Source organism: Malania oleifera, chromosome 1 (genome assembly GCF_029873635.1).
Source record: "Malania oleifera isolate guangnan ecotype guangnan chromosome 1, ASM2987363v1, whole genome shotgun sequence".
NCBI classification, from domain to species: Eukaryota; Viridiplantae; Streptophyta; class Magnoliopsida; order Santalales; family Ximeniaceae; genus Malania; species Malania oleifera.
Window position 1 is genome coordinate 119,883,701 of NC_080417.1, and position 72,089 is coordinate 119,955,789.

The window sequence follows — 72,089 nt, forward strand, 5'->3', positions numbered from 1 at the left end:
ATCAGTTATTCCCTCAACCGTTTAGCGGAGATTTACGTTCAGGAGATAGTTCGTTCTCATGGAGTGCCCGTATCTATTGTGTCAGATCGAGGCCCGCGTTTTACGTCACGTTTCTAGAAGAGCTTACAAGAAGCTCTAGGGTCTCAGTTATCGTTTAGCACGACATTTCATCCTTAGTCAAATGGGCAGACTGAGAGGATGATACACATACTAGAAGATATGATCTGAGCAGGTGTATTAGATTTTGGGAGTAGTTAGACTCAGTTCATGCCGCTGGTGGAATTCGCGTATAATAACAGTTTTCAAGCCAGCATTGGTATGACACCGTTTGAAGCACTGTACGGTAGGAGATGTCGATCTCCTTTGTATTGGAATGAGATGGGCGAGTGGGGAGTTGTGGGGCCAGAGCTGGTACAGCATGCGTATGATAAAGTTAGGCTCATCAGGGATAGAATCAGTGCAGCTTAAAGCCAACAGAAGAGTTATGTCGACAATCGCCGCAAGAATTTGGAGTTCGATGTAGGTGATCATGTATTTTTGAAGATAGTTCCATTAAAAGAGGTTGTGAGGCTTGTTAGGAAGGGTAAACTTAGCCCTAGGTTTATCGGTCAGTTTGAGATTTTAGAGAAAGTGGGGTCGGTGGCCTATAGGCTAACTTTGCCACCTACACTATCCAGGATGTACAAAGTATTCCACGTATCTATGTTGAGGAAATACGTCCTAGATCCTTCTCATATTATCAACTATGGTGAGTTAGAGTTCAGTGGTTCAGTAGTCTATGAGGAGGTACCAGTGCAGATTCTGGACAAAAAGGAACAGGAAGTATGTAATAAGAAAATTCCTCTAGTAAAAGTTCTATGAAGGAATCACACAGTAGAAGAGGCTTCTTTGGAGCTCAAGGAACAAATTAAACAGGGATACCTGCAATTATTCCAAGAAGTCCATATGTGATTAAGAAATGTTAGTAAATATGTAATGTTTCTTTTGCAGGTACATGTAATGCTTTAGTTAGTAAGTGGTATTTTAGTTTTGGGAGAATTTTCTTTTGATTTTTGTAATCTCCCAGGACTTGGAATGTAACCACGGTATTTCTCCTCCATAAGTGAGAGTAAGTAATAAAATAAGTAGACCATTTTACCTTAAGGGATGATGAATTTTATGAATAGTAAATTTCGAGGACGAAATTTTATAAAGAGGAGAGAATGTAATGACCCGAAAAATAATGGTATTTAAATAATAATGAGGGAGGAAAATGGAAAAAAAAATAAAAGGAGGCAGCAGACGTCGTCGACGAATGCAACATTGCACTTTGGGAGTAATAACTAATGAAATTTATCAGGTTCTCGTCGATAAACACAGGGCATTCGTCGACGAGTTCGTTGACGAGGGTACAAAAGGGCCTTGTTGAAGAAGACAAGTTTCATTGACGAGAAGATACCGAGAGAGGATTTTGGGGAAATTGTCGACGAAGGTGCAGGTTCGTCGACGAACTTTCTACAAGACTCGTCAATGAGGTGACGTATCTCGTCGATGAATCCAACCTTATAAATAACCCAAAACCCAGATTTAAATGCATAAAATTAAGAAAAATCTCTCTCTCTCTCTCTCTCTCTCTCTCTCTCTCTCTCTCTCTCTCTCTCCCCCCTTTCGGTTTCTCTCTCCTCTTTCTTCTATTTCGGCCTCGTTAGTCACCGGATCAACGACTTGAGGCCACCACGATGCTCCTGGGGAAGTTCTCTCCAAATCTTCTGAAGCAGATCGTTGGTGGAAGCTAGTCGAAATTCATCCCTGAGTTGAGGTAAGACTTTTATTCGAAATTTGGTCTTTCCACTATTGAAGAAAATGATGTACTCGAATAAATACTGAAGTTTACTTCTGGGAATTATCATTTTCAGGGTACTGCTTAGGGTTTCCTACGGAATAAGACCAGTATTATAGAGGGGCTTTTCAGTTGCCAGGTAAGGAGATAAATTAAAACAGTTATTTTCAAGAATAACATGATAAACACAATAAATTATGATTTCAGAATATATGATATGTTCGGCGCAAGGTCGTAGTTGATAATCGGCACAAGACTGCAATTACTCATGTTATTCGGCGCAAGGCCACATTTATTCATATTTTCGGCGCGAGGCCGTAATTATTATGTTAAAGTAAGATTCAGAAAATGCTATGATTTGATTTACAATAAACAGTATATGATTATGTACTATATGATATTAGAACCCGGATGTTAGTTTAGTACAGTTTCAGGAGCACGGTACCGTAGCTTATAGATCAGATATCTATTATCAGATTGGTGCTAACCACCCCACGAGGGGGGTGGGAGACAGATAGTCAATGTGGCGACGTCCACCTAGAAGTTCGGACCAGGGTGTGGCGGACCTATTATACTTATAGATATTTTTAACTCGGCAGTGGTCGGCTAGCCATTGTCGGGTCCCACCTTTGGGCTGCACAACCCGTCATGGGGGGTAGTACATGACATCAACTAGTTATTCATCCTAGGTAGTTTTCAGTATTATAGATTATATCAGATAATACATGATTAGTATGATTACTTGGAAATATGAAATCATATGTTTATTTAATTATATTACGATTTATGTTTTATACTATGTGAAATGTACGGTATATGTATTACAACATTAATATTCATGTTGCCTCATAACTGATTTTAATTTATCTACCCTCACTGAGATGTGTCTCACCCCAAGTTTAAATTATTTCAGGGAACCCGGAGAGACCGGCTGGTCAGGGCCACCACTGAGTGAGTTGAGCTTCCCTGCTAGAACGGTAAGTTCTGATCTAAGATCAGGAGATTTTTGTTATAGGATCCTAGGTTTATTTTGATATTTTGGAGATTGTATATATATAAATACAGTATCTTTGGGAATATAGTAGACTCTGATATTATGTAATTATTGGTTGATGAATGTGATTTACATTTACTGCTACCTAGGTACCGCTATGTATGACAAGTGTCCTCGCTACCCACGGGTTCGGATTGACTATTTTATTTATTATATTTTATTTTATATTAAGATAAGCAGGTCGTTATAGAATGACCTTAGGGGTTATCTCACAAAGACCATAGATTGTCTTTAGGACTCTAAATATTACATAAAAATGTCCCCCATAGTCTTAAAAATAATCATCATATAAATAAGGACAACATTATAAAGAGAAAAGGACCAAAATGCCCAAAATAGACATGTTTGGTCGACTGAGCCCAACCAAGCTCATTTAGCTTGGTCGACCGAATTGGTCAGTGGTCAACAGTTTGACCACAATACGGTCGACCGAACCTAGCCAAGCTTATATAGCTTGGTTGACCGAACCTCCCTAGGGTCAAAAGTTGACCCTTTGATCGACCGACCAAAAAATGAACTCCAACACTCTAGTCGACCGAACATCCTCGGGAGAAGCCCCAACCACCTAGTCGACCGAACCTCCTACTTCAAAATGATCTAGTCAACCAAACCACGAGGATTTGGAAAATCGCCTTCAAACCCTCAAAATGGTTGATCATCTTTTCAGTTCAAAATACTCCTAGTTGACCGAATTAAGACACTCAGTCAATCGAACCTTAAGTACGGTCGACCGGTGCACTCAAGTTGGCGAATCTCACCGAGGTTAAAACACTGTTAAAATTTTATTAACCTCACTTAAACTTTTTCTAAAAAGACCAATATGTCTTGTACGGTTATAATTTTGGGGAATTCTATATATACCCCCTCATTTGCAAAGATTAGGGGAAGATTAGCAAAAACAATTAGCAAATTTTCTCTGATTTTCAAAAGTTTTATTTCTCACATTCAAGTTTTATTCCTTCATTCTCACTCATCCTCATCGCAAACCTTGCTAAGTAAGAGTGTTATTGTGAGTTTCTAATTAAGCTTACACTCTCGTTAGTTCTAATTGATTGAGATATATTTTTATCCAAGAGTAAGCTTGAGTTTTTCTAGAAGACTTCATTAATAAGTCTTCCATAGGAAAACTTCGTAGAGCTTGTGAGTTTTCATCATCATTGCAATACTCAAGAATTCATATCGCTTTTTGTTTGTGAAATAAAAATTTTTTACGAACCGTTTTCAAATATCTCTTGTACTTAGTTTTAAGAAAAATACTTTTGGGATATTTGCTTGTGTGGTGAAGATTTTTATTGTTATATCTTTTGATTGATATTATCATCTTGACACAAAGATCACATAATTTTTACAAACCATTTTTTGAATATCTCTTATGGTTTATTTTGAGAAAAATATTTTTTGAGATACCTCAAGTGTGCTAGTGATCTTTGTTGCTACATTGTGATTGATACTGTTATTTTGACACAAAGACCTTTTTACATACACTCTTACGAACTGATTTTCATATTTGCATTAATCTTTAAGAGTAGACATTAATACTACACTGAACTTATCATATCTTATCATTTGGTAGTGTGTTGATTATATTGGTACATATCTGCTTGTGAAGAAGCAAATTTCTGTGTACACAAAATTTCATATACATTTGTTGTATTCCAGGCATGGGCCTGAAAAGGGAGACTAACCCTGTGGAATAGTCTCAGATTGGCTTAGACCCGATTATGAAGGTTAGGTGCACCATCTCGGTAAGGTGTAGGTCCCGCTAATTGACCTGATTGTAACTAGTGCTACTCCATCTGTTAAGTGAGCATTAGTTGAATCCTCGGGCTTGCGAGCTAGAGGCGAGGAGGTAGGCATAGTAGGCCGAACCCCGATAACATATCGTGTGTGTGCACTATTTATACTTCCGAAATTTATATTACCGCACATGTATGTTTTATTTATGATTGCATTGACTAACCCTAAGTTGTGTATTACTGCTGCTAGATTGGTTGACTTAGAGATAAATTTTTAAATCTTCAATTCACCCCCCTCCCCCCTCTCTTGGGATTGCACCAAAGCTAACAGATCTTGTATGAGTGTTAAAATTCTTAAGATCTATATGGTTATCTTATGAAATTGTGTTTACATGCTAAACCAGAATATCGTTTGCTTGCTTGCATGATCTTTAACAATTTTTTTCGACAAGCATCACCCTCAATACGTCATTCATAATATCAAAAAGGGACGTTTATTTTAACACTTTATGGCAAGAACTAATTTCAAAATTAAAACTCTTTATCTCTTGCCTTATTATTATTATTACATATATATATATATATATATATATATGTTTTTGAATTGCATAATGTTGACCCCATGGGTCATACCCTGTTTTGATTATAACAAATACTCAGGTATTTAATGGTTGCCAAGTTTGTGTGCAGGTTCTCATTGACAAATTTATATAATGGCATGCGGCAACCTGAAGAGAAGTGAAGATCCCGACACATTTATTAATTTTTGTAATGTTATTGGGTCTGTAATAGTAACTAGGTATATCGGTCTGTAATAATCTCTGCATGTCATGCATGTAGGTATTTGTAAGCTCTCAAAATGACCATATAATGACCATAGGGGCTGAATGACTTTAGGGATTTTTGGGATTATCTCAAAACGGCCCTCGAAAAGACTCTAGGTCCCAACACTCTCACACATATCATATAATATATAGGAGTATTTAATTTGTGTTGAAATTGAACATAAATAGGAAAATTGAGAGAGCTCAGGCTACTGAACCCTTGGAGTTCAAAACTCCTCGGGCGCCCAAACTGTTGAGAAGTCAACAGTTGACTTGGGCTTTCGAGCGACCGAACTATTTTGTGCATACCAGCCACGGGCGCCCGAACCCTTTGAAAGAGACATTCCACCAACTTGGGCGACCGAACTGTTTAGTTCAAATCAGACCCTAGGTGACCGAACACATGAGTTCGGGCTACCAAGCCTATGACCAAGCACCTTACGAAGAAATGTTTCTAACTTTTGTTCGGACCACCGAACTGAGACTCGGGCTGCTGAATTGATTTAAATGGCTTTTATAATTGTGTCTGTTCGGGCGACCGAACCTAGGTTCAGCCACCCGAACCTCGGCGGGTTAAAAATAATTTAACATTGGTAATTTGAGTTAATTTGGGTTAATACTCCCTAAACATTTTAGAACTTTTCTAAAAATACCCTATAGATCCTAAACGGTTATATTTTGGGCTTGGCCTATATATATGGTTTCATTTGTGAGGATTAAAGATAGATTAGCCAAAAACAATTAACAAAAAATCATCTCTATTTGAAAATCCCACTTTGCTCAAATACCCTCAAATACTCATTCTTTTAATAAATCTTGGTATTGTAAGAGCTTAGTGAGTGTGCTTGTGATTGCTAGTATTGCTAATACTCCTAGTGTGCTTGTGTGATTGAGATAATGTTTTTGGGGAGTTTAGCTTAGGTTTATCCCACAGATTTTCATACTATAAATCTTGTGTTGGGATAACCTAGTAAGCTTAGGATATTTGCATCTTTGTTGTAAGTGTCTAATAGTTTGGATTTTTGTTGTGCAAATATTTTTCAAACAAGCAAAAAATTTTCAAACTAATATTGTGCTTATTTCATTGAGGAAAATCTTTTTGAACTAGTTTGATTATCTAATTTGTATACTTGGAATATTGATGTGCTATTGAAACACTTTGTTTTGATTCCAAGATACTGCTTGTTGTGAACACTCTTGAGCGATCATATCCTGTTAAGTGTAGCTTACACAAAAATACACATCACTGAGCTTACATTTACTTACATTGTTGATGTGTGGTTGATTGACTATAATGCACGTATTTGGGTACATATTTGCTTTACTTGAGAATCATAATCACTGTACCGGTTACTTTGTGAAAAATACTGTTGTATTTCCAGGCGTGGCCTGAGGGGGCTTGATCTAGCCCAGAAGGATCAGGTTGGGGTCAGCCCTATGAATTTGACCTAGGGCCTTCTCTGCCCCGCAAGGAGATTGTGTAAAGGTTGAGGTCAACCTTGTGCTAATTAACCTAGTTGTAATCGGTGCCACTCCACCCATTAAGTGAGCCATTAGTAGAATCCTCGGGCTTATGAGCTAGAGGTGGAGACGTAGGCACAGTTGGTCGAACCCCGATAACATATCGTGTGTGCATTGTTTATATTTTTGCAATTTACATTTCCACACATGTATGTTATAGTGTAAATGTCGCGCATGAGTTAATTTTCACGTTATATTTATTTGCGCATATCGGAACTGCACAGACAGATCCTAGGTTGTGAATGTACTGTTGCTGAACCAGTTTAACCTAGAAGAAAATGTTTTAACTTTCAATTCACCCCTCCCCCCCCCCCCCTCATTGGGAATACACCAAAGCTAACAATATAACTAGTTTGATGGTTTCACATGAAAATGTATACAAACCTATTAGACTACATTTATTCGCAAATCCACTCTTTGCTATCATATGTTGCATGTTCTGAACTCCACTCTATTTGTAGGTCTTATGTATTGTTTAAACTATAATAATTTGTGAATATTTCTAGTTTGACCTAGTTTGTTATGTCATTTTAAATTTAAATGACCAGTTATACTACTTTTTGTACTCAATTACCATATTCTCTTCAAAAACGGTTATATTTTTATATGCCCAAATGTTGTATGATAAAAAGAGAGAATTTTTCTGCACTTAAATGTTAAAAAAGGGGAATGTTTTTCAAATGAGGAAGTTTCTTTTAAGCTAAGTTTTTTTTAATGATCAAACTTCTTTCACTTAACTTAACCTTTTTGCTGATGACAAAAGGGAAAGAATTTATGTGAGCAAAATGTTAAATCTTTCTTTGACCAAAAGGGGGATTTTGTTTAAGGTAAATGTTTTAATGGGGTAAATATCTGAGCTACATGCATGTATGCTCTTATGCTACAATGATAAAACTAAATGCATATTATTTGAGATGTCTTCTTTTGTGAATATGTTTGACCTATATTGTTTATTTTCAAGCTATAAATATTCTTAGGGGGAGCCTTTTCAAGCTTATCCCATTTTGCTCCTAAGAGTTTGTCATCATCAAAAAGGGGGAGATTATTAGTTTTTTGAATCCGATCTCTATTTTAATGTTGACGAAACACCAGTATCTTATGTGTGTATTTAGTATGCGAACAAGCTTAAAAGCTTTGGTCGACCAAACTTCCCAAAGTTAGCAGTTTGACTACTCAGTCAACCGAACCCGAACCTACATAGTAGCTTCGATTGAGTGAACCTCTCCAGGGTCAAAATGTTGACCACTTGGTCGACCGTCCTAAAATGAATACCAACGCCTTGGTTGACCAAACCGACAAGTGGGAAGTCCCAATATCCTGGTCGACCGAAGCTCCATGTTCAAAAGGACGTGGTCGACCGAAGTATATGAAGTTCGGTCAACCGAACTAAGTCTGGTCGACCGAACCTTAGAGGGTTTAGAATCGCCTTTGAACGGTCGACCAAACCTGTAGTTCAAAAATGCCCCAGTCAACCGAACTTTGTGAGATGGTCAACCGAACCTTTTGGTTTGGTCAATTTTTTACCACAGTAAACAAGGTTATTTTCAAACTAAACATCATTAATCTTTTTCAAAATGACCTCTGTGTCCCCAACAGTTATGTTTTTCTCTAAGTCTATATATATCCCTTCATTTGTCTTAATTAGTAGTAGATTAGCAAAAGCATTAAGAAAATTTCTCCTAAGTTTTTATATTCATTTTGGTCAAATTCTTTCAATTTTTTTGAAAGTATACTACTCATACTTCCTCTCTCTTTCACATATCTTTGAAAAATCATTTTGAAAGAGAGCACTTTAATCTTTGAGCATTTATTTTCTTCATTCAAAGCTTATACCACTACAAAAAATAAGGTTATTAGTGAAGGATTAAAATCGTTATTAATAATCACAAAACCGTCACTAATAGTATTAGTGACAAATTTATAAGTATTAGCGACGATTTTAAATTAGTTGTTATATCTACCGTTACTAATCATTATTAATGACGAATTTTGAAACCGTCACTAATAATATAGTACTAGTGACGGATTGTAACCGTTACTAAAACCCTAATACCGTCACTATAAATTCTACATCGGTTCGGCTCAAAATCGTCACTAATAGTAGGGTATTAGTGACGAAATTGAAATTCGTCACTAATACTAGAGTATTAGTGAAGGATTCAAAACTATCACTAATAGTATAGCATTAGTGATGAATTTCAAAACTGTCACTAATACTTTAGTATTAGTAACGAATTTCAAAACCGTCACTAATAATTTTTTTAATCATTAATTAATGTAAAAATTTGTAATTACATTTTCGTATACATAACATTAAACCATGATTACTAAAAAATTCATAAATTATTCAAAATTATAATTCAAATACAAATACATTATACAAATTCAATTAAAATATAGAAAATTCATCTGTTCAAATAACAAAAAAATAAAAAAAAAAATCAAATTCAAATACAAATACATTATACAAATTCAAATTAAAATATATAAATTCCATTTGTTCAAATAACAAAAAAAAAAAACAAAAAAACAAAAAAAAATCAATAGTTGCATCCAACTGTAGTGCATGACATCATGCTGATGTTATGACAACTGCAAACCTTATAAATTAAGAATTATAAAAAAAAAAAAAAAATTAGTATACAATTTTTAAACATATATGTATACGTACTATAAGTATCAATGATTTTATAGTAAAATAATCGGACATTCGGACATAGTTAAAAAAAAAAAAGTGATACAATTTTAAATAATTGAGTTTTATCAGTTTAGAAAAAAATTGGCAGCATTTCATCTATAAATATGACATTTTCCATAGAAATATGCTCCAAACCTATGTGTTTACAATAAACAATTAACTATAATCAACTAGTGTTTAATTTTATGAGTGCACAAGAGTTTCATATAATAAGTATTAAATAATGTAATGTGTTCATGCATCCCCCAGATGATCTTCCATTTGATTTGATAGATGACCAAAACAAAGGAACATTGAAAACTTATAATTTATATATTATATAGGATATCAAAGAAGGACAAAAGAATATATTTAAACTTGTCAAAATATATTAAAAATGACTCCTGATGTTAAATATATATATTTACACACACACACACTTACACACACATAAGTTATTAGAGGTAGGGTTGATAGTAATACTATGCACAAGTAAAAGCAACTATAACGATCAATGTGCTACTCTTCAGAATCAACAAAAAAGTTGGAATAGGGGAGCGAAGCTATTGCCTGCCAGGAGCCTTGACAGCAATGACGAATTGAACATATAGAGTGTCAAAACAAAATTTTGTATTAAACCCTCAAACAAAAAAATTTATGCTAGAAATAGCAATAAAAGCTACTTTCAAGCAAAATGCTCAATAAGACTGAAATGTGACAATCTAAGTTAAATTCTCACTTATTCCTTCTCAACACTATAAATCCTTTAGTTTTAAATGGACTAAATAGATCAACTACATATTTGTGCGAACAATATTATTCCAAAGTTCAACTTGAATCTTAAACAAGTTGAACCCAACTTCAAAATTTCTTTTTAGAGAGAACTCAAAACATTTCTTTTCTAGAAAGGAGGAAATAAAAACAAATGCACCATAAATCAACAACTAATGTGACCAATCAAAAAAACATTTGATATGACCTTCCTTAAACAAGTTGAATCCTATTTTTGAATTTTTTTCAGAGTCAAACACAAACCATTTCCTTTTGAGAAAGAAGAAAATAAACATAAAATGAAGCATAAATCAAATACTAATACGAACAATCAGAAAAATAAATAATGTGACAAAAATGGTGAAACAGCCAATAATATTTCAGATTTTACGTTTTTTTACCTTTTTCTTTTTTTTGAAAAAATGTTGAGTTTAGAGTTCGTGTATCATAGAGAGTGTTTTTTCCTTTCGTTTAAAATATTTGCATACTTTATTTTTAATTTTTTTTGACAACTTAATGATGAGATGAAACAAACACATCGAACCCATCGTGAGAATAAACTGGATATCATATCATGTACCAAGTATTAATTTTCTCTGTTCTTTTAATCTAGGGATGCAAAGGGTTGAAGATATACTACACCATATTTCTTCCAAAGATTCTTTCAAACTAACATTTTTCAGTTTTTTGGGAAGGAGGAGCCAAAAAAGGGTAATGTGTTGTAAATACAGTAACGATGATAGTGACGACGCCTTATTTAAATTTGTGCTCAATATGGATGTAACTCATTATTACATTGCAAATCACATGTTTACATGAACCCAATTCTCAGGAGTTCGGAGTTCCACTATTTAGTAATGAAGATATTAGTTTAAATTCTGCTAGTGATCAAGTGCTAAGGAAGCAATAAAGTGCATTTGCCAAGGGGAGGGGGGTGGGGTCTTTTATTTTCCCAACACATTTCACCTAAAGTGGAGATGAATGATAAGGCTCATGAAGTGCAAGAGCTTTTGGATAAGAAGGGATTGAGTTTGACAGCTACCAAATGTAAAGAAGTAACATTGGATTGGGGCAAAAGTAAGAAGAAAAAGAGTTTAGAGTTGGAGAATCTAAAGTGTTCCATTACGAGGGAAAGGACTTTCTAAAAAAACAGCCTTATTTTACTTAGTTTTGAGGATGTCTTGTCCTCCTTTGTTTGCGTCTCTTCTCAAAAAACTTTCTTTTGCTCTCCAAAAAAAAATTTAAAATGAAGGCTACAAAGCAAAGAAAAGATCCTTGGAATGGGGAAGATAGAACAGAAGTACAGTTTGCTTCTAGGGGGAATTGTTTTGCCAACTCTCATATTCTTTTCCTTTTCATTGAGGTTTGGAAGAGGCTACAAAACTATAGATTAATTCCTCCAGTAGTGTTTTGACATTTACAAAGGAAAGAAATTTAAAACCTCATTTGAAATTGGAAGGGTCATAGTTCTATTTCTTGCAACTTTGGTTGAATGGTTCTTCTTAAAACAACTTTGGTTCCTCTGTAGACTTCATAGTTTTTTTCCCTGTGGGTTTTGATCATTAGATAGCAGCCTTTCTTTCTCAACTAGGGGTCCTTGTAGTAATACACATAATTTTACTAATCTAAAAAATTAAAAATAAAATAATCTTCAGGAAACCCCAGCCACCATGGCTTCTTAGATTGCAAATTACTAAACTCAAAATGGATTTTTGTAATTCATCTTATTAAATAAGACAGTATGCAATGACTACATACCCGATTCATGTTGTAGAGGACCTCCACCATTTCTACAGATCTATTACGTACCACAGCAGCCACCTAGAAATTCAGAGGAACTAATAATCAAAAGAAGATGCAAAAGCATAATCTTGACCTATTACACCAGACACTTCCATTAGTGAAGGATAAAGAAGAAAATGAAAAATGCAATCATAAGAATGTTTTCCCCTGCATTTGCGTAGCATATAATTAAAACTCAAAAATATAATGTTTAATGCACAAAGCTCCCAAGTCCAATGCCAAGTCAGGATCAAAGGAGGGCACAGCATATGCAGCCTTACCTCCACATTTAGAGAGGCTATTTTTATTACTTGAATCTATGACTTTCAAGGTCGGGCATAATACCCTTGCCATTAGATTTGAAGTGCGCCCGCATCATAAAAGCTCAAATTCAAAGAAACAATAGTTTGCCCTAATCATAAAAGCACAAGTGTGGAGAAGATAACTCATTATGATCAATGCTATTTAAAAGAGCACAGTGGGAAAGAATGGCTAGCTACCTTCTTCCACTCTCTTCCGTACTTCCTGTAAGCTTCATAGAAACGCTCAAGTTCTTCTTTACTCCATTGAGATCCAAACATATCAGATAACTTTCTCTTCTGTGCAAAATATTTGGACAATAAACACAGGATAAAAACTATAAAGAAAAAAATTGCAGTTACTCTTTTGGAGTAAATCGTGTTTATGAATAATCAGCATTATAGTATAGCCCGAACAGAAAGATGCAAACAAACAAACACAGGAGAAAGAGAGGCAGAATGTATATAAATTCTAACCAATGCAAGACAATAGGAAACTACTGCAGTACTACAATTTCATCCCTTACCTCAATTGTTGTTGCCGGAACAAAAGTTCCAGCAACTAGGAAACTAATTAATTTAATAAGCAAAACCAAGTGTTGATACAAGAAACACCCACCACGGAGAGAGTAACATAACATCAAAGAATCCGCACAAGACAAACAAAAACTTCTGTCAAGATGAACAAGATGTACAAGTTATGTTATCGATAGTCCTAGCACATGAAACACTATCAAATAAAGCATAGACTCGCTCGTTGTCTGCCTTTGTTTGAATTCCCAAGATCTTTATCAGAAGACACCTCATCAAAATTCGGAAGCTGCTTATTCACACTTCTAGATTTGTTTGCTGGGGCCATGAGAGTCTTTTTTCTCTTATCTAAAATAAATAAGTACATAAATCAGAAATTTGAATTTAATACACAGAAAAGTAAGGTAAATAATGATAACAATAATGGTCACGAGCAGGAGCAGCTACTAATCTAGAACACTCAATTCTTAAAGCATTTAATTCAACTAAATTTGTTTATTTTATAAATAAAATAAAATAAAAAATAAATGAGGGAACCTAATGGATAAAAATTGTCAATAAAAGAAATTTTTCAAAATAATATTTGCCCAAATTTTCCTAATGATGTAGAACAGAATGCCAGCAAGAATTTATTAGCTTCTTAAACCTTAAAAAAAAAAATGGTAGAATATAACATGAATATAATAAATATGCGAGACAAAAGTATATCTTGGACATGTAAAACATACCGAATTTAGTAATGGGTTTGGGTAATTGTAAAGACTAAATGCTTTATTAGAAAAACAAAATATAGCGCAGCAAAACGTGGCAAAAACAATGCGCACAAAACTCCAAAAACAACCAAAAAAAAATAAAAAATAAAAAAAGAACAAGCAAAGCAAAGTGAAAAAAAAAAAAAAAAAAAACCACCGACATTAAATTAAATATCACAAAAAATATATTTTATGGATAAAACATTTCATCAGAACCTTCCATTCCAAAGATCTTCCACTAGCTAGCAGATTTATAAGCCTTTGAAGCACCAAGGGATCAAGAAAATCTACTAGTCGTGCGAGAAAAAACATTGATAATTATCAGAAGAAAAGTCAAAGAATTTGGGTTCGTTTTCTACTATGATGGAACAAATCTAGCCTGCGAATTTTTTTTTTTCATAAACGAAGAAAATTATTAGAGAAACAGAAAAGAAGTACAACAAGAAAAGGAAGGAAAACGGGGAGGATAAGCTATCCTGCCCGGTTGTCGGCGGCGCCTCCCCACCAAGCCGGATCGCTCATGTTCTTCGCCTCCGGCAACAGTACGCTTGACGACAGCGAGGAGGAGAAGTTGCCGCCAAAGAATGACACCATCTCTGGCGACTCCCGATTGGTCGACGGCTTGTTCTGCTACGTCAGGACGTATTCCAATGGTCGGATCTCCCTCGCTTCCGATTGTCCAATGGCAAGAACTGCGATCAGTGGCATCGGCCAACAAAAGAAGTGAGGAGGAAAAGGAGGGGGATCGTGTTGGAGAGGGAGAGGAGGGAAAAAGGGTGATTAGGAAAGGAGGGAGATTGGGGTAATCGTGTGCGTGGAGACAAATTTAACATAGGTTAAAGTATTAGTCACGATTTTAAAACCGTCACTATAACTTAATTATTAGTGACAAATCTCTCAATCTCACTATTACTCAATTATTAGTTACGAATCTTTCAATCTGTCACTAATATATTTAATTAAATTATTTTTATATTTTTTTTAAATAAAAAAACTACTAGTGACAATTTAAAAATCGTCACTAACACCCTATTATTAATGATGAATCTCTCAATTTGTCACTAATACTTTTAACTAAATTATTTTTATATTTTTTTTAAATAAAAACACTATTAGCGATGGTTTTAAAACTGTTAATAATACCCTATTATTAGTGACAAATCACCCAAATAGTCACTAATACCCTTAACTAAATTATTTTTATATATATTTTTAAATAAAAACACTATTAGTGATGATTTTAAAACCTTCATTAATACATTATTATTAGTAACGAATCTCCCAATTCGTTGCTAATACCCTTAACTAAATTATTTTTATATATTTTTTAAATAAAAAAACTATTAGTGACGGTTTCAAAATCATTACTAATACCCTATTATTAGTGACGAATCTCTCAAGCCGTCACTAATACCCTTAACTAAATTATTTTTATATTTGTTAAATAAAAACACTATTAGTGACGGTTTCAAAACTTTCACTAATAAATTATTATTAGTGACGAATATCTCAATCCATCACTAATACTCTTAACTAAATTATTTTTATATTTTTTTTAAAATAAAACACTGTTAGTCACCGTTTCTAATACCCTATTATTAGTGACAAATCTCTCAATCCGTCACTAATACTCTTAACTAAATTATTTTTATACTTTTTAAATAAAAACACTATTAGTGACGATTTCAAAACCGTCACTAATACCCTTAACTAAATTATTTTTATATTTTTTAAATAAAAACACTATTAGTGACGTTTTCAAAACCGTTACTAATACCCTATTATTAGTGACGAATCTCTTAATCCATTACTAATACTTTTAACTAAATTATTTTTATATATTTTAAATAAAAACACTATTAGTGACGGTTTCAAAACTGTGATTAATACCCTATTATTAGTAACGAATCTCCTAATTCGTCACTAATATTGTTAAATAAATTATTTTTATTTATTCATAAATACTTGTAGTGACGGTTAATTAATCATCACTAATAAGTGACTTTTAGTGACGAATTTAATCCGTCACTATTACCCTAGAATCATTGCTAATATTTTTCTATTCATAAATACTAGTAGTGACGGTTAATTAATCATCACTAATAAGTGACTTTTAGTGACGAATTTAATCCGTTACTAATACCCTAGAATCATTGCTAATATTTTTTCGGTAAAATTTTAGCGCAAAAATTATTTCCCGCGCGGTTTTTAGTGACAAAAGTATTAATGACGGTTTTAAAATCGTCACTAATAGTGTTATATAAGTGACGGTTGCTAAAATCATCACTAATGCTTACATTATTAGTAACGGTTCTTAAAAACCGTCACTAATACTAACTTTTAGTGACGAAATTGAATTCATCACTAAAAATCAATTTTTTAGTAGTGAATTATATACTCTTATTTGTGACGAAATTGAATTCGTCACTAAAAACTAGTTTTTTAGCAGTGAATTATACTCTCACTTGTTCTTTATTTGTGAAAATTTAATTTTGAGAGTTAGCTTCTTAGATCTCCTATATATTTTATTGATAAATATCATTGGGAGAAAATTTATATTAGTTATTTTTGAAAGACTTGAGCACATATAATTTGTATAGGAAAGTCTTATTGCAATCGTAGTTACACTCACATATACTATTTTGCAAGTTCATTTGTAGTCAAACAAAAACTCTAGATTCTCCCGTACTTTATTTGGCAAAAACATATTTGGAGAAATATTTTGTTAGGGTTTAAATCCTTGATCATCCATCATATATATATTTTTATTTAAGAATTATTTTTAGAAAAAAAAATCACATTTTCACACTGAGCTTATCCTCACATCATACGTGAGTGTATCTTGAGTTGTATTGTTGTACACATCTGCTTAACATAAGAAGCACATTTGATTGTACACAAATTATTCATAACTGTTGTATTCCCGATGTATAGTCGGAAGAGGGAGATTAGTCCTATGAATAGTCCCGGACTGCTTCAGACCCGGTTAAGAGAATTAGGTGCACCATCCTTGTAAGGTGTTGTAAATAATGTCGCTCCACCCGTGAAGTGAGCATCTAGTGGAATTCTTGAATTGTGGCTCAAGGCGGGGACGTAGGCGGTATTAGCCGAACCCCGATATCATATCTGGTGTAAGCTTTATTTATCTGCAATTTATTTTTCACACCTGTATGATATTTTTCGTTACTCTGATCATACTGTTTATATATTGATTTGATATATGCTTAGAAAGATCCTAAGTTGTATAATACTAATATCTGGTTGAACCTAAGAGAAAAATTTAAAATTTCAATTCACCCCCCTCTTGGAAAATACTAATTCCAACAGAAACAATTATATAGCCCTCCATTATTTTGTTTTATTTTTTTTAAAGAAAAATAATGTATCATTGCCCTTCTTGTTTATTAAGCATGTTAAGTTTCAATTTTCTTATCTCTTCTTTGCTCACCAATTAAGTGTCAAATATTGCATAATTAAGCAAGTTATGCACATTATTTTAATGGAGCTCAATTTATAATATTTGAATTTTTATCCGTAAAATTATGAGCATTTATGTTTAACAATTGCAGGGTATTATTGAAAATAAAAGAAGAATTTAAAAAAAGGCTTAAATATCCATGCAAAAGGCGAAGGTTTAAATCTCCATGCAACAAGAAAGGCCAAATGGGCCATACAAAGCAGCGGAAGTTAAAAGGGTAGAATTGCAAAGCATGCAAAAAAGGAGAAGGCAAAAAGCAAAATTAAGAAACATGCATGAATGAGCATGGGCCATGGGCCTGGGCCATAGGCCATGGGCCATTGGGTCAGCATAAGATAAAGCATAGAGAGGAAGGCCAAACGGCCATGCAAGAAGGGAAGAAGGCCATGGGCCTATCTACACCACGGGGAAGACCCTCCATTATGCCACATGGGATTTCTCCCATTTTTCTTCTTTTTCCTTTCTTCTTCTCCTCCTCTCTTCTTTTGTCTTTATTTCTTTAGTTTTATTATGATTTATTTTTATTATGTTAGGTTAGAGTTTATCTTGAAATTCAAAATGTAGCCCATGGATGTTTTGGGTTGGATTTTCTCATGAAACTTTAATGTTTAATTTAGTGGATTTTATTTCACTTCATATTTATAAAATATTATAATGTTCTGTTCTGAGTTTTGATCAGTTATAAACGTGAAAACACAATTGATGCTTGAACTGGTAACAAGATTTTAATATTTCTCTGCAAATTCTCTGTTATGAGTTTTGATCAGTTGTAAATGTGAAGGCACAACTGATGCTAGAACTGGTATTGTTGAATTTATTATACAATATGTTAAGTAATTTGGATTATACTGAAATTGCGAGCTTGAATGTTATATTATCGGGTCATGATCTTCAGGAATGGGTAAGTGATTGAGAGAATAGGAACTTAGAGGAATATCCATTACCAAATCAAAAACGGATGAAACTTGCGTCTCAAGTATTTAATTAATTGTTTCTTTTAATTGCAATTTAATTTATGTGTGTTCCCTTTTAGTTACTTAGTTATTGGTAAATTTAGATCCTTAGATTCATCACCATCTTCAAATCATATTTGAGCATTGAACCTTATTATTTTTATCTTTCATTTTCCTGATTTTTGTTTTAACCCATTAGTTAATTATTCGTTTTAGGAATCTCTATCACCATAAATAATGAATTTATTTTTTTGATTATATTTGAAACGTTAATGTTTACATATATCCTATTGTCCTCGTGAATTCGATCGTGGGACTCACCCTTGTATATTACTTTGACAGCTTCTGTGCTTGAAAGTCAAAATCAATAAAATTAGCTGATCACTCACTTTGAATGACTTTCTAGCCCTAGTTATCACCACACAACACCCATGAAGCATTGGATTGGACACATACTTCCAAATGAAAGAATCTAAATATGTTTTCTCAAGAGCATAGATTAATGAGAAATTATACATGAGATCTCCCCTTCCATGTGTCCGTATGTTTATTTCCTAAAGCTATACATATTAAAAACAGATCCCCTCTTTACATGTCTAGTATTAATGAATATAGAACAAATTTTTTATGTCTAACATTTAAAATATAGAAAAAATACGTAGCGGAGGTCTCGATATAATTTTCTCAAGCTAATAATAATAATAATAGTATTGTGTTGGTAAGAATGAAAAAGCAACCCTATTTTATCTCTTAAAAAAAATGCCACCCTATTTATTGGTTTTTTGTCTGGATGCATCACTGTGCCCATAAAAACATATTTTTGGTGAATGACCCATATATAGAGAGTTTTTTTCCAATTTTAACTTTTTAAAAAATATATATATTAAATAATACCTCATTCTGGGAAGTATTTCCCAGAATGACTCTAACGTAATCTCGCTACTCGAAGTTGTGAGATTTAAAAATCTCGCTACTCCAAGTAATGAGATTTATCACGTGTCATTCCAAAAATTATTTTCCTAAAAAATTATTATTTAAGATATTTTTTTAACAAAATGATAAAACATGATAAACTTGTCAATTGCCGTGCATGCCTTATATAGATGATATAATAACTAGTTGATCGAGTACAATTCTAATTGTTTTGTTTCAAAGTAAAGATATTCATAGGAACAATTCGTCATATTGAGATATTCACAAATTATTATTGTTAAGAAAAGATTATATATCTATATAGAGTGTACACACTGAAGCCAACATGATTTTATCATGCATATGCATTTTAACTAAATTAAATAATTATAATTATTTTTTTTGCATATATAGTAAAATAATGTCAATTCTGATGTATACACCCTCTATACTTTACTAATTTCTCTACAACATACACTTATGAGTTAAGATTTAAGAAAATTCAAACAAGTCAATCTAATTGAGCAGTATGATAAGCAATAAATTAGTAAACTTACTTTGAGTAATTAAGAGATTAATAAATATTATACGGGATGTTGACTTACAAGTGGATAACTTTTGGACAAACTAACCTGATTGGACAAATTTAACAAGTTCAATTTGACTAGTTAAGCAGATCAATCAAAACAACTCAAATAACTATGTAATATGAAAAAATGTGCTAAACTAATATAAATAGATCATTTCTTATTTTCTCGAGAAAGGTATTATTTAATATATTTAATAGAAAGGTATTATTCTATTTAGTTATGGAAAATATTTTAATATTTATTTTAAGTTTAAAAATTATTTAAAAAATAGATAATTTTTTATTTTTTAGAAATTTTTTCTAAAATAAATTAACAAGATATGCAGTGCATTTTTACTTTTTTGCTCAACCAAAAAAAAAGTGATTCCTTAAACTTTTTAGCCATATGAATGTAAAAAAGAAGTGGTGTACAAAAAAAAATTTTTTTATTATTATTATTTGTCTAACAATAGGAACTCCAAAAAACATCAAATCATAATGAGGGCAACCTAGTAATTTCATACCATCAAAGTTGCCCTTCCAACCCTACCTCTTGGAATCTGGACTTTTTGTGGCAGCATTAGCAACCGCCACCTGCCTCTACCAACTCGCTAGGACTAGCAGGTAAGAGCAGATAATTAATGGTGAAGCAAGTAAGCAGAGTTTTTTTCCAAATTTTCCTTTTTAAAAATATATATATTAAATAATATTTTTTTTGAGAAAATAATTTTTAGAATAACTCTGATGTAATCTAAGTAACGAGATTTGTCACGTATCATTTCGAGAATTATTTAAAAGAAAAAAATATTATTTAATATACATTTTTTTAAAAGAATAATTTGAGAAAAAACATAGACGATGAATGCTGGAGAGTAACTGTATCTATACATGAGTACAGACTGGAAATGCAAATGCATTCATGCACCAAGTTCCGAAGCACCATTGAATTTGTACACGTTCTGGGCTGCAGGGGTTGGGGGGTGACGTATCTTTGTAGATTTGCAGAGATAGCTTACCTTAGCTTTGGCGGCAGCTGCATCCTGCGGGTAGCTGGTTATGCCCTATGCTATGCCCTATTGCCTGATGCCACACACACTGCACCTATTATTATTACTATTATGTTTTTAGGATTGCAGACTGCAGAGGTGTGGACCAACCCCCAGCTGGTCATCATGAAGGCTTTATAAATGATAATTTATATATAATATATATTACATAAATTTTAAAAATAACATTAATATTATGATATCATTATTAATATTTTTATTATATATTGATATACCTCAAATATATCACTTATCATAAATTCAAAGGAGACTAGAGCCCAGCATTGATGAGGGCAGTTACCACTTAAGTCAACTGTTCAGGCAGAGCAATTGACGCCAGCTCCATGATGATTAGAGCAATCTACGCCAACGTTATAACAACTGGAGTCATTCACGTTTGCGCCATAATTCGCTAATAAATGACACATCACCTTTGGGTCAAACTCCATCACTATAAATGGGGATTCAGAGAAGAGGTTAAGGTATCTCGTTCTAAACTCTACTTTACTGTTGCATAAAAAACCTCTCAAGTCAATCCCTGACTTACGCATCGGAGCGATCCCCCGGAGTACACCTCGGGTCCTCCAAGCCTTGCTTATTTATCTCCTTTCAGGTGGTCGTGATCAGGGATCGTGAAGGTCATTCAATTTTTGGCTGCAACATATATAATAATATTATAGCATATAAAATTAATACTTGTTTAATTATATATATATATATATATAAATTATTTTTCTTTCACTCAATTTACATGTAACCAAATATTTTTTTAATAAAAAATTTATTTAAAAATTGAAGCTCAAGTTGTGAGCATGGATGATATTTCTTAAGGTATTAAAATTTAAAATACCTCTAAAAAGTACATAAATAAATAAATAAATAAATAAGGCCCTATAAGCAACCAAATACGAGGCAAGGCCTCCAAATCACTCATGATTCAGCATGATCTTAGAGTTTTTTCCCAATTTATCATTTTTTTAAAAAAGATATATTAAATAATACATTTCTCGAAAAAATAATTTCCACAATAACCATGACGTAATAAAAAAATAGAACTTAAAAAACATGTAAATCTAAAAATCAAAGCACATATTTAAACGCTTCATACTTGCACAATTACGATCTCCTACTCGAAATGCACTTTTTATTTTTAATTTGTAAAATATGATAATAAAATTAAGTGTTCATTCAGCATTCATTTTATTTTTTTAATCCAAAATTTCTTTCGCTCATTTAGGTCCAATTTAAAATAAAAATATGAATGAAGGAAAAGGAAAAGAAATAAAATAAAAGTATTTTAACATGAATAAAATTTTAAATTTACAAATTATTAATATTTTATTTTTATAATTTTAAAATAAAATATTAATAATGATATCATAATATTAATATTATTTTTAAAATTTATGTAATATATATTATATATAAATTATCATATATAAAGTCTTCATGAAACTAGCTGGGGGTTGGTCCACACCTTTGCAGTTTGTAACCCTCAAAGCTATCTCCTGCAAATCTGCAAAGATACGTCACCCCCCAACCCCTGCAGCCCATGATGCTTCGGAACTTGGTGCATGAATGCATTTGCATTTCCGGTCTGTACTCGTGTATAGATACTATATCCCTCTCTTTACTCTCAAGCACTCATCCTACGTGTTTTTTTCCCAAATTATCTTTTTTTTTTTTAAATATATATCAAATAATATCTTTTTTTTTAAAATAATTTCCGAAATGACATATGACAAATCTCGCTACTCCAAGTAGTGAGATTACGTCAGGATTATTTTGAGAATTATTTTCCTGAGAAAGGTATTATTTAATATTTTTTTTAAAAAAAAAAGATAATTTGGGAAAAAACTCCAAGTAAGCAACCGGGAATGAGCTGCTTCTGAGTTTTTTCCTGTTTTATCCCTTTTTTTTTTAAATATATTAAATAATATATTTTTTGAGAAAATATTTCTTGGAATAACTCTAACGTAATCTCGCTACCGAGATTTAAGCAAATCTCGCTATTTGAAGTAGGGAGATTTGCTACAAGTCATTTCCATAAAAAAATTTTATTTAATATATTTTTTAAAAAAATGATAAATTGGGAAATAAATTATTCTACGTAATAAATTATTTCCTAATTTATTAGGTAGGAGAATTTTTTAAAATATATATTTTTATATTAAATATAAAGATAAATATATATATATATATATATATATTTTTGAACAAATCTCAAAATTTTAAAATATATATTTTTATATTTTTCACTAAATCTAAAAAATACTATCTTCTGTCTAAAATTTTAAATTAAAGCGATTCACATATTATTTTGGATACCACAATTTAATTTTTAAAAGTTGCTACCAAATGATCCTAGTTTGAATGTCTTGCTGATAATTAGACGGAATTATATTTAATAAATAATAAATTAACAAAATGTAAAGAGAATTATTTAGAGTTTGAAATGGTTTTTATTTACCGTCCCGCGACAAATCTCCAAAATCGTCACCAGTTTTCTCTCCTCTCTAGAAAATCGTAGCTAATTTTTCTCCTTTCTCAGCCAAAAATCAATTTTTTCCAATTTCTTTTATTTATTATATTTTCGGGTATTTACACCCAATTTTATATCTTTTTTATATGTATATTCAAAATATTTTTTAAAAAAAGCTACATTTTTATAGCTTTTTAAAATTTTAAATATTAGAAAATAAAAAATATCTTTCACAACTAAGCGAGTCTTTAACATTTTTTTTTTCTCATCTCTTATAATAAAGATAATCCATCTTTACTTTGAATAATAAATGTATACATAATTATCATATCTTAATCTTCTCTCATTTATTTTTATTAATTGAACAAAACAATAAGTGGAAACACCTAAGTAGTCTTAGAAAGTGTATCCCACATAATAATAATAATAATCCACAAATAAATACATTAATTACACAAATCTTTGACTTAAGAATATTTAACCTCAAAAAAGTCAACACACTTTTTTTTTTGGTCTCTTAAAAAGAATTAACTTTTTCCTTTGATTATTTCTATTCATCGATCATAAAAAATCAATTAATAATTAAAATAAAAAATTATATTTGGGAATTTGAATTCGAGAGTCAAATTTAAATTTGGGTAAAATTATAAAAAAAATATTTATTTTTTGTACAAATACATAAAAATCATATTCATAATTTAAATTTCAAACTCTAAATATATATTATTATTTTTAAATATTTTTTAAAAATGAATAATATTTTTAAATGTTATAATTTCTGTCCCTTTAACAAACTGTCAGTACATATATATAGATATGTTGTGTCAATAATGTTTGTTATGTCAAACTCTAAATAATATTTGTTGTGTCAATATATATATATTAATTTCAGGTACAATTAAAATTGATAATTTAAAATAAAGTTCAAATTTTCAATTTATTATACAATAAAGTTTTTAATATATTTTTTAAAAAAAAATGATAAATTGGGAAATAAATTATTTTGCGTGATAAATTATTTCCTGATTTATCATTTTTTAGAAAAATATATTAAATAATTTTTTATGAAAATGACACGTGGCAAATCTCGCTACTTCAAATAGCGAGATTTGCTTAAATCTCGCTACTCAAAGTAGGGAGATTACGTCAGGGTTATTTCGGTAAATATTTTCTCAGAAAATATATTATTTAATATATTTAAAAAAAAGAGGGATAAAATGGGAAAAAACTCGACCTAGCTAGGGTAGACATGCACTGCGATTGACAAGTTTATTATGTTTATCATTTTTTTTAAAAAAATATCTTAACTAATAATTTTTTAAGAAAATAATTTTTGAAGTGACACGTGGCAAATCTCGCAAGATTGCATCAGAGTCATTCCGGAAAATACTTCTCAGAATGAGATATTATTTAATATATTTTTTTTAAAAAAAGTTAAAACTGGAAAAAAACTCCATATATAGAACTTCATTTATAACTTCATTTTAACAACTACTCGTGATGACAGCAGCCGCTGTCACAATATTGATCACTTCAAATTGACGACTGTACCTGCATGCATCTTCCCCAGTACTATATATACCACTTCAAGAGGAAGATAAAAGTAAACCCACTGCAAACGCTCCTCTCCTTTGCCTGCAGCTTTTCAAATTTTACAGGAGAAGATGAGTAGTGCTGCACCTGCTTCTCTTGAAGCACCCACTGCCAGAAGGTGCGCCATGTTTTCAAACTGCTCCTTTGCTAGCTAAATGTTGGTTTCGACTCTTTTACTATGTATATTAATCATTACGTGGTATAAATTTACAGCTGCTCTTTTGTTCACCTCTGGTTACTAGCGTAGGTGTATATATATATATATATATATATATATATATATATATATATATATATATATATAGATAACATCGAAGCCCCAACCAAACTTTTCAGACTATTAAAAAGCCCTTTTGTCTTGACTACATATTTCCCGGGCCCCTCCGTGATCGCTGTGTTCAAGTTTAGATGTCAAATTTATTTGATTTATACAAAACTCAATGCAAAATTATTATATTAACTTTCATTTAAATTTAAACAAGTTCACATCCTAAAGTATATAATCTAATTTCTTTTTAATTTATTGTGGTAGTGAACTAATTAAATAACAAAATAATTGCCTTAGAATTGGCTCTAATGAGCATGAATAGACTCTAAATATCTTGATAATAGGTTTTGAATTTAATTTTATATGGAGGTGAATATTTCGCTAACCTAAAAATATTTGAAATGCTTAAATTCTCTTTCTCCAGTTTGACATGATCTCAAAGTCCAAAGTGCTTGTTAAAATGTTTTGAGTCTGAAGTTCCAAAATTACCAATATATATATTGATTTTTTAAGGATGTGTGAATGAGAGGTGTCATCTCTAATAAATTAGTCGGGGATTTTTATTCACACCTCTTGGTGCCACCTACATGAATCCGAAAGGCTTCTTCTAATTTGAGTTCCAGGTTATGTATATATATAGGAAATAAGCCCATCCTTTCATATCCTCTTAACTATTGAGAACCACGGGACACTACATTTTGAGAAGCGTAACACGTTTTGTTTACATGCTTTTTCCTTTTTGTTAATTTAGATTGGAAGGCAAGGTGGCAATAATAACTGGCGGCGCAAGCGGGATCGGAGCAAGCGCCTTGCACCTGTTTTCGCAAAACGGTGCGAAGGTGATAATCGCCGATATCCAAGATGAAATTGGCCAAGCCATCGCCGACAAGCTTGGCAAAAACGGCTCCTACATCCACTGCGACGTCTCCGACGAAGACGACGTCCGCAACTTGGTCGACACCGCCATTTCCACCCACGGACACCTCGACATAATGTACAGCAACGCCGGCGTGCTCGACCGCCACCTCGGCAGCATCATCGACACCACCAAATCCGACTTGGAACGCGTTCTCAGCGTGAACTTGATCGGCTCGTTCCTCGTCGCAAAACACGCCGCTAGGGTCATGATCCCTCAGGGCAAGGGCTGCATCCTGTTCACCTCCAGCGCATGCACGTCCATCGCCGGCATCTCGACTCACGCCTACGCGGCGTCCAAGTACGGGATTTGGGGGCTGGCGCGGAACCTGGCGGCGGAGGTGGGGCGGTTTGGGATACGGGTGAACTGCGTGTCGCCGTATGCAGTAATGACGGGGATCGCCAGCGCGGGGATGAGCGAGGCGGAGGTGGCGAAGGTGGAAGCGGTGTTGAGCGAGGCGGGGAATTTGAAAGGGGAAGTGCTGAAGGCGGAGGGGGTGGCGCAGGCGGCGCTGTATTTGGCTAGCGATGAGGCGTACTATGTGAGTGGAATGAACTTGGTGGTGGATGGAGGGTTTAGCGTGGTGAATCCTTCCATGCAGAAGGCTTTCAATTTGGTTTAGTCAGTAATCGTGGTACTGTTCATGATGATGTATGTTGTTTGACTACCTTCGTGTCGACTGCCGTCTCTACTGGAAATAAATGGTTTCGTGTTGTCAGTTAATTGCACTATAATTAATATATAGTGTTCAAATATGGTTTCGTGTTCTCAGTTATTTCTCTACTGGAAATAAATGGTTTCGTGTTTGGCTTATATTTGAAGAATTGACACAAAATGAAATTACAGAGAGGTCTGAATCGGGTTAAGAACTTCAACCGTCACACGCTAGTGTTTGAAATAGAAAGAGAGATTCAAAGCAAGAGATTTCTTCAACTAAACAACTTGTATTAATCTTTTCCAATTTTCCCTCCCCGAACATAAGGGTCGGAGTCCCCTTAAATAGACAAGCCATCGCTAATGGATAAGCACATACTTGCTTTCTCAAAAGCAGATGCCTGATATAAAGTAAAAGTAAACGTCTCCTTTAGTAAAAGTAACTTTAATAAAAGCGGAGGACAGCACATAGCTCGCTGACTCTGACTCATCCTTTACTACAAAACAAAATGCCGACAAAACTTTAATAAAGCAAACAACTTTAATGAAAGCTACTTTTGACTTTATACACAGGATATGACTCGCCGAATCGTCCTTTCTGCGAGGCCTGGGATATGACACGTTCCTGGACAGGTGTCTGGATATGACCTTCTTGAGTAGCCCGCTCAGTCTGGCCTGGGATATGATGATCTTCTGGACTATCATCTGATCTGTACACTTGGCAAAGATCTCATCCTTCTTCAGAGATCTTTTAGGGCACTAATGATTTCTTCATCGTGCTCCTTCTTTGATAGCTCCGCCAGAACTATCTGCAGATCGCTCTTCATGGCTTGGGTTGAAGGAAGATGCTGCTCCCAATCTTTCATCTGACTAATTACAGTTCTTGCATTAATCGCAAATTCTGCTAAACTAGCTTCTTCGAATTTCTGGAGAAATTTTCCTTCAATGGAAATCAGAATTTCATGATCTGAGAAGAAAATACAGTTCGATGTCATCCTGGTTTCTAACAAATAAATTCCCCAAAGATTCTGGACCAAATCATAGAATTTTCTATGCTTTTGAAAATCCTCCCAATCTGGATCCTCTTCATAAAAATCTGAAACGGTTCCTTCCTTCCAATCTTCTGGAAAAAGATTCCAGAACAAGACTTTTCCTATTTTTAACTCAATTGGTTCGATATAAGCCGTCCACCAAATCCGTCCTGGATGGGTGAAATTTAGCACATATTTCACCATGGCTGGTAAAAAATTGAAAGCTTGTCCTATTTTGCTGAAACAAAAAAACTGGATTTCTCCCGTTCTCAAAGCCTTCTGAACTGCAATAAGAAGCTCTGGTTTGATATTTCTGGGAATGTGTAACTTCGGAATACACAGTCCACTCTTCATCCAAAACTGCTTCAATTCAGGATATTCTGAAATACTCACTATGGCTCTGGTAGTGAAATTGTATTTCTTAAGCTGAATGTCCATCTCCACCTTAAGCTTTATCTGCTGGTGAATAAGCTCGGATGTACTTTCCCTGTTAATGACTATGAAATATTCTGAAACAATGGATTCAAATTCTTCCAAAGTTTCTACCAATCCCCGAAGATATAGTGAAAAGGGCGTATTTGCTGAAGTTGCTGGATTATTAATTATCCCTTCTAGCAAAACCCTTTTTCTTTTTGAAATTTATGGAGTTCTTAACAGAAAATCTTCAAGAACTAAATCAATATCGACTACTTCGACTTCAGCTATTTCCTTATCCTTTCTGGTTTCTGGAAAACTTCTATTGATTGTGATCTCTTCATGTTTCTGTTATTTTTCTTCTCTCCCTTTCCTGGATCTAGGATTCCGGGTACACTAAGTGCTGTAGTGACCAAACTGGTTACAAACAAAGCACTGAATGTGGCTTTTGTTATTGGGTCTCTCATCCCTTCTGGATGAACTCCCTTTCTTCATTTGTTCCTGAACTGGAACTGGGCATCCTCTTTTCTGAGAAACAGTTTTGCTACTTTCTTCTTCCTTTCTGGATTTGAAAGTTAACTGCCTTTGTTTGTCAACAAATCTGGCAACCGGGCAATTTGCCACCTTATGCCTTTCTTAACAAATTGGGCATCTGATATGGCTGCTACTGCTGCTGCTACTGCTCGCCATCTCTTCTGCAAGAATTTAAGTATTTGGTTAGAGTATCAGCAATAATATTATCTTTTCCCTTAATATGTTCTACATTAAAGGAATAATATTGTAACTCATTCCTCCACCTAACCAATCTTGCTTGAGTGCATCGTTTTAACCTAATTCCCATGAAATGCTTTACATAGGAACTATCTGTTCTAACGATAAATGGTTTACCCAAGAAAAGTTCATTGGCCCTAATTCCTTTAAGGATTGCCAATAATTCTTTTTCATGAACTAGGTAATTAAACTCTGCTCCATTAAAACATCCACTCCAGTATCTGCTGAGATGTTCTGTTTTATCGATCTTCCTGATCTTTAAAACACACCCCCATGCTCTCTCTGAAGCATCGGTTTCCATAATTATATCTAATTCTGTTCCGTCTGAATATTCTAATTTTGGCAAATTTCTGACTTCCTTTTTTAAGGCCTTAACCACTTCAGTATCCTCCGAAGTCCAATTCCAAGGATTTTTAACTGAAATCTTTTTCTGAATTGGTGCTGCCTTTTTTGCCAAATTCTTTATGAATTTTCTAATGTAATTCAACACTCTTAGAAAGCATTGACATTGCCTTCTATCTGTGAATTCATCAGGAAATTCGCATAGCCTCTCTGCTATGTGTGGTTGAAGCTCCTCTTCATTATCTCGAATTTTTAAACCTAAAAATTCTATCTGAGGTTTCATCCAAATGGTTTTTCTTTCTGAAAGAACCATTCCTTCTTTTCTGAACACTTGCGCCACCTGCTTCAGATGTTCCAGATGATCCTTAGTATTTTTACTAAATACTAGAACATCATCGATGTAAACTGCAACAAATCCAGTCATTCCTCCAAACGCTCTGTCCATTCTTCTCTGGAAAATGCCTGAGGCATTCTTCAGTCCAAATGGCATTACTAGCCATTCGAAAAGTCCAATGGGCGTTGTGAAGGCTGTAAGAGCTACTGCTCTTTCTTTGACCTTTATTTGCCAGTACCCTGATTTGAGATCGAATTAAGAAATACAATTTCACTACCAGAGCGATAGTGAGTATTTCAGAATATCCTGAATTGAAGCAGTTTTGGATGAAGAGCGGACTGTGTCCTAATATCAGTATTTCTCAATGGAGGAGAAATATGGTATTATGATCAGCATAAGAGATAGAGAACAAGGGTCACTTTTCTATCAGAAGGCTTCATTAAAATCAAACATAAGATTTTATGAGAATTTAATAGCAGAAGTTTGGAGAGAGAAATACTTCAAACTAGAAACTACTAAAGCCAATTTTGAATCCGATCCTATTGTGATAGATCTAAAAAGAGTTAAGAAAGGTCTAGAATCACAACTAATAGAGATTGAAAGGCATATTAGCCTTTATCAATCTAGAATTAGGCAGTGTGCGTGGCAGTTAGAACAACTCCACAAAATGCTAGGATCAGAATCAGACGGCCAAAATCTCATTCATCTTAAAAAATGAAGGATAGTCAGTCCATCACGAACAAAATTAGAGAAATAATGAAAAGTTATGAGGACAAAATAAGATCTCTCAGCAGAGAAGAAGATACATCTCAAATCAAAAGTAGTATGTCAAGAAGATATACTGCTAAAGACTATGAAGATGCACAGGAACAGGAGGTTCAGAGTGCTCTCAGAGACATTGATGAGACAAAGGTTTTGTCAGATATAACTAATGATATCCAGAATGCTCAGGACGAGTTGGATAAGCTTCTTCATCGTGAGAAATGGATAGAAAATGAAGTCTCAGAGATTCAGAAAAGAATCAATAGAAGGCTTAATGAGGTAGAAGACCTCAAGGCTAAGAAATTAGTCAATGCCGAGAAAATCCTTACAAGAACCAGTAGAGGTTCAGTAAGAGGTGGAACTGCAAAAGCAGGACCATCAGGTTTCAGGGAAACAGTAAGTTTTCTAGAAGTTTCATCTTGGGATGCTAAGCCAGTATGGCAGCCCCTAAGAATGGAACCGCACCCGTGGGAGCGAAAGAAGTTATCTTTCAAGGAAATGCTCCAGACCACGGACAAACAGCAGGAATCTATTTTAAATTACCTAGGAAGAATTCAGGAGGAATTCAGACCAAGGATGAGAGTTCCAGAGGGAGTACCCCAGAACGGAACCATCCTTAGACTTAATTACGAGAAGGATCCCGCAGTTGCAATTGATGATTGGGCTATGGATATTAGATATCATATCCTTAGCAGAGGAATTGAATCTTGGTCGGTGGAGCAAGCATATAAATTTGCAATAGCCACACTAAGAGGAAATGCTGAAGATTTTTGGGAGATACTTTAAAGGAACTTAGACGTGAGTACCATCATTATTAACACCATCAAAACTCCAGATGAAGTGATCGCTATCATAGTTGATTTCCTCAAACAGGAGTTTGTAGGATATTCGCTAGTTGATAAAGTGGACGAGCTAGTTGAGAAGGCCAGGATAGCTCTCACAAAGATTCAAATTTGTGGCATGTGTTACTTTGAGGAGTTTCTTTGTGAATACCAGTATTGGTATTACAAGCTTGGACCACAAGATCAAGCGTATGCAAAAGAAGTCTTAATCAATAAATTACCAGGCAGTTGGCCAGAAGTGGTAAAACAAGCTGTTAAGCAAAGACTAGAGAGAGATACAGAAGTATCAGATACTCTCGGAGTCAGAGCAGAAATAGTAAGACAAATGATAAGACTTTATTGTATGCAGAGGCATATGTTTTAGGATATAAGAAACATGTCTTACATGAATTCAGACTGTTGCGCCAAGATAAGTGGGGTAGCAGGAAGATACGGATGTAACCAGAGACCAACTAAATACTCAGAAAGAGTAAAAACTAGTTGTGTAGATGGAGTTTGCCATAAGAAGACCAAAGTATCCAAAGTCAAAGGAAAGACTTGGAAGAGATTTAGGAAGAGAAAGAGCTCTAGAAAAGGGCAGAAAAACCCAGAAAAAAGATATCTTAGACCCAGTAGGGTAAGAGAAGATGTCAAGGAATCATTCAAAAAGAAATACGGATGATATCCCAAATGTCCACAAGGAAAATCCTTGGAAAATTGTGACTGTTGTTGGTTTTGTGGCAAGAAGGGCCATAAGGCTAATAACTGTCCAGAAGCAGAGAAAAGGAAGGGTAGCCTCAAAAGAATTTTGATGGAGAACACTTCAGAACTGCTTTATGAACCGATTTGGGGTGAGGAAATAGACTCAGATGATGAAAGTGTTTATTCTATTTTCTCAGAATATTTCGAATCAGAAGAAGAAGAAGATTCAGAGGATGAATCTCCTTATGATCTCAAGCTAAGTCAGTTAAGACTAGCTATGATAAGAGCAGCACCAGAACTAGTCTCTCTAGGAGGAGAAGAAGAAGATCTAGTGCAGAATGCAGAAACTGAAATTCCTTCAGAAAGTAGGGATTGTCAAGAATGGAGAATGCCTCGAGCCATTTAGGCTGAAGCATACCAGACCATATGGATACCTTACAAAGAGACAGTAAAGGTAATAGAGAAAGTGGTAACAGCAGAAGTATCCAGTACGGATGCAGGGACATTTATAGTTCCATTGTTAACCACACAAGAAGTTCAAAGAGCAACGGATAAGAAGGAAAGATATGTCCACTTTGGATCATCCAGGTTGGAATTGATCCCTTAGTAAGAAAAGGACAAGATCTTCCTATCCTCATTGCAGTTATGGATGGAAGTATTGGAAATTTTGGTAGATCCTTGCTAAGAGGAGCAAGAGCTAACTTGCATTCAGGAGCAACCTGGATAAAAGTTATACCAGATTTACATGTTGACCTCCAAGATAAGAGTGTGGAGAAAACTCTACAAATTAGAGTTAATACGCGTGACTGGCAGAATATGTTAAAATGTAGCCCAGACAGGAGGTGCATTAGAATTATTGCCAGATTATATTTAAAGTTCTTAACATGGGGAAACCAGCACTCAGAAGAGGAGTTAGTAGATTCACTCAACTCTTCGAGACAAATCAAGCGGACTTAGTCAGAGGATTACAGCTTGAAGTTGTGAATCCAAGAGCACTAAGCTGGCCTCAGATTTAGGTAACCCCAAGAATAGAAGAAAGATTGAGAAATATTTTGCCAAAGTCAGTAAGACAAGAGGCAAATAGAATAATCATCACAAAACCTCTAAGTGATTATACTCCCAGTAGAGCGAGTATATCTAGAGAAGAGGATATTAATTCAGAAATTAGGTCAGAAGGATCTGGACCATCTGAATTAAGACCATCAAGCAGTAGAAGGGTAGTTGGTCAGAGAACCATAAGAATCCCTATCTATGCAGATGAAGAGGAAGACCAGTCTCATATAGCATATATGAGAGCATCCATTTTTAGCTCCAAATTTGAAGATTGGGCAACACTGGTTAGCATTTCTATCGGGAAGGTAGAATGCACAGCCCTTATTGACACTGGATGTACATAGTCTAGTACCAGGATTAGATTTCCAGAAGTAACTTGGGAATCAAAAAAGTTCAATGTTATAATCAGCAATGGTACTACTCTCCAGATAGGAGAAGTTGCCAGAAATGTTAAAATAAGGATGAATGACAAAGAATATGAGGAGCAAATTCTTGGCCTAATTCCAGAATTACCAGATGATTTCATTTTGGGAAACATATTCCTTAAGAGATATCAGCCGTTTATGATATTCTCAAAGGGAATTATCCTAGATAATCATTTTATTCCGAAACTCTCAGAAACTACTGTAAAGAATTACAAATTAGTAGAAGAAGAAAAATCGGAAGAGAAATCTAATTATCAAGAGAAACTTGATAATTGGAAGAACTTGATATCAGGAAGTATTCTAAAAATGGATCAGTTGTCTGAAGAAGAGGAAAGTAATCTTGAGGAAATCAAGAAGATGCTTTCAGAAAATTGGTCGGAGAATCCGCAGGCATTATGGCAGAAAGCCATGCTAGAAGTTGATATTGTGCTTAAAAATCCCGATACAGTTATCAGAAGTAAAGGGATTAGTTATCCAAATGAAATGATAAAAGAAAAGAAGGAATGGTTCTTTCAAAAAGAAAAACCATTTGGATGCAACCTCAGATAGAATTTTTAGGTTTAAAAATTCGAGGTAATGAAGAGGAACTTCAACCACATTTAGCAGAAAGGCTACATGAATTTCCTGATGAATTCACAGATAGAAGGCAGTGTCAATGCTTTCTAGGAGTACTGAATTACATTATAAAATTCGTAAAGAATTTGGCAGAGAAAGTAGCACCAATTCAAAAAAAAGGTTTTAGTAAAGAATCCTTGGAATTGGACTTCAGAGGATACTGAAGTTGTAAAGACCATGAAAAAGGAAGCCAGAAATTTGCCAAAATTAGAATATCCAGACAGAACAGAATTAGATATAATTCTGGAAACCGATGTTTCAGACAGAGCATGGGGGTGTGTTTTAAAGATCAGGAAGATCGATAAAACAGAACATCTCAGCAGATACTGGAGTAGATGTTTTAATGGAGCAGAGTTTAATTACCCAGTTCATGAAAAATAATTATTGGCAGTCCTTAAAGGAATTAGGGCCAATGAACTTTTCTTGGGTAAACCATTTATCGTTAGAACAGATAGTTCCTATGTAAAGCATTTCATGGGAATTAAGTTAAAACGATGCACTCAAGCAAGATTGGTTAGGTGGAGGAATGAGTTACAATATTATTCCTTTAATGTAGAATATATTAATGGAAAAGATAATATTATTGCTGATACTCTAACCAGATACTTAAATTCTTGCAGAAGAGATGGCGAGCAGTAGCAGCAGCAGAAGCAGCCATATCAGATGCCCAATTTGTCAAGAAAGGCATAAGGTGGCTGATTGCCCAATTGCTAGATTTGTTGACAAACAATGGCAGTTAACTTTCAAATCCAGGAAGGAAGAAGAAAGTAGCAAAACTGTTTCTTAGAAAAGAGGACGCCCAGTTCCAGTCCAGGAACAAATGAAGAAAGGGAGTTCATCTAGAAGGGATGAGAGACCCAGTAACAAAAGTCACATTCAGTGCTTTTTTTGTAACCAGTTCGGTCACTACAGCACTCAGTGTACCCATAATCCTAGATCTAGGAAAGGGAGAGGAGAAAAAATACAGAAAAATGAAGAGATCACAATCAATAGAAGTTTTCCAGAAACCAAAAAGGATAAGGAAACAGCTGAAGTCGAAGTAGTCGATATTGATTTGGTTCTTGAAGATTTTCTGTTAAGAACTCCAGAAATTTCAGAAAGAAAAAGGGTTTTGTTAGAAGGGATAATTAATAATCCAGCAACTCCAGCAAATACGCCCTTTTCACTATATCTTCGGGAAATAGTAGAAACTTTGGAAGATTTTGAATCCATTGTTTCAGAATATTTCATAGTCATTAACAGGGAAAGTACATCCGAGCTTATTCACCAACAGATAAAGCTTAAGGTGGAGATGGACATTCATCTTAAGAAATACAATTTCACTACCAGAGCGATAGTGAGTATTTCAGAATATCCTGAATTGAAGCAGTTTTGGATGAAGAGCGGACTGTGTATTCCGAAGTTACACATTCCTAGAAATATCAAACCAGAGCTTCTTATTGCAGTTCAGAAGGCTTTGAGAATGGGAGAAATCCAGTTTTTTTGGTTTCAGCAAAACAGGACAAGCTTTCAATTTTTTACCAGCCATGGTGAAATATGTGCTAAATTTCACCCATCCAGGACGGATTTGGTGGATAGCTTATATCGAACCAGTTGAGTTAAAAACTAGAAAAGTCTTGTTCAGGAATCTTTTTCCAGAAGATTGGAAGGAAGGAACCATTTTAGATTTTTATGAAGAGGATGTAGATTGGGAGGATTTTTAGAAGCATAGAAAATTCTATGATTTGGTCCAGAATCTTTGGGGAATTTATTTGTTAGAAGCCAGGATGGCATCAAACTGTATTTTCTTCTCAGATCATGAAATTTTGATTTCCATTGAAGGAAAGTTTCTCCAGAAATTTGAAGAAGCTAGTTTGGCAGAATTCGTGATTAATGCAAGAATTGTAATTAATCAGATGAAAGATTGGGAGCAACATCTTCCTTCAACCCAAGACATGAAGAGTGATCTGCAGATAGTTCTGGAAAAGCTATCAAAGAAGGAGCACGATGAAGAAATCATTAGTGCCCTAAAATTTCTCTGAAGAAGGATGAGATATTTGCCAAGTGTACAGACCAGATGATAGTCCAGAAGATCGTCATATCCCAGACCAGACTGAGCGGGCTACTCAAGAATGTCATATCCAGACACCTGTCCAACAACGTGTCATATCCCAGGCCTCGCAGAAAGGACGATTCGGCGAGTCATATCCTGTGTATAAAGTAAAAAGTAGCTTTCATTAAAGTTGTTTGCTTTATTAAAGTTTTGTCGGCATTTTGTTTTGTTGCGAAGGGATGAGTCAGCAAGTTATGTGTTGTCCTCCGCTTTTATTAAAGTTACCTTTACTTTATGTCAAAGTAGACGTTTGCTTTTACTTTATGCCAGGCATCTGCTTTTGAGAAAGCAAGTGTGTGCTTATCCATTAGCGATGGCTTGTCTATTAAAGGGGACTCCGACCCTTATGTTCGGAGAGGGAAAATTAGAAAAGATTAATACAAGTTGTTCAGTTCAAGAAATCTCTCGCTTTGAATCTCTCTTTCTATTCCAAACACTAGCGTGTGACGGTTGAAGTTCTAAGGAAGCCCGAGGAAGCTCGTTGGAGGAGAGCTCGTAGAGGTTCCACATAGACACCAAGCATACTAGTGGAATACGAAGGATTGCCTGTTACAGCTTCGTACAGGGTTGTAGAGAGAAATTAGGAAGAGGTAATAAACTTGTTATTAATTAATTTTCCTTTCCCCCTTGATCACTCTATTCTTAGTTCTGGGCAGTTTTTGAGTCCAGTAAGGATTCGCAAGAAATTGGTATCAGAGTACTCGAATTAAATATCGTAATAATCCAAACATAACATAAAGTATATTAAAGATAAAAAAGATAAAATAGTAACAAATAAGTGAGAGAGATAACAATTTTATTACTAACTTGAAATTTATATAAGGGATTTTGTTTTCTTAAGGCATTTAACCTCTTTCAATCTTGTTTATAGGAAAGATATCCAGAGATCATTTGGATTCCATTAGTAATGAGAATTCGGAATATCACACATTTACTCTATAGCGATTCAAAGAGGGTTTCATTTTTGGATGAAGTTATCCGACACGGTTCTTTTTATTTATTTTATCAATTTACTCAAGAGTTGGTTCAATGCATCTGTTTATTCGGAATCATGGGTAGATGTCACAGATGTTAAATCGATTTCTTTTCTCTCTCTGTCACTCTATCTTTGTTAGTGCCGTCTATAATGATACAATGATAATGATTGATAAATCAAAAACTTTCAATGGTATTTTTGGTTATTCTTGTATCTTTCAATTCAAGACAATACAGTATATATTTTGACTCTTAATGAACTATTATTACACAACTCCTTACATGTTATCTCACCTAAAAATAATTTATTAATTTTAAGTTTAAAAAAAAAAAAACTAATCTCTTCTAAATTTTGGTAAAAAGATAGAAACTTTCCATGGAGACAAGTCTTTCCTAAGGTTTACCAAAAAGACACATACTTTTTTTCTCAAAAAATTTATCTTTTTACAAAATATAAGGGAGGTTTGTATCTTTTTGACAAATTTCAGGGAGATTTTGAAATTTTTGAAACTTATGGAGAAGTCATTGTCTTTTTGCCAAACCTTAGAGGAGGTTTGTGTATTTTGCCTTCGATTTTATTCATCCAAATAAGAGAAATATCTTCAATGACTAGTTTTTTTTTCTTTTAATGGAATATGGGTTCTTAATTACAATCATAGAAAATCGAAGCAAACAATGTAAGTATTAATATATTATTTATAAGTACAATCTATAATTATTAAGTTTGAATTTGCAACAGAGCATGAATTGAAATAATATTGCAGTTGTACATAATATCTTGTGTACATTCAAAAACTTCTTCAACATAAAAGCATGATCATATTGTGGAATATTTCCAATTGTTAATTAGTCAATGAAGACAAAGACATTAGAAGACTCTAAAGAGGTTTAAGATTTGAGTATACTCAAATTGGAAAGAAAAAATGTCAAAGTGCAATCATCTTCTGTACACAAGTATTTCAAATCCTAAAAGAAAAAACAATGGACTGGTTAATTATAAAATAATCCAAGTATATACATTAGCAACATGTGATCAATGCCCATTCAATTTATTTTTTTCCAATACCATCAAATTTATCAAAAAGAGTACCTAACCATGTACATAAATAAAATAAAACTGTTACAACTAATTTACCATAACAAAATGGCCTATTTTGTGTTATAGAGTCAATCATACAAAAAAAGTTCACCAAACTCGGCATCAATAAAATTTTGATTTTTAGGATAAATGTGTGCGAAAAGTTGTTGAGGTTCTCTCATTGCGTGTTTGTAACAAAGAACTAAAGTGCACCAAAAGATTTCAATTTTTTTGCAATTCTTGATCCTCTTGTTTGAATCCGTTTTGTTTCTGCAATATATGTGTGTTAGATATATCCCAAAGGATATGTCTCACATGAATGACATAGGTCCCACATGAAGGATATGTGTCCCATGTGATAAGGGTTGGATTAAATGACTTGCTTTGAAAATGCATGTGAGATTAAATAGCCATGAAGTTGAAGAGACTCCTATAAATACAGCTGCTGTTATGGGAAGTAGCATAAGAGAGTTTATTTCCTCTGTATTTAAGGAAGTAAACTAGAAAGGAGAAAGATAGGATTGTCCTCTCTCTACCTTAGTTCTCTGTTCATCAGCTCAACTCCCATAAATCTATTGAAGGATAGAAAAGAGATCGGGTTGAAGCGAGAGAAACGATTCTAGCAGCGTTCTGCTCGGTTTGTATACAACATGAATGATCCCAGTATGTGTACGTTATGGTTTTTCTTTATTTTCAGCATTAAAGTTAACAAGAATATGTGAAGAACATGATAGTTAAAGGTCCTACAGCATATAAAGTTTCTTACGTGTGGTATCAGAACCAGTGTTAAAATTATCGTGTTCTTCCTTTTATGATAAAGATCGTTTTTATTAACCTTTTACGTTCTCGTTATTGTTTCGTATAAGAATTTGTATTCATGATATTTTCTAGAATCAAACTAAAAATTTGTATGATATATGATTCCTGAAAATTTATGTGATGTATGATAGATTTATGGGATTTTTGTTGGTCTGAAATATTATGTTCTGAACTGTGATTTTGCTGGCTGAACAAACTCATCGACATTTTTCCTGAAACCGTTGACGAATTGAGATATCGACAGCAATTTTTATGAACTTCATAAAAACCGTCGACAGTTTGTCTGAAGCACTCTGAAATCGTCGATAGTTTTCCCCTATACAGTGATACTAAAGTGGGTTGTTAAATAAAATGCATGCAAACTATTACAATTACTTGATTAAGAATGGAACACTCACATGTTTAATAATAGTAAATTGATAATGATGGTATGTTCTAGACTTATTTGTATCTAGAGAACAATTATGTTCATGCATGCATGAGCTGTCAAATTTTATATAAAAATAAGCAAGTAAAATTATTAAAGTGGGGAATTGGTTATCTGCTGTAAATTTGGACAATTTTTTTGCTGAGTAAGGTATCAATCAATGTTTGTTTTATGAAGGTATCAATCAATGTTTGTTTTATGGTAAGCATGTTGTCACCAAAGTGATATTGCTAAGAAAAGTTATAAACATTGAATTGAAATATGATTTTTGTAAAAATTATTATAAAATGATTATTTGATTATTATGGTTAACCCAAAGGTGCACCAACTTTCAAGTAATAATTGAATTAGTCAGGATAATTCAAAGAATGATAGTGAGATTGGGATGGATGCCCAAGGGTGACAAACCAATCGAACTTTAAAAGGTTATCAATTATGTCTAGGTAAATAAAAATAACCATTAAAAGTAAATGTTAGTATATTGCATAAGTTTATCCAAAGATTGAACGCAAATTACTAATGAAAGTATTTTTACTCAAAGCATTAATGAAGTGAGCATTTTTATTATTACTATTGCAAAGTCTATTCCTATTTCACTACATTCGCTAGCTTCTTCTGTTCCGATCTTTAATGGGACAAATTTCTCTAACTAGAATGAACAGATTCAGTTTCACCTTGGTGTTCTGAATCTGGACTTAACTCTACAAATAGATAAATCGGCTGCTATTATTGAAACAAGCAGTTCGGAGCAGCGAGCTTTGTATAAGTCATAGAAAAGGTCGAACAAATTAAGTATTATGTTCATACGGATGTGTATAGCAAACAATATTAAATCAACACTTCCTCAACTAGAAAATGCAAAAGAATATCTTAAAGTTGTGGAAGATCCATTTCGTTCAGTAGACAGATCCCTTGCAAAGAGGTTGATGGCTGAACTTACCACAATGAAGTTTTATGGTAGCCGAGGAATAAATGAGCATGTCATAGATATGACTAATCTAGATGCTAGACTTAAAACTTTGGGAATGAATGTTGATGAAAGCTTCCATATTCAGTTTAATCTGAATTCTCTACCTCCTCAGTATGGGCCTTTTCAGTTTCACCATAACGCTATTAAAGAAAAGTGGAATTTGAATGAATTGACAAGCATGTTAATTCAAGAAGAGGCAAGACTTATGTTGGCCTTACAAGGCTTAACATTATGTTTTGATGCTAACAAACAAGTGGAACTTAACATATTTAGTTGAATAATGATATTTCAGGATTTAAGAATGAGAATGCAAAGTAAAATGATCACAAAGATGAGTCAAAGCATGGATGCAAAGATGATATCTATTAAATCTTGAAGATCATGAGAGTGTTGATGTTAAAGAGAATGTGCTAAAAGCTTAAAACTGGAAGACAAGAGAGCCAAAGCAAAACAAAGCAAGAGAGTCAAAGAAAAGCAAAGAGAGAGAGCTCGAAAGACAAGTATGAAGATTCAAACACTTAGGATGTCTATAGTCATAAGAAGTCTTTATGTAAGTGTTTCATATTTTAAATATCTTTTGAAATATTTTTGAAGCTCATTAGGATGCAACAAAGACTTAGAAATCAATTTTTTAAAACCCTAGAAAATGTTTTTGACAAGTCACATTTAAGTCTTTCAAATAACAAAAGGTTTAAAAATAAAAAATGAAACTTTTTCAGAAAATGAAACTGGTCAGCTGACTGACCAGAACACACTTTATTTTCTCAGTCGACTGACAACCACCAAGAATGAATAGACCTGCTCAACCGAATGACAGTTTGAACTAGAACTAGTCAGTCGATTGACAACTTGGTGTGTCCAACTGACTGATCATTTTGAACGTGGTTGAGTCAGGTGACATACATTTTTCAAAATTTAATTTTTGGCAAACATAAAGGCCTCAGTTGTCTGTCCAGCCAACTGACTTTGTGAAATGAACTACCCAGTCGCCTGTCCAACTGACTAACTCCACAGGATTTTAATTTTTAAACTTTAATGGGAAAATTCTAAAAATTAGTTTTTTAAATATGAAAGTTATAAAAACTTGGTGGACACTCTAAGAAGCTTGGGGAACAAGGAAACTAATTCTAAAAATTCTATAAATACTCCTTTAACCCCAAGAAATTAATCACCAAGGCAATCACACAACATTCTTGTATTCAAACTCTCAATCTCTTTCAAAGTTCTCTATTGCTCACACTCCATCTGGGAGATATCTTTTGAATTGCTGCTGATTCACATGCCTACGGTTCTAATATTGAGTTTTCTCAATCACTAAAGAACCCTTGGTGATCTCTTTACTTGAGCTTCAATTCTATTTCGTCTTGATATTTAAATTCTTGAAGTACATAGTGCTGAATTTGTACTAATCTACTCTATTTTGAGAGTGTTCTTGTACGCAGCGTTTACTTCATATTTTTTTTTGTTTTTGGATGATTCAAGGTGTTTGGATCGTTGACCAAGTGTGGGGCATCACTTGGAGAGGTGCAGCTCTAACCTATTGAAGGACTGACCGAGTGAGGGATATCACTTGGAGAGGCGGTACTCTAGCCTATTGAAGGAGTGTGTAACGATGTTGTTCCACCTAGAAAGGAACTGGTTTAGTAGAATCCTTTGGTGGTTTACCAAAAGCGAGGACATAGGCTGAGGATAAGTTGAACCTCATAGAAGCCTGGTGTCACTCTCTTTCCCTTACTCTCTTTATTTTCAGCATATATAAATTGCATGGATGATTTAATTTCTTAATCATATATACTACATAATTTGGAAATTGAGTAAACTTAAGTTTAATTTTGATTTGGGATTGTGGAAACCAAAAAGGAGTACTTTGGTTAATCAATACTTTGCGGAAACCTCAAAGGGAGTACGTTGATCGGTTAACACCCAAAGATAAATTAACTAAGAGTTTATTTGAATTCTGAGTTGTTGGGAATTTGAGTTGTGGTTAGTATTGAAGAAATAAATTTCATTCTCTACAGGGCTTGAATCAAATTTGCAGGGCTACAAACAAGAAAATATCTTGAATTCTTGAAAAGCTAAAAATTGTCAAAAGGTTATCTTGATTGGGTATTTGTGGATTAAATACTTTGATTGTTGAATGGTTGGTTGATTGTTTAAGTTTTATTTACTTGTGTTGTGTTGAATACTTTATTTGTTGGTTTGTGGATTGAATAAGTAAATAAGCTTTTGCTAAATAAGTAAACACTTTGCTGTGTGATTGCTAAATCAACAAGAGGGTAAAAATCTTAAAAATAATTAAAATAAATTTTAATGACCTAATTCACTCTCCCCCCTCTTGGGACTACACCTAGGTTTTCGACTTAAACAACAAGGACTACATTCAATTAATGTCATGAGTCATGCAGAGCAGTTGGAAATAAAAGAAAGAAATCAAAGAAAGGTTTAAAGAAAGATCCATTGAAGGTAGTAGGTACTTCTTATCGCAATGAGACTCGTAAGAAGAAACATAATGATCCAAAGTGTAATGAACCGAAAAATAATGGTATTTAAATAATGAAGAGAGATGAAAACGGGAATAGGAAAAATGCAGTAGTAGACTTCATCGATGAAGGGAAGAGTTCGTTGAAAAATTTCCTCTTAACCTCATCGACGAGGTGATGTGGCTCGTTGACAAAGTCCATGGTATAAATAGTGCAAACCTTGGATTTTTACACAAAAAAAAATCAGAAAATTTCCTCTCTCTCTCTCTCTCTCCAGTTTCTCTCTCCTCTCTCTTCGATTTCGGCTCCGACGTTCGCCGGATCAACGATCTGAGGCCACGACGACGCTCCTGGAGAAGTTCTCTCAAAGTCTGCCGGAGCGAATTGTTGGTGAGGTAGAGTTGGAATTCATCCCTGGGTAAGACTTTTTATGTAAAATTTGGTCTTTCCATAGTTATAGAAAATGTTGTATATGAAGAAATACTGAAATTTAGTTCTGAGAGTTTTCATTTTTAGGGTATTGATCGGGGAACCCTACAAGCGCAGGACCGGTATACTTAGGGAGTTTCTTCTCAGTGTTAGGTAAGGGAATAAACTAAAGAAGTTATTTTCCATACAAATTATTATTATTTATTAGCAAATTAATTTTCAGGAAAACATGTATTATATTTGTATATTATTGAGGAGATGCATATTTGGGAAAATACTGCTATTATGTTGAAATATATGTATACATATGTATGAAATGCCAAAAATTATGATTTTAGAATATAATGTATGGTTTTATATAGTAATGTGTGGCATGAATATTATTTTACGTGGGAAGTATTATGATATGACAATTTTATGAATAAAGTATGTTTTCAGGAATTGTGAAATTATGCAATACATTATGGTTTCAAAATACATGATAAATGATTTATTTATTCAGAATGATATTTATGAAATGTTCGGCGCAAGGCCATGATTGATAGCCGGCGTAAGGCCACGTATGGTGTATGATTTCGGCGCAAGGTCATATGTATATGTATGATTTTGGGCGCAAGGCCACATATGTGAAAGTAATCGCCATAAGGCCGTATGTATTTTGTTATCACATAAAATGCTATCAATCTATTTACACTAAACAGTATATTATCATGTATTATATATTATCAGAACTCAGATATTCGTTTAGTTCAGTTACAGGATCACGGTACCGTAGCTATATAGATCAGATATTATGTTTAGACTTGTGCTAACCGCCCCATAAGGGGGTGGGAGATGGATAGTCGATGTGGCTTTCAGTGCAAAGTTGTAGACGTCCACCTAACAGTCTGGACCAGGGTGTGGCAGGCCCATCATACTTACATACATTTTTGACTCGGTAGTGGTCGACCAGCTATTGTCAGGTCTTGCCTTTGGGCTATACAACCCATCATGAGGGGTAATACATGACATCAGCTAGCTATACGTCCTGGGTAAATTTTAGTATTATCAGATATATCAGGTATTTCATGATTAGTATGAATTATTAGAAATTATGAAAGTATATGATTATTTAGTATATTATGATGAATGTTTTCCAACATATGTAATGTACTGTGTATATATATATATATATATATGATAACACTAAATATTCATATTGCCACCCAGCAATATTTAGTTTATTTTCCCTTACTGAGAAGTGTCTCACCCTCGAACATTAAATAATTTTCAGGAAACCCAGAAAGACCGGCGGATCGAGACCACCATTGAGTTAGGTGTGCTACCTCGTTAAGAAGGTAAGTTTTGTACTAGGGTCAGAAGATTTTTGTTGTGGGATCCTAGATATATTTTTGATATTTTGAGGTTATATATGAATACAGTATCACTGTAGATTGTAGTTGGTTCTGGTATTTTATATTTTATGGTTATAAGAATGTGATTTATATTTACTGCTGCCTAGGTTCCTGTTGTGTATGACATGTGTGTCCATGGTACCCACGAGTTCGGGTTGACTATATTATAAAATATGTTTTATTATATGATTATATAAGAAGGTCGTTACACAAAGTGTTATTTCTGTCGTGGCTATGGGCATTTAAAGAAAAGCTGTCTGAAGCGTAAAGCTTGGTTCAAAAAGAAAGGTAACCTTTTAACTTATGTATGTTTCGAATCAAACATGACACAAGTTCGTTCTAACACATGGTGGATTGACTTTGGTTCTACTATTCATGTTTCAAATTAAATGTAGCGATACCTTACAATCCAGAGCGTAAAGGAAAATGAACACTTTATAGTCTTGGGGAATGGAAATCAAGTACCTGTTGTTGGAGTTGGAACTTTTCGGTTGTATTTAGAATCGGGTCATTGTTTAGACATGTATGATACTTTTTATGTTCGAAATATTTCTAGGAACTTAATTTCTATGTCTAGATTAGACAATGATGGTCATTGTTTGTACTTTGAACATAAAGGTTTTCGTATGATGAAAGGTGACTTATGTGTTGGTTCTAGTATTTTGTATGAGGGGTTGTATAAATGTAATCTTAATGAAAAGTTTGCTGAAACACTCCTCATCTTGCATCATAATGTTTGAACTAAACGTAGCAGAGTTAATGAAAATTCCTCTTTCTTGTGGCATAAAAGGCTGGGTCATATATCTAGAAATAGGATGGAGAGATTAGTAAAGGATGGGATTCTGACAAACCTTCATTTTACTGATTTCGATGTATGTGTTGATTGCATTAAAGGAAAGCAAACCAAACATACAAAGAAAGGAGCCACAAGAAGTGGAAATCTTCTAGAGATTGTTCATACTGATGTATGTGGACATTTTGACTCATCGTCTTATGGTGGAGAAAAGTATTTTATCACATTTATTAATGACTTTTCACGTTATGGTTATGTCTATTTGTTGCATGAAAGGTATCAGGTAATAGATGCACTAAAAACATATATTGATGAAGTTAAGCAACAATTAGATAGGAAGGTGAAAATCATTAAATTTGATGGAGGTGGTGAGTATTATGGTAGGTATGATGGAATTAGACAATGTCCATGTCCATTTGCTAAATTTCTAGAAGAGCATGGTATTTGTGTGCAATACACAATGCCTGGTATGTCTCAACAGAATGGTGTAGCTTATAGGCGTAATCGTACTCTTTTAGAAATGGTTAGGACTATGTTAAGTAACTCCTCAGTACTCGTTTCATTATGGATGGAAGCCCTTAAAATAGTTGTTTATGTTTATGTGCTTAATCGGGTTCTGAGTAAGGTAGTTCAGAAAACTCCTTTTGAATTGTGGACAGGGAGGAAACCGAGTTTAAGACACTTTCATGTTTGGGGTTGTCCAGCAGAGATTAGAATCTATAATGCACATGAAAGGAAATTGGATTCTAGAACTGTGAGTGGCTACTTTATTGGTTACCCAGAAAAATCTAAAGGGTATATGTTTTACTGTCTTAACCATAGTACGAGAATAGTTGAAACCGAAAATGCAAAGTTCCTTGAAAATGGTGAAATTAGTGGGAGTGATATATCATGTAATGTGGTCATTAAATAAATTAGGATTCATATCCCGATATCTAGACCTTTAATAGAAATTGTTGTTCCTCTAGTTATTGATGAATAGTATGATAACATTGAACAACAATCTGGTGATCTATCACTTCATAATGAAAATGTCACCATTGAACCAATTGTAAAACAATCACAGGAAATAGCATTAAAGAGATCTCAAAGAGTAAGGAGATCATCTATTTCTCATGATTATTTGGTATATCTACAAGAGGCTGATTATAATTTAGGGACTAATAAGGATCCGGTTACGTTTTCATAAGCTATTGAAGGTAATGATTCTGAAAAGTGGATCAATGCCATAAATGATGAGTTGAAATCCATGGAACAGAATAAATTCTGGGACATCGTTGATTTGCCTAAAGGTTTTAAAATAGTTGGGTATAAATGGGTCTTTAAGACCAAACACGACTATAATGACAATATTGAATGATATAAAGCTAGACTTGTAGCAAAGGGTTTCACTCAAAAGGAAGGTATTGATTACAAAGAGATGTTCTCTCATGTATCTAAAAATGACTCTCTTAGAATCATAATGGCTTTGGTGGCTCATTTTGATTTAGAGTTACACCAAATGGATGTGAAAACTGCTTTTCTGGATGGGAATTTAGGCGAAGAGGTGTATATGGATCTTCCTAAAGGTTTAATGATTAAGAGAAAGGAGCATATAGTTTGTAAATTAAAGAAGTTAATATATGGACTTAAAACAAGCTTCCAAACAATGGTAATTTAAGTTGCATGATACCAACGCGACTTTTGGATTTAAGGAAAATACCGTTAATCAGTGCATATATCTAAATGTTAGTGGGAGCAAGTTTATCTTTCTAATTCTATATGTTGATGATATTTTGCTCACCAGTAAAGATCTTGGTTTACTAAATGACACCAAGAGATTTATTTCTATGAACTTTGAAATGAAAGATATGGGTAAGGCAACTTACGTGATAGGAATTGAAATATTCCGTGATAGATCACGTGAATTGTTAGGGTTGTCTTAGAAAGGATATATCAATAAAGTTCTAGAAAGATTTCATATGACTTATTGTAAGGCAATTCCTGCTCCTATCTGTAAAGAGGACAAGTTCAGTGCAAAGGATTGTCCATAGAATGAATTAGAAAAGAAGAGAATTGAAAATATTCCTTTTGCATCTTTTGTTGGAAGTTTGATGTATGTGAAGACTAGTGCGAGACCTGATATTAGTTTTGTAGTTGGGATGCTCGGGAGATACCAAAGTAATCCCGGTATGGAGCATTGGAAAGCAACAAAGAAGGATTTGAGATATTTGAAAGGAACAAGACATTGTATGCTAACATATCAAAGATCAGATCAGTTGGAGGTGATTGGTTACTCCAACTCAAATTTTTCTAGGATGTGTTGATAGTCGTCGAAAGTCAACTTGTGGTTATCTGTTCCTATTAGCTAGAGGAGCAATATCATGGAAGAGGGCCAAACAGACTATCATAGCAGCATCTACTATGGAAGCTGAATTTGTGGCATGCTTTGAGACAATAATTTATGTTTTGCGGTTGCGGAACTTTATCTCAAGATTTGGAATTATCAATAGTATAGTCAAGCTGTTGAGAATTTATTGTGATAATTTCGTAGTAGTTTTTTTCTCCAAAAAGGAAAAATATTCTAATGGCGCTAAGCACATGGAGTTCAAATATTTGGTTGTTAAGGAGGAAGTTCGGAAATAGACAGTGCTTACAGAACATATAAGGACTGAGCTCATCATAGCAGATCCTTTAACTAAGGGGTTAACACTGAATACATTTAAGGAACATGCTGATCACATGGGTATTTGTTGTAATATCTGATGTATAATTGTGGATATTTATGCTTTGTTCTATAACATGTATAATGATATCAATAACAATGTTTCTAAATATTATTCCTGTTTACCATCAATTATGTAATTATGGAGATGGATTATTGTTAAATGATTTGCTAGCATTTGACAAAGACATTACATGGACAGCATGGATACTTCCTATTATGGATTGTAGTTAAATGATTTGCTAGCATTTGTAGTACATGGAAGGGAAGATGTCGATTTAATGATATTTATCACCATAACTCGTGTTAGTGAGTTATTTAATTATGATATTATGGTAATATCACTAAAAGTATGCATAAGCTAACAATTATGCACATATTATGGTTATATTGTTAATCCAAATTAAAGTCATTCATATGGGTGAAGAGGGAGAATGTTGGATATATCATAAAGGATATGTCCCACATGAATGACATGGGTCCCACATGAAGGGTATGTGTCCCATGTGATAAGGGTTGGATTAAATGACTTGCTTTGAAAATGCATGTCAGATTAAATAGCCAGGAAGTTGAAGAGACTCCTATAAATACAGCTGCTGCTATGGGGATTAGCATAATAGAGTTTATTTTTTGTGTATTTTCTTTGATTTGTTTGAAGGATTTCTCTAGGATTGACGATGAGAAATTACTAGGACAGAAAAAGGAAGTGAATCTATTTGGGTGGAAATAAGGAGAAATGGACTAGTTTGTTCATGAATCAAGCTATCAAGAGCCAAAACTAGAATTTCATGAACCGGATATTTTAGAAGGGAAGATATTGTGGATTCTCCATCAGAGATTTTCAATCTTGTTTAAATTTAATGGTGCATATCACTTTTAGGTCAATTCCATGGTAAACCTCCTCCATTTACTTATGTTAAGAATGTCAATGAGAGAATTTGGAGGAATATAAAAGGTATTGAGATTTTTTCCCTGGCTTCAAATTTCTTAAAAGAGAAGATATGTTATGCATTTTGGAGAATGGTCCATGGTTTATAGGGAGTAGTCTAGTTTTTCTGTCTGCATGCATGGAATCTTACTAGCGAACTTACTGGTTTGAGCTATCATATCCTGACTTGGGTCAGCTTTAGTAAGGTTCCATCTATTTGCTGGACAAATGCTGGTTTGCGTTATATTGCCAGTGCAATTGGAATACCTTCCTACTTGGATTTGAGAACAAAAATGATGAGAAATTTAGAGTTTGGGAAGATTTGTGGAAGTTGATTTAAAAAAAAATCTTCCTTACACAATGGACATCAAAATGCTAAAGAAGTAATGTTTTGACTGTGGATGTGGAATACTCTTGGAGGCCTATAAAATTCTCTGAGTTTAAGAAAGTTGGCCATACTAATATATTTTGTAGAGAGAATATAGCGTGGGGACCAACATTTGTACCAGATTGTAAGTAGTAAGTGCTCAGATGTATAGGATCGAGGATGACATTGAGGTAGAAAATGCTTTGATATCCTAAAGATCACAAAAATAAATAAATAAAAAGTAGAGGAAAATGAAGATATTGTACGGAAATTATCACGAAATTCCCGAAAAAAAACTTGTGAGAAACAGAATAGAGAAAAAACACGCGTCAAAGAAAAAAAGAAAAATAATCACACGCACAAGACAGTATTTACGTGGTTCGGCAATTTGTCTATGTCCACAGAGTTATAGGGATTTCACTATTATAAGAGAAAAAATACAGAGTGTGGTACTACAATTTTTCCACTCTCTCAAAAAATGCATCAAAAAACAACCCTAATCACCAAAACATCGGTTTCTATATATCCTGGGCACAGGATTCACAATGGCCGGCCCAAGCCTCCGCTCCATGGATTAAGTTTTAGAAAAATATCCCATTAAAAAACCACGCAATATTATTTCGGGTCAGGTCATCATTCAGATCAAATACAACTAGGCTTTACAAAACCCAATAAATATGAATATGCAAGTGAAGAAGCATGAAGCCAAAGAAATAGAAAATGTAGTAAAAAAACATCAAGTAAAGAGAATATTGAACCATATGGTTATTTTACCTATGTTATGGTTATCAAGAATGGAAGGAGGAAAGGCTGACCTCTTAAAAAATAGGTAGAGCCTAAAGAAATCAAAGTTGCTTTGTTTAAAATGAATACAAATATTTCTTGCTAAAATATAAGTGGATTAAATCAACCTACAAAAATTAAAGATATAATATATATATATATATATATATATATATATATATTAGAAACAAAAATAAAAGCAAAAAAAAAACGCTTTTCTTGAAGTCTCAAGAAGTCTCAAAGGCTATAAAAAAATTAAAAAAAAAAAACAAACAGAGGATGAATCTTTCTGTTGAAAATTAAACTTGACTGGAGATAGTCGGCAACCTACCTCTGTTGAATTTGGGTTGGAGTTGACAGCAACCTCACCAACTCTAGTCACCATTATTAATTATAATCTTCACCTATTGTCCATCCTTTGCTAAATATAGATGTGTGTGTGTGTGTGTGTGTGTGTGTGTGCGTGTGTGTGTGTGTAATGTAAGGTGTGGTGTAGAGAGAGACATTAACTAGTGAGAAGAAGTGTTTGTGTATTTTGAATTCCTTTGTAATTGTTTCAGATTATCTATTGAAATCAATTGAGTGTATTTGTGTGCAATCCTCAGTGAGCTTCAATCACAACCAGTGATTGAGTGAATTCCCACCACCCATCAGTGGTATTAGAGCTTTAGGTTTGTCGGAATTCGCCAAACAGAGGCGAACAAAGGGAAAATTTGAATTTTTTTCCAAAATTTGAAGTTGCTCAAAATCCAAAATTAAGTATACCATTGTGAAATTCGCATCGAGACGAGTTCAGTAGTGAAAATCGTGCTTCAAACTAAGTCCGAGAGCCCCCACACGCGCTCTCACGCGCTGATAGACAAAACAATGTCCTCCACGCGCGTCTCACGCACCAGCACGGATACTGACCGCCGATGTTACGCCCCTCACACGCCCGTACACGTCTTCTCTGCCCAAATGACGTGATCCAACCCGCACACCTGATCCGCAACCCAGCCCAGCAACCAACAACCTAGAATCGGCCCCGCAAGCATGACCTGACCCGGCTGACCAACCCATCAGTGGTATTGGAGCTTCAAGTTTGACGGAATTCACCAAACAGAGGTAAACATAGGGGAAATTCGATTTTTTTGCCACATTTGAAGTTACTCTAAATCCAAAATTGAGTATACTATTGTGAAAGTTGCGTCGAGACAAGTCCAAAGGTGACACCCGCGTCTCAATCTGAGTCCGGGAGCCTCTACACGCGCCCGCATGCGTCTTCTCCGCTCGACTGAACTAATCTGACCCAGACACCAATTCCGTGACCCGACCCAACAACCCAGTACTAGAACTGCGATTACGACCCGACGTAGTGGACCGACCCATGTCCAGTCGCCAACATGGGGCAGGACAAGAAAATGCCACGTGGCTCTAACGGCGTTCATTGATGCCGTCTTTTGGCCATTAAGTCAAACCGGTTCAAAAATTTTCTTTTAGCCGGTTCAATGTTATTTTGACCAATTCTTTGTAACCCAAAACCAATTCCTACAGTTTTTCGATCCTCTAAAGACACTGGTGGCATCAAATTTGTCAAAATCAATCTCAATCACTCTGTTTTTTGATATATTAAACTTGATAGCGAACGATGCTACCCAAGCGGTCATTCCAAATTTGACACAGGAGAATTATGACAACTAGTCTATTCAAATTACAGCCCTTCTAGGTGCTCAGGATGTCATGGACATCATTGAGAATGGGTACAGAGAAAGCACATCAAAAGAAGTCAAAGCAACTATATCTGATGCTCAAAGAATGATCTTGCGAGCCGATCGGAAGAAGGATTGCAAGGTGAAGTCCATAATATACGAAGGCATTGATGAGGCCACATTCGAAATCATCACCTCCACCAAGATATTCAAAGAAGTTTGGGACTCTTTCCATTGAACACACAAAGGTGCAAACAAAGTGAAGAAGATTCGTCTTTAAACATTGCGAGGTGATTTCGAATCTTTTAGAATAAAATCTATTGAATCTATTGCTAACTACTACACACGAGTTATGGTAGTGTCAAATCAATTGAGAAGAAATGGAGAGACTCTCAAGTACGAGAGAATTTGTGAGAAAATTTTGCGATCTTTTGATCCAAAATTTGATTATATACTTGTGACCATGGAAGAAATAAAAGATTTGGAAACCATGTTCGTGGAAGAACTTGTGGGCTCACTCCAAACCCATAAGCAGAAAGTTAATAGAAGGAGTGAAGATAAATCATTGGAGCAAGCCCTCCAAACGATATTATCCCTCACTACAGATATATACGATAAAGGGGGGACGTCACATCGAGGAAAAGGACAAAGTCGAGGATCTCGTCGAAGAAATTCTAGAAATTTTGAATCTAGAAAAGGCGACAGAGGCGGAAGAGTTCCTACTAGAGAAGGATGCAATCAACAGAACTATGTCCCACGAGGTAGAGGATAAGGAAGAAGAGGGGGATACAATAACCACCCGAACGTAGACAAGAGAAATGTTCAGTGCTACAACTGCCACAAGTACGAACACTATAGTAATAAGTGCAAAGGTAATCCCCAAAATCATGAAGTAAATGAAAATGCTAACTTTGCAGAAAAGGAGAAAGGTGAAAGAGAATCGTTGATGCTAATGGTACACAGTTCAACCCACTAGGACCAAAATGTTTGGTACCTTGACTCTTAAGCCAACAATCACATGATTGGTAGAGAGAACTTATTTAATGAACTTGATGAGAAAGTTCAGGGAGAGATATCCTTCGATGATCTCTCTAAAGTCCCAGTTCGAGGAAAAGGAAATGTCCTAATCAAGAGGAAGGATGGAGACCATGCTTTTATCTCCAACGTGTACTATATGCCATCCGTGAAGACTAATATATTGAGTCTCAGACAGCTTGTGGAGAAAGGCTGCCGAATTATCCTTAAAGATAAACAGGTGGTGATGATAGACGCTCGAGGTACGCTCGTTACTTAAGTACAAATGGCAAAGAATCGAATGTTCCCACTCGCCATTCAACATGATACGCCAAGGTGTTTGAGCGCTATCATCAAAGACAAAGACTGGCTATGGCATCTCAAGTGCTGACATCTGATTTTTGAAAGTTTGAAATAGTTGGGAAGCATGAAGATGGTGAAAGGCTTACCCAACATCCACCATCCAAATGTGATATGTGAAAGCTGTGTTTTGTGCAAGCAACACAAAAATAGCTTTGGACAGCAAGCCGACTGGAGATCTACCATGCTACTCCAGCTAGTACACACAAACGTGTGATCTATTAAGGCCATTTTCAAATGGACAGAACAGATATTTCCTCACCTCCATGGATGATTATAGTAGGAAGACTTGGATTTACTTTCTGAAAAGGAAGTCAGGCGTGTTTGACAAGTTCAAAGAGTTGAAAGCACTTGTGGAGAAACAGAGTGGCTATCACAACAAGTCACTTTGATCAGACCAAAGAGGAGAGTAACAATAAGGTTCCTGTCACCACGTTACCTGCATGCTCAGCGTCCGCTGGAGTAAGAGAGTATACTCTGGCCGGAGCTGTATTCGTCTGAGCGGTTCCTCGAGGTATTTGGTTACTCCCTCGGTCCCCACTAACTGCAGGCACGTCTCGTCCCGGTGCTCGACAATCATGAGACATGTGGCCTGGCTGGCCACAGTTGTAGCAACTACCCCCAAATGACCAGCACTCACCCTCGTGCTGCCTATGGCATCTGGTACAACGACCACCAGCCTGGCTTATCTGAGAATCCTAGCGCTCGGTATTCTGGCGGTAACCCGAGCCCTTACTCCTCTTCTTCCACGATCCCTGACGAGATCCTTTCTAAGAACCAAAAGATACTATCCACTTCCTCGATTCTTGATCCGCCTCATCCTCTCGAATACCATTCTCGATCACCATGGCCTCATCCACCAATACCGAGAACTCGCGGATCTGAAGCATACCCACGAGTCTACGGATATCCTTCCTCAAACCCTTCTCGAACCTCCGAGTCTTCTCACACTCGCTCAAGATCATACATGGTGCAAATCGAGACACCTCTATGTATCGAGCCGCATACCTCTGCACCGTCATACTCCCCTGAGTCAGCACAAAAAACTAATCTGCCTTCGCATCACGTACGGAAGCCGAGAAGTATCTGTCAAAGAACACCTCCTTGAAACGGCTCCATGTCATCTCCTCAGGACCATCTCTCTACTTCTCTAGCAAATTCACTGCAATCCACCATCGACCCGCCTCCCCAGACAGCTGGAAGGTGGCATAAAGAACTCGCTGCCTATCTGTGCAGTGCAGGACCTCCAAGATCCCCTCAGTTTTCTCCACCCAATCCTCTACTGTTGTCGAGTCAGGTCCTCCAGAGAACGTCAGAGGATGCTTGCGTGTGAACCTCTCAATGGTGCACCCCGCAGTAGTAGGAGAGCGCTCATGTCTCCTTACACTCCACCCGATTTCCCGTAACACCTGCCTCGTCAAACCTCGAGGCATAGAAGGAGACTCATCACTCGCAGTCTCCTTGGAGCCACTTCCCATGTCATTATCCTTGGGCTCCATTCTGCAACACAATAGGAATCTATCAATATCCTTACAACACATACAGTTAACACAATGATCTACACTAATCGTGTTAACTACTCCCTGCCAAGTCTAGGTTAGTCCTATCACACCGACACAAAAGTCATCAATGATCTGCCCTGCTTTTACTAGAATCGTCATCCTAGGAAAAACATGAAATACTGTCAACAAATCCTAGTCTAGCAACAGAACAACCATCAACCAACTCTACCCATATTCACATCCTATTCTCTGGTATGTACTCATAACTAAGCCTAACCAAGTCTACAAGATCTAGTAACCTGGTTAGCTCTGATACCAAGCTGTCACGCCCTGAACCCCGTAATGGGACCCAGGGGTGAAAATGTAACCTAACCTATCCCTGTATCATATAAATCATCATAGATACAGTACAATAGATGAGGGTCTGACCCCGTGGGGTTCCCAGGCATCCTAAACACATCTAACCACAATCCTATACACAGCGGAAAAAGTCATTCTATATCAACATATGTAGTACCATACCAGAGTCCATACAATAGCAGAACATGGCTCTCACAAAATGTACAAACTGGGTGCCCAAATACAACTCAAAATGGCAACCCAACAAACTATAGTCCTAGCACTTACCCAAGCGCTAACGCAGTACACCGGCCACTACGCTCCCAACACCAGGACGCTAGTTCCGATTACTCAAAGGACCTGTAAAAATGTACGTACAGCAGGGGTGAGACACCCCTCAGTAAGGAAGAACACATATTATATCGGTGTGTGGCATTTGAGTGTTATCATGATACAACATAAACACAGTTGAATGCAATCCAGTACTAATTCACACAGTGCATACACGCACGCATACGGCAGCCATTTATACGCAGCCCCATCACAATACACACACATGATCAGTAATACACAACGTCGTCACACTCATCGGCTCGAAGCCAGTCCGGCATTCCAACGTTGGCTTGTAGCCAACCCGCAAAGAACGGCGCCACTAGCACATGGCTAGTCCTTGACTCCCATGGCATCGTACCGGTGCTAACTAGTGGATCCACACCCTTCGGCCTGATTTGCCGGAATAGGCTCACGCCTTCAGATATAGAGCCGAACACTCTTGCCTACGTGGCAGGCGATAAACACACGCCCTCGGATATAGAAACGGACACTCTCAGTACTTGGAATCATTTTGGAACTGCGTTCCTATCAACAATTCCACATATCACACACACATGCATGCTCATATAACCAAACAAACCACACTCATTTGGTAATCTAAATCATGGTTTTTCAAAAAAAAAAATACAGTTTGAACAAAGTCAAGGCGCGACCATCCCAATATCACAGTATAAATCACACGTATACTCGGTTTTCAACAAAACCCAGGATTCAGCCCGTCGCCCCATTTTTCCCAAAACTGCAATAATGAGAAACCCATAATTTTCCTCATTAGATCCCCCCAAATGAGTAGCCAAAACACACACAGGACCGTGGACCACAATTCCACCGAGTCCGATTTCCAAAAGAACCAATATAAACATAGTTCCCCTTACCTTAACCCCGTAACAAATCCCGAACTCCAAGGCTCCTAAACAGCGAATCGAGTTCCAAAACCTACAAATCACAGTACAGAATATACTCACAAGATCATCCTCTACAAAATTACCAGATCAAAAATAAAAATCGAGCCTTACCTCAATTTTTTGCAAAAACCTGAAAACCTCCGAAACAAGGTTCTGATCTGTAGAAGTTGTAGAGAATTCTTCCACGATCCTCGCGGTAACTTCTGTTTCCCGATTCTATCAACGATCATAAAAGAAATCTAGAGAGAGAGAGAGAGAGAGAGTCGGGAGAGGTTTAGAGAGAGAGAAAGAGATAAGTTTGAGATTTCTTAATGAAGAAGTAATGAGAATTTCCTTTTATAACCCTTTGACCCGGCCCAATTTCGTCGATGAAATGGTGCCTTCGTCGATGAATCTTTCACTGGTTTCGTCGACGAATCGGTGGCCTCGTCAATGAATCTGAGATCGCCGGTTATTCCGAGACCCGTCAGCTTCTCCTCATCGACGAGTCTCTGAATTTCGTTGACGAGAAGAACACAGGCTTCGTCGACGAAATTTGGCTTTGTTGACGAATCTACTCTTTTACCAAAATGTCCCTCTCTTTATATATATAAACCCATTATCACGGTTCGGGTTCTTATAGAGAGAGCAAAGAAAGAGAGATCTACGTGAATAAGAACAGAGAGAGCAAGGGGAGAAAGTTTTGAGAGAGTGAAAGATAAGAGAGAATAAGGTAGAGAGAGAGAGAGAGAGAGAGAGAGAGAGAGAGAGAGAGAGAGAGAGAGGTCTGCGAGAGGAGAAATTGGAGAGAGAAAGAAATAGAAGAGATAAAGAGAGAAAGAGGAGAAAAGGTCAGAGAGAGAAAGGAAGAAAGAAGAGAGAAGAGTGTAGGGAAGTGAGATTGAGAGAGTAGAAAAAGAAAAGAAGAGAGAGAGAGAGAGAGAGAGAGAGAGAGAGAGAGTTATATATATAAACGAATGGGGCACATGTCACTGTATGGATGGTGACACATGGCATAACCAAGGTCACGTATCCAGAAGGTGATGTGGCACAATCTTAACCATCCAATGTCTTTCTTTTCTAGATGACCAGATTGCTACCATGTTAGCGGTCCATGTAAAAATCCTAGGGCAAGCCACATTTTCCCACGTGGCGGGTGACGTTACTGCTGAAAATTAAAAATAAATAAATAATAAATAAATAGTGCCACGTATCTCTATGGCTGGTAGATACGTGGCCACTCTTCCCAATAAAATGAAACCTGGTTCAGATCGGTTGGATCGGTCTGACATTTCTAAAACGCCAATTTATTTATTTTATTTTAAAAATAATTTTCAATCAATTTTTACTTTTTTTAAAATAGTAAAGAAATCATAAAAATATATTTAAAAAATAAAAAAATAACTAAAAATTTATTTGAGTTATTTTGACTCAGATAAAAAAAATAGAAAAAAAATACCAAAAATAGAGAAAAAGTCTTTAAAATTCTACAAAATTGCAAAAAAAAAAAAAAAAAAAATGTTGAAAATTTTTTGGAAAACTCTAAAAAAATTTGGAAAAATCCGGTGATGTTTTAAAGACTCTTTTTCCTCAAAGTTGATGATTTTCTTAGATTATTATCTCTATATATTCTATTTTAATGTGTATATGTGTCAATGACTAAACAAAGGGTAAAAAGAGGTATTTTAGACCTAACCTATATTAGTTTTGAGAATGGTTTATCTAATAGGATCCCTCCCTTTGGAGGTTTTATTAGACATTCCTAAATCGCACTTTATTTATTTTATATTTTATTTGAAAATTTTAATATTTATTTATTTTTTAAGGAGTTAATTAAAAATGATTAGATTTGATTTAGGGATAATTCATGATTAATTAGGTATCATTCATAGAACGGTTGTGAAGGGGGTGCTAATACCTTCCCATCGTATAATTGAATTCTTGATCCTAAATTTGGTAAATGTAGACTAAAGCTATTGATTCTTTGACCCTAAGATTAGTCTAGAAACCAATCAACAGGTAGTAATTAGATTAACTAACCATACCTAAATAAATAATATATTAGTGGCGATTCTATCAAACTTTTAATATTATTATGTCATTTCAGACCTTTCTTTGAGACATTGTTATATTAAATATAAAATAAATTAAAAAAATTAAAATATATTATGCATCATAGTGTGGGCCCCAACTCATTCTAGATCCAGCATCAGAGTGGCCGCCGGATACAGGGTCACTTTTGAAATACCTCATAAAGCGGTTAATGTAGATGATATTAAGATTAAGATTAAGAGTGGTCACCGACTTCTAATATGAATTAATTAGCATTAAATTTGCAACAATAATGCACGCCACACTCTGCGTGTGTGTGTGTGTGTATTTATATTTGGGCTGACCTATTCAATGCATGTATTTTCCAAGTTAATTGAAGCAAACGTCAGGTTCATGAACCAGATCGCTGGCTAGCTTCCGGTCAATCTTCATCAATGCAGCACTAATTTCTCAGTTTTCAGGTGGATTTATGGGCAGGACCATTTTAGCTGTCCCTGCCTCCATTACACTAGTTTGAATTGCCATTAATGTATTGACCAAATATACTTTGAATTTATCATATATATATATATATATATATATATATATATATATAGCTGCCCCTGCCTCCATTACACTAGTTTGAATTGCCATTAATGTAATGACCAAATATACTTTGAATTTTATATATATGATGTAGCAATATAATAATAATTAAATATGTCACTTGCACATAATTATAGGTTTGTTAGAAAGTCGAACTCAAGTTTTTATAGATACTAACACACTTCACAATATGGTTACAGCGAAAATATAAAGCGCACTAAGAAGAACCTTTTCAAAAATCTTAGGGGCTGTTTGGTATTATTGTCAAAAATTAGAAAAATAAAAATCTGAAAAAAAAAAAATGTAAAAACTAGAAATAGAAACTAAAATCTAGAAACCAGGGACTTGTTTAGTTGACATTTATAAAACTAATATAAACTAAAATTTAAGTTAAAAATGTTCATTTTTATTGTTAAATCATATAATATTCTAAAAATATAATAAAAAATAAAATTACAATTCATTAAAAAATTACTATAATAAAAATAAAATTTATTATAATTATTTTGCATAATTGTTCTATTTTCAAAATTTACTTTACAATAAAAACTTTATTGGACATGACAATCGAAAAATAGTAAAAATTATTTTGTAATTGCCTTTATTGTTATTTTTGAAAATTTATATTATTTATTTTAATTATATTTAAATTCATATCATTATTTAATTTTGGTTTTGATTTAACTATTTCTCGATATTAAAAGTTCTAGTAGCAGGTTATCAAAACAACTAAAAATTAACCATAAAATCTAATTTTTAGTTTTTTGGCAAACAACTTAAAACTGATTACAAAAACAGAAAATTGACAACACAAACAAACATATTTTTATAATTGGTTTCTTCATTATATATGGAGAAATAGAAAACAACAATGATACTATTGATCAAAATCTCATGAAGTTGGTAAAAGAGGGCAAAATGCACTAGTTCTTCTTAGAAGATAAATTGTGGATAATACATGGTAACCAACTTTTTGTGCCTCTAGTTGGAGACCTAGAAAAATATATGAAGAGCACTTCATGATATGCACACCTGCATATGGGCAGGCCACCTAGGCTGACATCACACTTTAGCATTGTTAGAGTAGAGGTATTGCGGCCTCATATGGTGGATGAGGTGATTAAATATACTCAACCTTCTCTCACTTGCTAGCAATATAAGGCTGAGTGGAAGAAGATTGCAACATTGTTAAGGCCTCTTCAAGTTCCAACGAGACTATGGAGAGTGTCCCAATTAGCTTCATCACTAACTTGCCAAGAGTTAGAGATGCAAGATTTATACTTGTGGTTATAGAAAGTTTTTTCAAGTACAGTGCTTTAATACCTACATCAAAGTACTATTCACTAAAGGAGACAGTCCACTTGTTTTTCAAACACATGTGGTGAATTTTGGAGTGTTTCCCAAGACATCGTTAATGACAAAGACATAAAATTCATAGGGAACTTCTAGACACAATTTTGCAGAATTTTCAATTCATAACTTGACATCTCTTTGAGACTATCCGCCAATAAATGGATACAAGGAATGGTTCAATAGGCTATTAGAGGAGTACCTGTACCATTTCCTCGCCCCCCGTTAGAAGAATTAGGTACAAGCACTCAACGTGACTTAGTTACATTTCAATGCCCAAAAGAGATCAACAACCAACAAGAGTTTGTTACCTTATACAATGAACAAATATATAAAGGAAATAATCCAAGAGCATACATGAAAGACTAGTCATTACTTCGCAACTATAAAGGACTAGTCCCCATCTTAGCTAAAGTCGAGAAAGTTTCTTACACAATTGATTCTGCGGCTTGGATTAATTAAGGCACATCTTGCATTTCATGTAGATGCTTCAAGACATTCATCATCAACGCTAAAAACCCAAGTTGAAGTCAATCAACAAAGCACCACTAAAGACATTGCCACCTGACATATGAGAAGTTGAAGTTATCCTTACAAACAAAGAATTCATGTCATCAAGCAAGAAGTGACATGAGTTCTTAGTGAAGTGGAAAGACCTTGGAAATAAAGAAATCAATTGGATGTTAGTGAAAACATGGAATCATTTGGGGATAGAGTTGAACAGTAATAGCATCAAAACCTATGAGGATGATAATAGCATTAGTGGCGGAGAATGTCATAGGCCAAACTTGTTTAAGGTATTATGCATACCTGTGACTCCTTATATGTCTTGTGTTCATGGGTTGGGTAATGATCATGTGATAGTATATATATAGGTTTTATTCTTTGAGTAGGATAATACCTTAGCGTAAAATAGGTGCATGATTGCTTAGCGGTTTGATGTTTCCTAGTATCAGAGTTAAAAATAATGTAGAAGATCTTTAGGGAATTATAAAACTCGCTAGTTTTTGTAAGTGTGTTTAACTTACTAGCCTTGCTCACTAAACACATATTCCCAGTAGGGGTCTTAATAATTTATTGTGTTACTTAACTATTTAATTACTTGCATGACTCTTGTCTAATTTCATGTTTGCTAATTGCTTTCGCTTAACTTTGTCTTCGATAGTTAGGAATTTGTTCATATGGTGAAAATCACAATATACTTTCAATTGACTTGTTAACCAAAAATGATATTACTAGCATTGCACAATCCTTTACAAGGTGTGAAATGTTCGGCTTGTGATAGGCTAGGCCTTTCTTATTAGCCAAGAAAATTGAAAATCCCAATAACAAAATGTAGAAAGCAAGAAAGAATAAACAAAATTTCAATGGAACCTATTCCATGCTCATTTTTACTGAATGACTCATTTTCAATTCAGCAAGAATTTATGGGCCTCTATCTAGAGTTGTCTCCAACTACAATTGGTCTTCCCCTTCAAATCAAGTTCGTTTTACGACCTTTGGAATTCCACTAGACTTAAAGGCTTTTTAAAGAGCCTTAGAGTAACATCATGGGCGTGGTTTGTTGGGAGATATAGAAAGAAAGAAATAGAAGGATTTTTAGGGACTCCTCCTCCTCCTCATCTAGAAGGTCCTTTCTAGATGCCTCGATAATCTATTTCTATGGTCTAGATCCTACTCTCTTCCCGTGAATCCAGATAGGGAAGAATTCTAATGTATTTTGTCCGATTTAGGAGGCTAATAGGGGGCTTCCTCGGATTGAGTGTAAGCTGTAGTAACTGGAAAAAAAATAAATTAAAAAAAATATTATTATTAATCAATTAGTTAAATAAATATATAAATAAAAAGGAATAGTATGAAAGAAGAAAAAAACTAATTGGAATAAAGGTGTATATAAAAATATATATATATATATATATATATATATATATGTAAAGAAGCTTGTTATGTGAGCTTGCATTGAAGATTGCAAAAAAAAAAATTTACAGAGAATTCTCTGCGTCTCTCATCTCTCCAGCCCTCTATTTCCTCACGTCTCTCCTCCATCCTTCTCATCTCTCACCTCATTTTTTTGACAAATATTCGGTCGATCAGAAAATCAAAGATACCACTGAGTTCCTATCTCCGCCACCGACATTTCTACCGGAGCGGATTTGTCGTGGGAGTGGCGTAGGCACCACTCCTAGGGAAATGTATACTTTCTCTCTTTCCTTAATTTCTCCTTAAATCTTTAGCTAAATCGACAGATCGGGCACCACCACGGGATCCTAGTCTCGATCATCGTAATTTTGGCCGAAGTAAATTTTCAATTTAGAGGTCTTAGGCACCACTCCAAAGCGAGAGTGGGATTTAGGGAATTAAGGAAATTGGTTATTTTTAGGAGTTTAATTGTTACTTGAAATTTATGAGTCTAGGAAATGTTAAAATAATATTTTATTTAGGGCTGATTTGATTAAATTAGGGTTATTGAATCAGGGTTCGGGTGAGAGTCGCAAGCATCGTTTTGGGGTCCTTGCTGGCGTGGTTCAGGAAATCTGGTAAGTGGAATATATTAAATTATGATTTTTGAGGAAATAACTAGTGAAAAATAGAAATATTATGTATATATGTATATGATTTTCATGTGGGTTCTGAAATTCCAATCGTTTAAATTGTAAATTTCTGAGTTTAGGGTTGTGCTAATAGATATTATTTGTGAAAATGGAAAGATAAAATGACAAACTTTCTAGTTTATTGTGTAAGGAATCAAATGTATATTTTCAGTATATCAACGATGATTATGAATTGGCTTATTTTCAGTAAACATATGAAATATGTTGCTAAATTGTGTGGCATGTAGAAAATGAAGTTTTTGTGTTAAACTATGATATATGTATGAGATGTAGGAAATACAGGAAATGTATTGAGAATTAAATGTGATATGGTTTATTTTGCATGTGTTTGGTAATGTTAAATTACAATGTATGGTTTGAGAACTCCATTGGACCAGGAAAAAGGGCACAGTACTGTTGCGATAATGTATAGTAGCACTAGTGTACCCACACGTCTTAGAGAGAGTGTGGAGACGGGATGGTCGATTGTGTTAGGGAAGGGTAATGTCCCTCGGGAGTCTATACCAGTGTGGGAACAGCCAATTGGACCTATAGACTGTAGAATGTGGTTGATTTAACTCTGAAGAGCCAACCACCATTAAGTCCAGCCTTCGGGCTGCACAACCTGTCATGGGACGGAAGCATGACTATGATTATCACCGGTATAAAGGTTTCTAAATGCATAATTGTAAGTTTAACCATGGATAATATAAGAACAATGGATATGAGAATATAAATTATGGAAGCAACAGATATAAGAATAGCAGATGGAAATGATATGAATACAGAATATGTGAAAACAGACATGAATACAGAAAGAGATAATGAATATGTGACACATAAATATAGAATATGAATGTGAATGTAATGAATGACACCGAGATAACAACATAAAGAGTATTGTAGTAAAGTATTATAAGTATTAAATATAGTAGTATTACATGTATTTGGGGGCAGGGTATACTGTTTGTCCGAGGGCTTACTAAGAAAGACGAGTGCCTTGATAGGTATCAGATGTAGCTATGAGCTGCATAACGTATTAGAGTAGAGGGAAACTACTTGTATGAGCGGGTAATTTTCTCTATTCTCGAAAACTTATGCTAGTAAACCTTTGTGTGAATGTGTGAGTACAAGATAAATCATCCACTTGAGAGCTTACTGAGTAAGATAAGTATCTTGATATGCTTCAGTTGTGACTGTAGGTTGCTTAAGGTATTAGAGCAGAGGGGTACTACTTGTATGGGCGGGTAATCAACCCAATCCTTGGGAACTCTTGTTGGTAAAATACCTTGCATGTGTTTGAGTAGGAATAGAGAATGATTTCATAATTGTTGTTTTATTTGAAAATAATGAATATACATATATGTTGTACTTAAACCTCATGTTTGTCACACACTGATTTAATGTATTTCATCCTTACTGAGATGTGTCTCACCCAATAGTTGAATTTCATCTTTTCAGGACCTTTGCAGGATTAAGCTTTGAGAGCTCAGGTTGTTGTAACGTTTTTTAGAGATAGATAGATAGATAGATAGATGAGAGAGAGAGAGAGAGAGAGAGAGAGAGAGAGAGAGAGAGAGAGAGAGAGGGTATAGACTGTTGGTTATGTATATTCTCTTTTGGGTTTGTTTATGTTTTTGGAGATTTATGGATGTTTGTTAATACTGGATGTTGGGTTACGTTTTTGAGATGTATATAGATGTAGAAACTCTGGTATATTTTATTGAGGAGTTGTTGTTATTTCCGTTACATAACTGATATAGAGTCAGGTTCAAGTAAATGGAACACGTGGTACCTGGGTGCCACTTGGCGGGTTCGGGGCATCACGAGGTGGTAACAGAGGTGTTCTTCAAATAACACTCTGGCCCCTAGTTTTGGGTTCTGGGTGTTATAGTTTGGTATCAGAGCATTAGGTTTTGGGATTTTGCAAACTCAAGAATGATTAATACTAGAGTATAGGAATAGGTTATAATGAGGATAGGAAATGGGTAGGCCAGGTGTTGAGAAATATAGGATTTTGTCTTGTAGCCTAGAGGTAGAAATATGTTGACGATTTCCTATAATTTTTCTGAAGCATTCGATGGCCTTGGAAAAGCCATGGTAAACCTCAGATGATTTCATTTCTGAGCTGTGAGATTGGTCTTAAATTGAGAAGTTGGGTGTATTTTTGAATTTAGATTAATGATTGTGTTGATAGGGTTATGATAATAGAATTCTTAACTCTTTTCTGTCTTACTTTCGGGATGGATCCTAGAGGTAAGAATGTGGCGGTTGTGGGAGAATATGACTCGGAGGCTTCCAATGAGGAGGATTTTGACACCTCCACGATGCTACGAGGTATAGCCCATTAGGTCAGGGCAGAGATGAGGTAGGATACTAGAGAACAAAACTATTCACCTATAAGTCAGGGCTGCAGCATCAAGGATTTTATAAAACTGAACCCTCCGAATTTTGTAGAAAGACCTGGTTCAGTGGTTGCAAAGAACTAGGTATAGGAGATTGAGGAGATCATGACTGTACCCAGTTGCATGGACGAGCAGAAAGTCTTACACGCCGCATTCAAGATGACAAGGGATGCGAAACGCTGGTGGCTTTCTATGAAGCTGCTAGAGGAACATAGGTTAGTAAAGAGAAGTCTGATGTGGGATCGATTCAAGGAGCTATTATTTGACATGTACTTCCTCTTGTCCACCTGAGAGGAAAAGATTTAGGAATTCACTAACCTGACATAGGGGAGTATGACTATCAGGGAATATGCGGCTAAATTCCTTGAATTGTCGTGTTTTGCTTCGTTCCTGATCCTGAACGAGATGAGAAAGGTCAGAAAGTTTGAAAAAGGTCTGAGACGAAGGGTTTATGAACTTGTTGTATGGTTCTAGGTCCATAACTTCTCTGACTTGGTGGATAAGGTTTTGGTGCTAGAGAAGAGCATTCAGGGTAGTATAGAGTCGACAAAATAGAGGAAGAGATCTACACCTTCTAGTTTTCATGCTAAGGGTAGTTAGGAATCGTGGAAGAGTGAGACGGAAAATCGGGGTTATTTTGGTCATCAAGATAATCTATTTTACTCTTTGTGTCAGAATTGTAATAAAATACATAGGGGTGAATGCCGAGCTAGCGGTCCTAACTATTATAGGTGCGGTAAATCAGAACATATTAGGAGGTATCGTCAAGAACTGCTGCCTATTGTACATACACCAAACCAAATCAGGGGAAATCAGTATGTACTCCGAGATGGAGGTGGTCCAGCATGTGTGTATACGATGACCCTGGACGAGGCAGATAAAGCCAAGGGAGCAGGTATGAGTTTATGTTTAAAATAATGAAGGTTTGAGTTGATTGTAGTTAATATAAAAATTCAAATGGTGATACATATTGAATTGTATGAGATATAGTGAGTTAGTGAATTGAAGGAATGTGAAAATGAATGATTAGTAAAATTTTGAGGACAAAATTCTTTTGAGGGGATAATGTAGTAATCAGAAAAAAAAAATTAAATAAAAAAAATTATTATTAATCAATTAATTAATTAAATATTATTAAATAAATAAATAAACAAATAAAAAGGGATAGTATGAAAAAAAAAAAAACTAATTGGAATAAAGATATATATATATATATATAGGGAATTAAGGAAATTGGTTATTTTCGGGAGTTTAATTGTTAATTGAAATTTATGAGCCTAGAAAAAGTAAAAATAGTATTTTATTTAGGGTTAATGTGATTAAATTAGGGTTATTGAATCAGGGTTCGTGTGAGCACCGCAGGCATTGTTTTGGAGTCCCTACTGGCATAATTCAAGAAATCAGGTAAGGGGAATATATTAAACTAGGATTTTTGAGGAAATAACTAGTGAAAAATGGAAATATTATGTGTGTATATATATATATATATATATATATATATATATATATATATATATATGATTTTCATGTGGGTTCTGAAATGCCAACTGTTTGAATTGCAAATTTCTGAGCATAGGGTTGTGCTATTAGATATTATTTGTGAAAATAGAAAGATAAAATGATAAATTTTCTGGTTTATTGTGTAAGAAATTAAATGATATTTTCAGTATATCAACGATGATTATGGGTTGGTTTATTTTCAGTAAACGTATGAAATATGTTTCTAAATTGTTTGGCATGTATAAAATGAAGTTTCTGTATTAAACTATGATATATGTATGAGATGCAGGAAATATAAGAAATGTATTGAGAATTAAATGTGATATGATTTATTTTACATGTGTTTGGTAATGTTAAATTACAATGTATGGTTTGAAAACTTCGGTGGACCAGGAAAAAGGGCATAGTACTGGTGCGGTAATGTATGGTAGCGCTAGTGCACCCACAGGTCTTAGACAGAGGGTGGAGAAGGGATGGTCGATTGTGTTGAGGAAGGGTAGTGTCCCCCTGGAGTCTAGACCAGTGTGGGAACAGCCAATTAGACCTACAGATTGTAGAATGTGGTTTATTTAACTCTGGAGGGCCAACCACGGTTAAAGCCAGCCTTTGAGCCGCATAACCCGTCATGGGGCGGAAGCATGACTATGATTATCACTGGTATAAAGGGTTCTAAACACATAATTGTAAGTTTAACCATTGATAATATAAGAACAATGGATATGGAAATAACAGTTATGAAAGTAACAGACATGAATACAAAAAGAGATAATGAATATGTGACACATGAATATAGAATATGAATGTGAAGGTAATGAATGACACAGAGATAATAACATAAAAAGTATTGCAGTAAACTATTATAAGTATTAAATATAGTAGTTTACATGTATTTGGGGGCAGGGTATATCGTTCGTCCGAGGGCTTACTAAGAAAGGCGAGTGCCTTGATAGGTATCAGATGTAGCTATGAGCTGCATAACGTATTAGGGTAGAGGGAAACTACTTGTATGAGCGGGTAATTTTCTCTATTCTCGGAAACTTATGCTAGTAAACCTTTGTGTGAATGTGTGAGTACAAGATAAATCATCCACTTGAGGGCTTATTGAGTAAGGTAAGTGTCTTGATATGCTTCAGTTGTGACTGTAGGTTGCTTAAGATATTAGAGCAAAGGGGTGCTACTGGTATGAGTGGGTAATCACCCCAATCCTTGGGAACTCTTGTTGGTAAAATACCTTACATGTGTTTGAGTAGAAACAGAGAATGATTTTATATTTGTGGTTTTATTTGAAAATAATGAATATACATATATGTTGTACTTAAACCTTATGTTTGTCACACGCTGATATAATATATTCCATCCTTACTGAGATGTATCTCACCCGATAATTGAATTTCATCTTTTTAGGACCTTTGCGGGATCAAGCTTAGAGAGCTCGGGTTGTTGTAACATTTTTTAGAGAGAGATAAAGAGGGTATGGACTGTTAGTTATGTATATTCTCTTTTGGGTTTGTGTATATTTTCAGAGTTATTTATGGGTGTTTGTTAATACTGGATGTTGGGTTATGTGTTGTGGAACCTCTGGTATATTTTATTGAAGAGTTGTTATTATTTCCACTACGTAACTGATATAGAGTCAGGTTCAGGTAAATGGAACATATGACACCCGGGCCCCCCTTGGCGGGTTCAGGGTGTCATGAGGTGGTATCAGAGGTGTTCTTCAAATAATACTCCGGACCTAGTTTTGGGTTCGGGACGCTACATAAGCTCTTCTGTGGCTTCGTATGGTTATTTGCTGGCTTGCTTTTCCTGCTATGTAGATTGGGGACGGTCTTGGCTTATTGGCGGGAAGCCCACTGTTTGTGCTACTACTGCCACACAAATTCTTTTTTTTTTTTTTTGGGGGCTGCTGCTCATTGTTTGGGAGATATGTTGTGGCTTTCTTTTTTAAGTGTTGGAAGTAGATGTTTTTTACAATTGATGTTTCCTTCCATTTTTTCAGCTTATTTTGCTACTTATTGTTGCATTGGGATGTAATTGTCTTGTTCTTTTTCCTGTTGTACTGTTTTCTCAAGCCTCTAACTTGAATTTTGCTCCTTAATGAATATCCATAACATTATCTTTAAAAAAAAAAATACCTTTCTCATAATTCTAATTTAACAATACATGCAGAGAATATATATATATATAGGACAGGCCTGATGTCCCTTGATGGAGCATGCATGCAGCTTAATTAATACATATGCATGCATGGATCCCCTTTCTCGTAGCTCTAATTTTTTACCTTTTCGATTTTTTTAAGCGATCGATTAATGTAGTGCATATGAATTACACATGTCAATCAATTCAATGAGCACAGCCTCCCTTCTGAATAATATAGAATTGCCTAATTATTTTGGCCTTTGGTTTTAGTAGAACTCTTTAAGAAGTTTTTTCTCAGTTTATCATTTTTTTAAATATATATATATATATATATTAAATAATACCTTATTTAGAAAAATATTTTTCAAAATGACTTTGACATAATTTCGCTACTTAATCTAACGAGATTTGTTTTACCTTGACACCCTTCAAATCCTCCTTTCTTCTTTGCTTCCCTCACGAACGCACGATGCAAAGAGAGTAGAGCTTCTAGTAGGGAGGAGGATGGCAGTAGCGGGAGGTTAACAGGTGGCCAATAGTGCAGGTGACCGTTTGGCAGGTGGTTGTTGGTGCAGGTGACCGTTCGAGCTCGAGTAAGCTATAAAACTTGGAGGAATGGGGTATGTTTTTTCTTACCAAAAATCTTTTTTATTTTCATTGATTCTTCTTATTAATTTGCACTACTACCTATTCAAGAATTGTTATTATAGATTCACAATTTCCTATTTTGCTTTCAATTTCTTGTTTGGAAGCTACATCCGGAACCCTATTGAGGTAAGAAGGCCTTCATTTCATTTTTGTATTTTATTAAATTACAAAAAAAAAATGAAAAAAAAAATACAAATCTATCTGCAAGTTATGTTTATATGACACACACACACACACACACACACACACACACACACACACACACACACACATATTGTTGGGTTCAGATGAACCGATTGATCAGTAGGATATTTATTAATTGTAATTTATTAATTCCATAGATACTTTTATAATACAAATTTGTCTGCAGCTGTGTATGGTAAAATTTTTAAATTTAATATAAGTTAAAACAAAGATTTATATTAATTTTTCAGAAGCATGCACAAAAAATGATTGATTAATTAACCTTGGAGATAAAAATCAACATGATTCATACGCAGAAATAAAATGTAGTAGGAGAAAAATCAAGTGGTATTTAAAAACATCAGCCATGTTGAAACTTTATATGCAATGCCATTTATATTATTTTGTTAACAAGTTGAAGGTCTTATATATTAAAAAAAAAATTGAAGTCTATCTTTATACATTAAAATATTAATATTTTAAAATATTTTTGGCCCTTGTGTTCAAAATTGTTAGTTAAATTATGATGAATTTCGAGAAAAAAACATTAATGTGGGAAGCATTCAGTGCACCTTCTTGCTCATAGTCGGTACAATGGTATTGAGTTCTATTATGCATTAAGTTCTCATTTTCAAAGCATCCTACAATACCAACGAATTTTGAATGAATTTAGGGAGTCAACTTAATCTTTCATTAAAATGAATATATTGTAGCATGACTCCCTAAATTCATTCAAAATTCGTTGGTATTGTAGGATGCTTTGAAAATGAGAACTTAATGCATAATAGAACCCTATACCATTGTACCGACTATGAGCAAGAAGGTGCACTGAATGCTTCCCACATTAATGTTTTTTTCTCCAAATTCACCATAATTTAACTAACAATTTTGAACACAAGGTTCAAAAATATTTTAAAATATTAATATTTTAATGCATAAAGATAGACTTCAATTTTTTTTTAATATATAAGACCTTCAACTTGTTAACAAAATAATATAAATGACATTGCATATAAAGTTTCAACATGGCTGATGTTTTTAAATACCACTTGATTTTTCTCCTACTACATTTTATTTTTGCGTATGAATCATGCTGATTTTTATCTCCAAGGTTAATTAATCAATCATTTTTTGTGCATGCTTCTGAAAAATTAATATAAATCTTTGTTTTAACTTATATTAAATTTAAAATTCAAGTATGTTAATTTTGCATCTCTTGATAAGTCTTACTAAAGGTCAGTGCATTTTACCCTTGATGATAATATGTCTTTGATTTGGTCACATTTTATATTTAGCATCTATAAAAAGATGTTTACATTTATTTATTTCTTTGCCTTCATTTTTTTACCTTTAAAATTTTTTTTTCTAATTTTATGTTTTCTTTTAGGATCAAGTAGAGTTCATAATCTGCTATAATAAAGAAGTAAAGGATAAGGATTTAAAGCTGGAATTTTTTTTTTTGTGACTTAAAACTACACAAAGTAAGCATACATATAGTCTGCACTCAAATATATGGAGTAGTTTCTCATGTTTTTTGGAGTAAATTCTTTCCCATCTAATATGGTTAAATTAGGTAAAAAATTAATTAATGCAAATATATGATTATTTTTGTATGTATTTATTTTATAGTTTAAAATTAAACTATGTACATGATTTTGTAATTATGGATAATTTGGTTTGAATATGTATGTAATCACACATTTATCTATATACATGATTGGTTTGGTTTAGATATGTAATCATAGTATTAGTTATATCCATTATTTCAAATTATATATAATTTAAAAATCTATGTATGTAATTTTGTAATTATGGACAATGTTGTTTTAATATGTACATAATTGGCAAGTATGTTGTAATCTAGTGTTTTAAATTTGGTATTAGAAATAAATGAATTATTGATTGGATTTTAATTGAAAATTAATTATTGTTTTGAAACAAACTCATATTATGAACTTTCTTTTATACAAACATGTAGTTCAAATTTTCTAACCAATTCTAACTTGAGAATCACACACCTAAGATGCGTAAGCGTCAACTAAAAAGGCGCAAAAAGCGTTTTTTTTTTTGTAAAAATGCATTGGCCTCAACATGTAATGCGTTTCCCTTTTTCGAATATGGTATTTTAGATTGAGCTTCAATATTTTTTAAGCATGCCTTGCGTTAAGGCGAGCCTCAACAAATATGCAGTTGAATATACTGTGTGGACATGATTAATCTGGAACGTCATCTGCATGATTGATGTAATATTGTGAAATGCATGCTGGTAATTGATTAGGAGTGCATGCTGATTAATTATAATGCCACCTGCATGACTATTTCAGTGACTTGTGAATTGCATGCAGTAGAAACTCATAAGATATCTGGTGCA

At 34.5% G+C, this 72,089-nt stretch overlaps 1 protein-coding gene across 1 annotated transcript; it reads left to right on the forward strand.

The window, feature by feature from the left end:
- Positions 1-24,776: 24,776 nt before the first annotated feature.
- Positions 24,777-26,737, forward strand: LOC131166777 (tropinone reductase-like 1). Its single transcript, XM_058125350.1, has 2 exons — positions 24,777-24,916; positions 25,818-26,737. The coding sequence occupies exons 1-2, from the start codon at positions 24,870-24,872 to the stop codon at positions 26,602-26,604; spliced, it is 834 nt and encodes a 277-aa protein (XP_057981333.1). The 5' UTR covers positions 24,777-24,869; the 3' UTR covers positions 26,605-26,737.
- The last annotated feature ends 45,352 nt before the right edge of the window (positions 26,738-72,089 follow it).

What these genes read in the sequence shown, in the direction of transcription:
- LOC131166777 (XM_058125350.1), top strand. Translation starts at nt 24,870, where the DNA reads ATGAGTAGTGCTGCACCTGCTTCTCTTGAAGCACCCACTGCCAGAAG. An exon ending in GAAGCACCCACTGCCAGAAG is followed by an intron (nt 24,917 to 25,817) that starts GTGCGCCATGTT and finishes TTGTTAATTTAG; the next exon opens with ATTGGAAGGCAAGGTGGCAA.